We start from the raw sequence: 72,089 nt of genomic DNA, 5'->3' as shown, positions 1-72,089 counted from the left end.
CCAAAAGTCTGCTAGAACTGATACATGAATTCAGCAAAGTTGCAGGATACAAAATCAATGTACAGAAATCAGTTGCATACTTATACACTAACAATGAAGCAACAGAAAGACAAATAAAGAAACTGATCCCATTCACAACTGCACCAAGAAGCATAAAATACCTAGGAACAAATCTAACCAAAGATGTAAAAGATCTGTATGCTGAAAACTATAGAAAGCCTATGAAGGAAATTGAAGAACATACAAAGAAATGGAAAAACATTCTGTGCTCATGGATTGGAAGAATAAATATTGTCAAAATGTCAATACTACCCAAAGCTATCTATACTCTCAATGCAATCTCAATCAAAATTGAACCAGCATTCTTCTCGAAATTAGAACAAGAAATCCTAAAATTCATATGGAACCACAAAAGGCCCCGAATAGCCAAAGTAATTTTGAAGGAGAGCAAAGCAGGAGGCATCACAATCCCAGACTTTTGCCTCTACTACAAAGCTGTAATCATGAAGCAGCATGGCATTGGCACAAAACAGACACATAGACCAATGGAATAGAATAGAAACCCCAGAACTAGACCCACAAACGTATGGCCAACTCATCTTTGACAAAGCAGGAAAGAACATCCAATGGAAAAAAGACAGTCTCTTTAACAAATGGTGCTGGGAGAACTGGACAGCAACATGCAGAAGATTGAAACTAGACCACTTTCTCACACCATTCACAAAAATAAACTCAAAATGGATAAAGGACCTGAATGTGAGACAGGAAACCATCAAAACCCTAGAAGAGAAAGCAGGAAAAGACCTCTCTGACCTCAGCCGCAGCAATTTCTTACTTGACACATCCCCAAAGGTAAGGGAATTAAAAGCAAAAATGAACTACTGGGACCTTATGAAGATAAAAAGCTTCTGCACAGCAAAGGAAACAACCAACAAAACTCTAAGGCAACGAACAGAATGGGAAAAGATATTGGCAAATGACATATCGGACAAAGGGCTAGTATCCAAAATCTATAAAGAGCTCACCAAACTCCACACCCGAAAATCAAATAACCCAGTGAAGAAATGGGCAGAAGACATGAATAGACACTTCTCTAAAGAAGACATCCGGATGGCCAACAGGCACACGAAAAGATGCTCAACGTCGCTCCTCATCAGGGAAATAGAAATCAAAACCACACTCAGATATCACCTCATGCCAGTCAGAGTGGCCAAAATGAACAAATAGGAGACTATAGATGCTGGAGAGGATGTGGAAAAACGGGAACCCTCTTGCACTGTTGGTGGGAATGCAAATTGGTGCAGCCACTCTGGAAAACAGTGCAGAGGTTCCTCAGAAAATTAAAAATAGATACACCCTATGACCCAGCAATAGCACTGCTAGGAATTTACCCAAGGGATACAGGAGTACTGATGCATAGGGGCACTTGTACCCCAATGTTCATAGCAGCACTCTCAACAATAGCTGAATTATGGAAAGAGCCTAAATGTCTATCAACTGATGAATGGATAAAGAAATTGTGGTTTATATACACAATGGAGTACTATGTGGCAATGAGAAAGAATGAAATATGGCCTTTTGTAGCAACATGGATGGAACTGAAGAGTGTGATGCTAAGTGAAATAAGCCATACAGAGAAAGACAGATACCGTATGTTTTCAGTCTTACGTGGATCCTGAGAAACTTAACAGAAACCCATGGGGGAGGGGAAGGAAAAAATAATGGTTAGAGAGGGAAGGAGCCAAAACATAAGAGACTCCTAAAAACTAAGAACAAACTGAGGGTTGATGGGGGGTGGGAGGGAGCGGAGGGTGGGTGATGGGTATTTAGGAGGGCACCTTTTGGGATGAACACTGGGTGTTGTATGGAAACCAATTTGACAATAAACTTCATATATTGAAAAAAAAGAAATTGTGGTTTATATACACAATGGAATACTAGGTGGCAATGGGAAGAATGAAATCTGGCCTTTTGTTGCAATGTGGATGGAACTAGAGAGTGTGATGCTAAGTGAAATAAGTCATACAGAGAGAGACAGACACCATATGTTTTCACTCTTATGTGGATCCTGAGAAACTTAACAGAAGTCCATGGGGGAGGGGAAGAAAGAAAAAGAGGTTAGAGAGGGAGAGAGCCAAAGCATAAGAGACTCTAAAAACTGAGAACAAACTGAGGGTTGATGGGGGGGGGGGGGCGGTAGGAGGGGGGGAGGTTTGGTGATGGGTATTGAGGAAAGCATCTTTTGGGATGAGCACTGAGTGTTGTATGGAAACCAATCAGACAATAAATTTCATTAAAAAAATTAAAAAATTAAAAATAAATAAAATAAAATAAAATAAATAAAATGAATTGGGTATTGGAAAGTTGAAAAGGGAGAGGAAAAAAAAAACTATCAAACAAGCTGCCTTAACAGAAGCCTAGAGACAGAAAGGCAGCCATCCTAGTAGAAAAAGTAATAGTCATGCTTGCCATTTGGCCTTTCCACCATCAGACCCTGGCCCCACACTTTGCTGACTTCCTGTGCATTACTGGACTACATTTCCCAGTGTTCCCTGGTTTGTAACTCTCTGCTAGGTTTGGGCAATGGGAGAATTTGTTAGGAGCTAGAAGGGCAAGATGAAAGGAAAAGTTAAAGTGTTTAGTGTTTGTTCCTCTGTCTTTGAGGAACAAAGGTAGGTTAGGTTGTATCTTAGTAGCATCTGCATCTCAAAAGAAAGGAAAAAGAAGGCAATTTAATATCAGTTACAATTCTTTAGGAGTTAGGTGGTTAGAAATAAAAGGTTGTTAAATATCCAGAGTTAATAGAAGTGTGGAAAAAAACCTTGCTTACACATTGGTAGAAATGCACATTGGTACCACCACTCTGAAGGGCAATGTGTCCATGATAAGGGCAGAGAAGGGAAGTATCTACCATAACTTGAGAGTTGTAGACCTTTGACCATAGCAATGAGAAATCTAAGGATCATGAGTCTATAAACCTAGGAATCTAGGATTTTACAGTTTTGGATATATCTCATAAGTAATATTTTATACACAGTTATTCAAGGGTTGTAGTAGAAAAATAGAAAAAAATAGAAACAATATAATTCTCCATCAGTAGAGGAAATCTTAAGTGAATTACAATATATGGAATGTTTGGTCCTCTGAAAAACATAAGGTAGATTGTGCTATACTGACATGGGAAAAAATGGTATATTGTTATATTTAAAAAGCAGGAAGCAGTGAGAGCAACAGTTGTTTGCCTACCCAGTAGCCTCATCCTCACTGGTATTGACTCCATCCTGAATAAGCTAGGATAATCACACTGATGCCAGTGATTGGATTAAGAATGGGTTAATGACTAAACTAGGTCATTAAAACCTGAAAAATCTGCTAGGAAGCTTCTAAGAAAGAATTTTTTTTTCTCTCTGATAAATTGAAACAGGATGAGACTTTCTGTCTTCTTCCACTAAATGTCTAATATCTGCCTATGATGGCTAGAGCTTCAGTGGCTATCATGGCCTGTGATTAACAAGCCAAGTATAAAACTCAAAAACACAGAAGGAAGGGGTGAATGTGGAAACAATCTGAGTTCGAAATGACATTGTAGAGCTACTAAATTAACATGGAGCAAACTTAGCTTGGGACTTCTTATTATGTGAAGTAATATATTTTCTTTACTGTTTAAGAATCATTGAGTCTGGCTTTTGGTCAGGCAAGGAATTCAGATGTGGGAACAGGGAAACTAACTTTTTATTTTTACTTTATATTTCTCTCTCTCTCTCTCTCTCTCTCTCTCTCTCTCTCCAGTGAAAGTATATTACTTTTGCAAATAAAGGTGAGGGAAGAGCTGTGTCTTCTGCCAGGGATCTCATACATAGATTATAACCAGTTTAGCTCTGGTTCATTAGTGAATGGCAAGCAAGACTATCAAAGAAAGCTGCAGAGATGAGGGGTGTAAAGTATGGCATGGGGAATTAGTAAGTCCGGGTTCTCAAGCACCAGTTACCTAACTTTGAATAGTTCTCATAACCTCTCCATCAGTTTTTTCATCCCAAATGGGGTTAATAATAGTTGTCCAACCTACTAGCAAAGTACATGTGAGGCACAAACAAGGTAATTGCATAAATATGCTTCAAGAACTGTAAAACCCCACAATACATAGGAGGTGCTATTATCACCACCATCATTGTGATGGCTATGGTTTGCATATTTGTGTTTCCTCAAAATGAATATTTTGAAGGCCTAACCCCCCATGTGATAGTATTAAGAGGTGGGAGCTTTGAGGGATGATTAAGTCATGAGGGTGGGGCCCTCATGAATGGAATTACTATTCTTATAAATGAGACCCCAGAAGGCTATCTAGCTCCCCAGGGAGCTCTCATGTGGGGAAAGAATGAGAAGTCTTAGACCTGGAAAAGAGTCCTCACCAGAACCCAAGCATGCTGGCACCCTGATCTGGGACTTTTAGCCTCCAGAAATTTAAGAAATAAATTTCTGTTATTTATAAATTACCCAGACTCTATTATCTTGTCATCACAGCCCTAAGTGACTAAGACAGTCACCATTATCATCTTTGACTCTTTGAAGCCATCATTATCTTTGGAAAGGGAAATGTTGAGTCATGTGGCTCACCAATTCAAATCTAGAATTTTAATGCACTGGTTGACTTTCCATTCTGTTCAAAGTGGAAGATGATTTCTTGCTGTCTCCTCTTTCATTCTGAGCAGGGTAGTAAGACACTTTGCCTGAGAAAGTGATACTGCCAGTGCCATAAATACAGGCCTGCAGGGCTCTTTTCCACTCAGAAGGCCAAGATTTTGTCAACTCATCTTGCTCTTGGCAGGGGCAACATTTTCTTTGAAAATAATCTAGGATGTGGGCCGCATGAGTCCTTCAACATCTAAGTCACTGAAACTCCAGTTTCAATAAATTTTCTATTGTAGAAAAGGATATCGTTCATTTTTTATGTATATTCTTTGTAGGAGTTTAAATATCTGCTGGCTCATGCCAATTAACCTTACTTGAAGAAAAAAAGTAATCATTTAAAAAAACAAAATTGAAATCTGCATTGCTACAAAATGAAATGAAATTAAACAAACTAGATTCAAACAAAGGTACATAGAGCACCTATAAGGTGCTCGTCCCTCTGCTAGGTACTTTAAGTAACACAGAGATTAACAAGATGCATCACTAAAACACAATGGCAGACACTTGGATTGGAATTAAAGAAATCTTGACAAATTCAAAATCCTAGTTTCCATAAAATTGTAAACTGTAAGGGATGACAGATAATCTGAGATTTGTTTTTCTAAGCAAGTTTTTATGGCTCTCTTTTATGGTATTCATCATGTCTCAGAGAGCCTCCATGATGTGGTTCAAGATATTTTATAACCTTTTCTAGGAAGCCATTTAGCTTCCCAAAGCACATAGAATAGGAAATTCTCCATAGCTGTGCCAGATCCCCAAGTCTCAGATTAAGCCAATTTCTCTTCTCAGACCTAAATGAGTATTTTAAAGCTCATAATTTTTACAGATGGGAGATAACTAATTACTCACCAAATTTCTTCATTCCTCAATTTATTATCAGAATTGATCAAATTGCTTATCTCTACTGGGGCTATGGGAAGGAGGCTTTGTGCACATGAGTATGAGGGAGACCCATCCTGACCCTGCAAGGTCATTGCCAGCAGAAAAGGAATTAACAGACAATGGAGAAGGGGAGATAAAGTGGGATTGGCGGGAAAGCTTCCCATTTTTGTTGAGACTTGAATAATAAATATTCTGTGCTGAACAAACCAACATCATTTAACAATTACTCCTGCATCCTTTTTTATGTAAGCCTGTTTTCCACATATAACCACAGATGTGATAGCCTCCTTCCATTCTCCAGGTGTGCTAAATCCCCCTTAACTTCTCTTATTTTTAGGGCATGAATCTTGCTGCCTAATAGGCTATCAGCTTCTCAAGGATGGGTATTACATTGCTTTGCAGCATTTACTGTACTCAGTCCAGGGTAAAGCCCATGGCAGGTGCTGGGGAAGCTCTTGCCAATAGACTGGCCATCCTCATGCCGCCACACTCCAGCTCTTGCTGCCCTGATGCTTCTGTGAAACCTCATACCCCATATCATAGGTGCTTTTTTAATATACCCACTGAGTACAACTTAAACACAGCTACTAGGGCAGAGACTTTCAAGCTTGGTAAAAAATATGTTTCCATCACCACCCATCATACGTGTATATAGCTGAAACAAGAGCTTAATGAAATAAAGCATACATTGTGTCATGCATATGTTCTGTTTTTTGGTATTATGTTCTAATTTATTGTAAACTTTATAGTACTATTCTGTCTTGTTTTATCCTTTAAATGTTGGAAGTAGGTCCACCAAATTGATGTCACAACCTACTAATGATTGCAAAATTCTGCTTTAGAGGTTCCTGACATCTTTGGGCTCTGTGTGATAACCTCAATTTGCAAAAATGAGTAGGACACAGTTGCAGCCCCCAAGTAGCATACTTTCCAAGGGCTGAAACAGCTACGTTAAAAATAATACATTCAGCATTTTCAATTAGTATGTATTATGCAGTTGATGTGTTTTATTTTTTCTGGATCAATTGTGTGTAAAATAATGAATAGTGTCTCAGAAGCAGTGAGAGGCCATGCTTTAAGGATGATGTCCCATAAACCACTATACCTGCCATTTTCCTATTCTGAATACCCCATGTGAACCACTTCAGCTAATTTCAGGAAAGGTAAATTGTTATACTTCCCAGATAGCTAGAGAGTAACTTCCCATACTATTTGCCCATTCACTGGAATATTAAAGGAGACCATCAATTCAGACTCTTTCCAAGTTGTTACTACCAAAGACCCTGGTGGTACTATGGTTCCACCAAGCCCAGGATTGACAAGCTATTTCCAGAAAGGATCAGATAGTATTGAGGCTTTGAGGATCATAGAATCTGCATTGCAACTCCTAAAGTCTGCTCTTGTAGCACAAATACTTAAAGAATAGTGTGGTTATATTCCCATAAAACTTTATTTATAGACTCTGAAATTTGAATTTCATATCATTTTCAAATGTCGTGAAATATTATTCTTCTTTGACTTTTTCAACATTTAAAAATGTAAAAACCATTCTTACCTCATGGGCTGTACAAAAACAGGTTATGAGCTGAATTTGGCTCCAGGGACTGAAGTTTATTGACCCCTGTTCCAAGCCAATAGGACCTTGGAAGATGGAAAATATTTTATCTTTAACCATGAGCTGAGACTCTCCAACTTAGGCCCCCCTGAGAACTCTGAAACAGAGACAAACTAAAGAGGCCATCCAGGCAATTTTCTCTTGATGTGTGTACTAAAGAAGGGTCACGTGGAGAATATAAAGAGTTGTTTATAAAAAGGCTGTTGCCTGGGGCAAGCTATCTTAAAACAACCATAGCTTTTTTAAAAATAGGAAGAGTTTATAAATGGAAGGGCAGGAATTCTCCTCCACTAGTCCTTGTGGTCACAACTCCTTTTAGGTTAAAAGGAACAAATCCACCTTTTAAAACAATCAGGCTCAGCCCATCTTGTGGATTTTTCTATTGCACAGCTTTCCAGGATAAACTATCACCGTGTTTCACAATGTGTTCATCCAATCTTAGCTAGAATGGAAAATTTTCATAATCCAATAGCAGCATGCTCAATGAAGTGTTTCATTATTCAGATCAGTCTGATCAATCTTCAATGTCCAATGAGCAGCTGCACAGACCAGACACATTACTATGTGGCCAATGTTCCAAAATATAGTGCTAAGCCCTTAGGCAAGTCTAGATTAGTTCCCCACTCTTGCATTGGGACATACAGCCATGCCATTTCTGGAGGAATAAAATAGTTCAGGAAAAGAGACAATTTGATCACACCTTCCATCTTTCTTTTTCTTTGCTCTTTTATTTACAAAATTAATGTGCTTATATTTAAAATTTAATCCAGAAGTGTCCAGACTGAATGAACAAAATATCATCTTGCCTTATCCCTTCCTCAACCAATTCTATCACCTCCCCCACTAAAAATTACTTTTTGGCAACTTGTGGTCTCCTGTATAAATACAAATGCATCATGTACATGTTTGTGACATTTTTAATGTATTTTTACATGTTTTTCAGCACTCTGCTTTTTGATTTCATAAGGTTTTCCATTGAAGTCAGTACATGTGGAACCACCAGCTTCATGGGCATCTATAAGTTCTATCTTCTTTACATGTTATCAGTTGAGCATGATATTTTTACCTTAGAAAATGACAAGCTCTTTTCTCTAAAAGAACCAGTGAACAGAATAATTGATATTTAATTGCTTGTTTTGTTGCCATCCTGACATTCTGTGTGTGCCACACTTATAGACACTCGAATGTTCCACCAAAAGACAAGTTTCTAAAGTCTAATTGGGAGGAATTTGCTACCAGAGGTTCTTCTGCATAGCATTTTTTTTTATTTTAATACTTCTGAAGTGCATTTTAAAATAACTTCACTGGAATGAGATATCTGTGATATCTAGGCAAATTTTACTTGAGAGGATTCCTTCAGAGTGAAAAATGTTTGAATTCACCAGCAGACATGTAGCCCAGAGGATGCTCTTTGCTAGTCGGAATCTGTAGTACAAAAGCTGGCCTGAAGAAAAAAGGAAAAATTAGTTTGGGAATAGTTGGGAACAGAGGAAGTAAATAGCTTAAAAGAAAAGCTTTATTGAAGAGTAATGTATATTGAAGAGTAATACCAGCGTATAGGATTCACTCTCTTAAGTATGCAAATTAATTGTTTTCGATAAATATATACAGTTGTGCAACTTATCACACCATTTCCATCACCCCCTCCCAAAGAAGCTTTCTACTCATTCATAGTCACTTCCTATTCCCAGCAGTTACCAATCTACTTTCTGTCTCTATAGATTTGCTTTTACTAGAAATCTCATAAAATTGTACCATATATCATGTGATATTTTGTGACTAGCTTCTTTCACTTAGCATAATATGTTCGTGGTTAATCCAAGTTGTAGCACATACCAGTACTTCATTCACTTTTTATGGCTCCATTGAGTGAATATACCACAGTATGTCACCAGTTGATGGACATTTGGATCGTTTCCACTTTTTTGGCAATTATGCATAATGCCATATAAAATGCTGTAAACATTTGCATACAAGTGTGTGAACATAGGTTTTTATACATTTATTTATTTATTTAGAGATAGATAGAGACAGCGTGAGTGGGGTGAGGGACAGGGAGAGAGGGAAAGAAAGAATCCCAATGTGAGGCCCATGAAGCCATGAGATCATGACCTGAGCTGAAACCAAGAGTCAGACACAACCAACTGAACCACCCGGGCTCCCCATGAACATATGTTTTGAATGTTTTTATTTAGGTATATTCCAGGAGTGGAATCTAGTAATTCTATTTTTAACATTTTAAGAAACTGTCAAACTATTTTCCAAATTGACTGCACCATTTGAAGTATGTATCTTTGCTACTTGCCTTTAAAAAAGACCTGGAGATTGTTATTATCTAAACTAACAGCAACTCAGGATTAATTATTGCAGCTTTTTGGCTCATTATGGGGAAAAGGTATTTATTTTCAACTTGTCATGTACATAACCAATTTTATTTCAATGGTCTGTAGTGATTTGTAATGTCTGGGGATTTCCATTCACCTCACTTTTGAAACAACAACAATCATATTCAGGAGGCTTTGCCCCATTCTGACCATTTCTACTGAATCTATTATGCATGGGTAGTTAATGTTTGTGACAACAATTATACCTAGAATGTGTGTAAGAGATGGAGATCAAGGCAGAGACAAAGACATCCAGATGCAAATTCACTATATAAATAAATGCTTCAATAGTCTGAAAATGCTTGTGGCCTTTTATTTTTTAAAACATCTGCTCCTGCATTAGTCATGCTCTCTTCCAGTAAAAATTAGCAAAGATATATATATGTATATATATATGTATATATGTATATATGTATATATATGTACATATATGTACATATATGTATATATGTATATACATATATACATATATGTGTGTGTGTATATATATATATATATATCAGGACTTTCTCTTGTGAGTTTTTATATTTCTAGTAGGACTTTATATCAGAGCCCATTAAAAGGCATGCCTTTGCCATTCTTACAAGTGTGCTAAGAAAGTGATGGTGATACTCTTATGTGGATCCTGAGAAACTTAACAGGAACCCATGGGGGAGGGGGAGGAAAAAAGAAAAAAAAAAAGAGGTTAGAGTGGGAGAGAGCCAAAGCATAAGAGACTGTTAAAAACTGAGAACAAACTTGAGGGTTGATGGGGGGTGGGAGGGAGGAGAGGGTGGGTGATGGGTATTGAGGAGGGCACCTTTTGGGATGAGCACTGGGTGTTGTATGGAAATCAATTTGACAATAAATTTCATATAATAAAATAAAATAAAATAAAATAAAATAAAATAAAAAGAAAGTGATGGTGATGGCTAGGGCTTAAGAGTTACTTGGGAGGTGATATGATCTAGTGAATTAAGAACAAGACACTATTTTTTTTTAATTCTGAATATACAGTGAGAATTGCCACAGGTCAAAAAGACCCCCTGAAAAATTATCTACCTGTGCCCCTGTAGCGTAGAAGTCAAGCATGCTTTTGAATCATTTTAGATAGATAAAGTTCTATCTTCAGTGTACAAAGAGAAAAGGATTCTATTGGAATCTTCTAAGGGAAAAGATTCAAAAGATCTTTCTGACCACCAACTCTGAAGACTAGTAACCTTCAATTTCCTCCACTTTTTTTAAGGTAACTAACTCAAGCCTCTCATCTTGAGGCTTATGTCAGGTTACTTTTGTATATGCTCAAGTTCAGGGAGCTGAAAGAAGTCCAGGATCATTGGATCCTTAGAGCACAGAGAAAGCAGGGAGTGGCAACGATGAAACACAGATCAGATCAAAGAGGGACTCGGGCATCAGGAAAGATTTTAAACTTAATCCTAAGGGCAAGTGGCTTGGTGTGATAATAGGGGGTATGAGTAAACATTCCAAATGAGACATGATGGTGGCTTGTGTATGATGGCTATATGAGAAGCAATTGGAGAATTTAAGATAAGTGATAAGTATTTGAAATTAGAAATGATATTGAGAATTGGTTGACAATGAAGGTTCAGAGAAGGTGTTTGAAGTTTCTAACAAGAAGCTGGGAGACTGATGGTTCCATGTACTGAGGAAGAGAATATTAATACTGTAGGAAGTGCAAGTTTGGGGGAAAGATCATGCATTCAGTTTTCTCTTTAGAAAGATCATGCATTAATATGCCAATGATATCTCCAAGTGGATTTGGAATTCAAAACATAAAGATATAAATTTTTCAGTTGTTGAAAAATTGATAACTGTAATTATAAAAGCACCTGAAATTGCCTGAAGAAATGGTTAGCAAGTAAGGAAGGAAAGCCTAAGGCAAATCTTTGATAAATTTTTTTTAACTTAAAAAAATGTTTATTTATTTTGAGAGACAGAGAGAGAGAGAGAGAGAGAGAGAGAGAGAGATCAGTGGAGGGCCAGAGAGACAGAGAGGAGAGAGAGAATTCCAAGCAAGCTCCAAGTTGTCAGAGCAGAGCCCAAAGCAGGGCTTGAATTCACCAACTGTGAGATCATGATCTGAGCCACTGACTGAGCCACCCCAGGTGCTCCTTGATAAACTTTAATATTTAAAGCTCAGGAGAAGAAAAAGTAAGCTCAAAGGAAATGAAGTCACCACAGGAGAAAAAGAGAGTGAGACTGAGAACGAGAGAGAGAGAGAGAGAGAGAGAGAGAGAGAGAGAGAAAGTCACCATGACCTTGTTGAAAATAGCATCTATGAGGTGCTGGAGAAGACACTGACTATAGTGGATCAAGGATGAGAAAAATAATGGATATCCTCTTGAATGGGATGTAGGATGGGCAGTGTTCCAAAAGTAGAGCCAGGTTGTGTTCAGGCAAAGAAGTAGAGTGAATGTCCAATCAAAAAAGCCTGAAAAAAAAAAAGAGTCTTTCTTTAAACGCTTAAGTTATACTGTTTGGCTTGCATTTTACATCTCACTAGGCTTTTGTTTTTCCTCTCCCTCTCCTCCTTCTCTCTTTTTGGGGGCAGAACCAGAGGTGAAAGATTAGAATTATGGTGGCATCTTTTCCAAAACCTTTCTGTTCTCTCCCTTCTTCTCTAGCCCAAGAACAAGGTAAACCACATTACCTGCCACCCTCCCGAAAACAGTTACTGGTCACTCTCTTTCTCTATTTTTTGTTTTAAAAAGTTACTTCTACCCTGTTACTTAATGAACAAGCATGTTGGTTTTCTTCCTGCAAACATCAACCACTTATGCTCCCTACATTCTGATGGCAGAAGGTCACATTCCCTTCTGTCTTTGGACATCTTGAGTATACTTTTTCAGAAAGTCTTCTCTGACTCAGAGTAGAGTGAAGCAGCCTCACAGCTCAACCAAAACTCACCAAAACGTTTATGTCACAGGCCCCACAACCAATGGGAAAGGAGCCACATAAGCTCAGGACATTTCCTCCTGAGAACAAAATTCCTAACACCTTCCCACCTTTTTCTCCTTTTCCTGTCCAGCAGTTTCAGTAACAGTCCATCCCTCCCTCCCTCATTCCTGCTCCTAGAGCTTCTCCTGGTACTAAATTAAAACAGCAATATTCTTGCTGGCCAGACATCTTGCGGGTCAGCTCAATTACAGAAAACAAGGGGAATTTTCTAAGAATAAAAACATGTTGTATTCAGGAAGGGATCACAAACATAATCCAAATGCATCCCTCCTCTCTGGAAGCCTATCATGGCTTAGAATTTTAGAGTGTGATTTCTCAAATATTAGATGTCCCCTCATCTGCTGGAGGAGATGGGTCAGAATGAGGCCCCTCCTTTAAGGGTCTCCCCAGTACTGGCATGGTGTATACAAACTTTTCTACTCCTAGAATAGGACAATTTCAAGAGAATTATACTGTAGGTAGGAAAGTGGTACATTTCTAGTGAAGTTGGATGTCCCCTGTTGTCTCACAAGATACCCACCCTTTATGAAGAAGGAGTTCCCTCCTGGACTAATCTAATTTGGCCTTCCTATATTTAGGTTTGCCCCCATCTCCCCAAATAACTCCTTCTTCATATTCCAATCTGACCATCATTCCCCTTCCTAAGGGGCAGGGAAAGGGGAAAATATCTTTTCCCATAGCAAGACATCTCCTTCCCTGGATCCCCCTACCAAATCAATGACGTGAAGTGTTGGCTAGTCTCAAGCTTCAGCCATGTAGGAAGTTAAACCTCTACATTGAATACATCCTCACACACCAACTGAGAACATGAGGAGCCTAGTAAAGAGGAGGGTGGGCCCTTCAAATCAATGTTCTTTCTAATAGCCCCTTACTGTATGTTTTAGCTCTGTTAAAACTCTAAATTAACACTAAAATATTAACATTAAAAGATGTTGTGGGTGCAGCCATGCAGGAAGTTCAACTTTAAAAATAAATATGTCTTTCAAGTCCAAACATAATGTTTTTGGGTCACTATTGTCCAAATCCATGAGAAAGAACTAATACTTCAATTATGAAGACAACCACTCTGCTCATGGAGTCTCTGGGTCTCCAGCATTGCACAGAAGCACAAGTAGTTTTTCCTGTTTCACCCAGCACCTGCCAGCATCATGAAGGAAAAACACTGGATCCAATGATTTAGGTCCTATTGCCCCTTCTTGAGGAAGGGCATGGAAGCTGCTGCTTCTCTTCACTAGACACATTGGATCACTATCCAGTCTCTGGCTGGTACTGGGACAAATCAGGATGTTGAGTTCAAGGTGAGGGACTAGGAGAGGAAAGTGTCTAGAAATATAGGCAGTACCTGTAGCAATAAGGAAGAAGGAGAGACAGAAAGTGAAGGCAATCCCAAGACATAATAGCAGGTAGAGAGAAGAGTTTCCTGAGTCTGGCTGCCATTTGTAGAAGGCATATCTGGAAGTCAGGCATTCAAAAATCAGACTCTTGTCACATTTGATAAGAGTCTGTGACTATGTCAGTCCCTCATCCAAATGATTTGTAGCATGTGATACTAATTCTCATTTATAGGAAGGAATCTAATCAACAAGCTCAGACTCATTGATATAGCAGTCTGCAAACTTGGATCATTGTTAGAGTGCTCAGCTGGCACTTTAAATTGAGTGATTCTTTATCTTCAGAGGGTCAGGAATCCTTTGAGAATCTACTGCTAGAGACCCCATCTCCAGAACAACTTACGTCCAGCTACATATTTGCACAAACAATTTTTTGGGGGGGCGAGGAGTGCTTCATTGATGCTGAAGCCATACAAGGAACTGTTTTTTACAGTAGTGCTTTTTAATCTTCTTACAAAATAGCCCACTTTTGAGAAATATACAAATCTCTTTTAATGTTAATTGCAAAAGAGCCTAAACCTTGTAGCTAAAAAAAGAGCTAAGCAGTGAGACAAAAAAACAAACAAAAAGGCCTTTCCTGATTATAAGAGCTGCTTCCCACTCTTTTGAAAACCACTGTTCTACAGGAGCATGGAGCAGTGAAAGGGGCAAAAACCAAACCCTGCACAATAGGAGTTATTAATGTCATGTAGACAACTGATTTCATTATTGATATGTGATCAGTTTATAAGTATGGCATTGTATGCATTTTAAAATTGTACACATTTGAACTTGTCATGGTCACACATAGAAGGACCTGATCCCTGTTTTCTGATTTCCAATTCTGTGTTTGGTCAATTATTTTTCCACTTGGTATACCTTGTCATGCTGTATTTTACAAAATTTTCAATACACAAAGTAAATAGAATTTATATATGGTTAAAAGTTTAGGGGCGCCTGGGTGGCACAGTCGGTTAAGCGTCCGACTTCAGCCAGGTCACGATCTCGCGGTCTGTGAGTTCGAGCCCCGCGTCAGGCTCTGGGCTGATGGCTCAGAGCCTGGAGCCTGTTTCCAATTCTGTGTCTCCCTCTCTCTCTGCCCCTCCCCTGTTCATGCTCTGTCTCTCTCTGTCCCAAAAATAAATAAACGTTGAAAAAAAAATTAAAAAAAAAAAAAGTTCATTCCATCCCTGGAAAGAGACTTAGCAGGATAAGGGAACTGAGTAAACCAATTGTGAATAAAATAGAAATCTTTCAACTTTTTTCAAGATAATTTTAAGTAATTTTATCATTTTCTGCAAACAAAAGAAACGTTTCCCTTTCCTAAGAAATATTGATTATAGAGAACTATAACAATTTGTTAAATTATTATAATTATCAACAATTAATATCATTAGAACTATAAATGAGAGTAGGAAATAATCATCCCCTCCTACCTTGGAATTTGTCCATCTCTGCTAGACCATTTGTGCTGCCACTCTTCCCCAACCCAAGGCTATGGCACTGGATAGAGTGGGAGGCAATGTCCAAGCGTAGAGAATGCAAGAGAAAATGCAGAGGGGAAAGGGACCATATCTGAGGGAGGTTCTGAGGCTGGGCAAGGAAGCAGTGAGAATGATCAAGGGTATTGCCCAAACCACCTCCTTCAAATCAGAATCCTGTTATTATCACCTATCAATTTGCTCTTCTAAATGCCAGCGGGGCGCCTGGGTGGCGCAGTCGGTTAAGCGTCCGACTTCAGCCAGGTCACGATCTCGCGGTCCGTGGGTTCGAGCCCCGCGTCGGGCTCTGGGCTGATGGCTCAGAGCCTGGAGCCTGTTTCCGATTCTGTGTCTCCCTCTCTCTCTGCCCCTCCCCCGTTCATGCTCTGTCTCTCTCTGTCCCAAAAATAAATAAACGTTGAAAAAAAAATTTAAATGCCAGAGTCCATGATTTTGTAAATGAAGTCATAAAACAATAACAAAATAAAAAACAGAACATAAATCTTTGTAGACCAGCTGTACAGCTGGTTTCCTAATGCATGGACAGTTCTACTCTGCACAACAGTATGACTTAGTTGCATCTCTTATAGCAGATGAGGAGAGGAAAGCTCTCTATCCCTGTGATTCACTCAAATAATAAAGTATAATGGAAGGTTTTTACTTGATTTTGATGACTCAAAGAAGCAGTTTTTTCTTTGATAATTTGGACCTGAACAGTTAGTTGTTCACGTCCCTGTCTTCTCTTCCTAGTCCCTCAGCCATTAGAATTTCCCTTGTCTAGAACTGGGTTAATGACTACTTGTGAAAAATAATGTTTTAACGGCCACATGGGAAGTCTTACATTCCAACTCCGACTAGTGAGCATATCTTTATGCCATTTTAGTAGCTATTGTAGGATATTAGCTAGATACAGACTAAGCTATTATAACAAAAAAACCCAAATAGGATAGCTTATTTCTCTCTTAGGTAATGATCCAGTGATGAATAATGCAATGTGGGAAGCTGCCCCACAGCACTTGGCTTGGAAGTTTGTTCCAATCTTCACTGTTTTCCAACTAACAGGAAAGGAACAAAAAGGATGTTTAATGTGGCATCACTTCCACTCACATCTCATTGGATCAAACTTTACCACTTGGTCACAATTAGCTGCAATGTAGATAAGAAAATGTAATCTGTTGGTGGATGACCTTGTGCCCATCAGCCAAACTGAGGGTTTCCAAAAGGAAAACTGGAAGAATGGATATGGAGGAGTAGTTAACCATCTCTGTCACATGAGGTAGCTATGGCTCAGCTTGATATCTTCTTGTTATGAGGCCACATTCACGGATTGGTTAAAAGGATCAGCCAAATGTGTTAATTCATTTTATTCTATCCTTTACTGACACATTGCTCTATTGTCCCATGCCTATATCTTCCATCTAAGTTGCCACTTTTGGCTTCCCTGAAAGTTCAAAAATTAGTCCACATGTCAAGCACCTAAACTTTTATGCTGCCTATACAGAGTTTTTAGGTAATGACCTTCTGCCCAGAGCATCACCTGTTTGTAATCCCCCAATAATCTGTACTATCATTTGAGCCTCTTATGTCTTATTTGGTATCACCCAAATATTGTTCATTTGGTGAATCAGAAATAAGATGAAAATGTTCCATGGACACCATGCTTTTCTCCTGTGGCTGCACCTCTGTAATCAAGCTCTACATCTGATTTTATTACCAGGAAAGGTCTTATGCCAAGTCTTGATATCTGGCTCTGCCCTATTTGTCCCAGATTGCCTTGAGTGGTCATGCCCTCATGACCCATGCTTTTCACTCCAGCCCTTCTGGTGACATGTGGTAGAGGGAGTAGATGATCCACAGACATCTGTCACCTCTGTTAGGTTCTTTCAGGTGTACCTTTCAGAACTACTACTATCAGATATATAATTGAGGTGGAACTTGGACAGATCAAAGAACTTAGGGAATATGTTTAACTGATCTGCATTTCCTTATTGATCCTATGTATTAGGAATTTGATATTTTTGTCTTTCATTGGTAAGAGCACTAGGAAACCAAGAAGCATAATTTTAAATTTTTCTATGATTTTACTGTTGTGGAGCCTGAACCAGAATTACTATTCATAACTTTACCTTTAACCTTAGAATCCTATTTTAAGGAATCCTTCCTGAAGAAATAATTACACATTTAAACAAAGAACTATGTACAAAGCTATTCATCCTATCACAATATATCATAGATAAACATTGGTAACTACTTAACAGTCTAACAAAAGGCAAATCATTAAGAACACTGCTTTCTAGACTTCAGTCATTCACAATTTTTCTACATTGATAATCAACTTGGACTTTCACTCTTTAACACTTTAATTCTACTTTTAAACCAATTAGTCTTTTTACTTTGCCTCTTTAAGCAATAATATCCATGATGTAACAGGAATATGTAGTAATTATACATTTTTCTCAAATATATATTAATATAAATGTATAGCTGTTAAAATAAAAATATTCATCTGTGTGCTAGCTAAAATAACCTTATATACTACCAGTGACGCAGGTATCCTAGGTTTGATAACTTGAGGAAATCATACTATATCCAGATAACAAAATACTATTCAGTCATTAAAATTAGTTTTTTTAGTATGGGAAAATGTTTATGCTATAATGTAAAGTGGGTAGAAAAAAATACAGCATAAACTAAGTTTTATAATTATATATGTGTGTATGTGTATATATATATACACATATAAATGGATTTTTTTAATGTTTATTTATTTTGAAAGAGGGAGAGAGAGAGCATGAGAGTGTGAGGGGGGAGGGCAGAGAGAGAGGAGAGAGAAAATCCCAACCAGGGGATCTGTGCTGTCAGCACAGAACACGAGGCAGGGCTCCATCTCACAAACCTTGAGACCATGACCTGAGCCAAAATCGAGTCAGATGCTTAACTGACTGAGCCACCCAGGCACCCCTATATATGGAAAATTTGAATGGAAATACACAAATATTAAGGTTGATTATCTCTAAGTGGTGAGATTAATTCTTGGTATTTTCTTCTTTATGCTTTTTTTATTTTTATTTTTTACAACAATGAATATACACTACTTTTAAACCAGGGGGAGGAAAGTTTTAGTTTTAAACTTTTTTACTAAGCATCTATTTAATGAGTCAGTAAACTAGGTATTGCCCGAGGGCACCTGTAATACAGAGAAACATAGAGCACAGTGAACATAAAGCAATGTGTGAGTGTAGTACAAAAGCTGCTACCAAAAATTAAAGATCTTTCCCTTTGTGTAGTGTTTTTCCTGTCTCACATTAGAATCCAATGGTTTCTCAGTGACTGAAGTTGGGAGAATCAGAATAAGCCCTTCTGAGGACAAACAGATGTCCAATAAGACTGGGTGATTTTGATTGGGTCGGCAATAGCTGAGACCTCCCGGAGACACCTTAAAAGTGAGCCCTTGAGGCATTTTCACAGGAGTTTCCATTTTTACAGATGGGACCCCCTCCTGGCCTACTAAGACCCATGAGAATTAGAAACAGATGAGGAATCATGCCGTATTCTCATACATGAGAAAAACTGACCTACTGAAATCCCACAACGTTCTCTGGAAAAAAAAGAAAAGTCAACCTGCTCTTACAACAAATAACCTCAATGATTATATAAATGATGATATATGTGATTGTTTTAGAAAGTATGAGTAATACTAACAAATTAATATGTCTACTAATAATAAGAAAAAAAGTCAACTGCCAGCAAGTCTAAGCGAGGGAAGCCCAAATCTGTTTTTGGATATAAACAATGACCACCAGGGCTAGACCAACTCCCGGGGTGAACCCTGGGAGTTGAGAGATAAATGATCTAGAGTCCCAGGCTTCAAGGAACTCAGACTAGAGCTGGGGCAACAGTCAATCATGTAGCCTCCTGGGATTCTTTATTAATGCAGGTCTGAACATTAAGGCTAAAAAAGGCATTTTTTTATAATCAAAATTTTCCATGTAATAAATTCTTCTCATTTTTTATATGGGTTAGTTCAAAGGTGATAATTATAAGTTTCACATCCTAACACCAAATAGCTAGTGAGCCCAATCTAAATAAACAATCTTTATAAGAGAAAATGCAAGAAATTTAATAAGGGATATTTTGATTTAATTAATTTTTCAAGTAAATAACAATCACAAAATCCAATAATCTTTATAGAGATTAATGGGAAACAATGGTATTTTGAAATTTTAGTTATTTTAGAACAAGATTTAGAAAGGCCTGCTTTGGCTGCGGAAGATGCAGAATCCCTAAAGTTGAATCCAAAGAAGTGTTGGTACACAGAGCCCATGTCCCACCTGAACTAAGCAGGAACTACACACATCCCCCCAAACACACATTTACATACCTACACACAGTGAAAATACAAACACACCCAGATCATCTTAAATTACCATCAATCTTGACAGTATGTTTTCCTAGATGCCAGGAGCTCTGAAGGCCAAATGAGATGGCTCAAGATTGTTCATGTAGGTCAGTAGGGATTAACTCTTAGAAGGTAAAAAATCTAGGTATCATCTAGGTGCAAAAGATATCTGGGAAGAGATGTGAATACTGTTTTTTCCTTGGATTCTGCCCTAAAGCTGGTCTCCAACTCAACTAGCCTCAAAGGCCAAAGCTGGACTTAATGCCGAATACTGCCCACTAGTACCTCATGTTTTGGTCAAGAAAATATCTAGTACTAATCCTCTATTTTCAAGTGCACGGAGTGCTGCAATCAGACCTTAACTTCAATTCTTTGATTTAGACCCAAGCACAAAGCACAAGGCAAAGCATGAAAGGGAGCCTCATGAGTCTCTTAAGAGTGCTGTAGTATCAGCATTTTCCCAAACATCAGATTCCTTGTGTGCCAAAGATTAATGTTCCCATCTTTTAGTTGTGTCAGGTGTATATAATGCCCATACATCTCATTCCAGAACTTTTAGCTTTTTAAGAATATAAAAAGGATCCCGATCCCTTTTACAATCTAGAAATCTTCCTTTCTGTACAAAGTATTTGAAGGCTGTATCCTGAACCTGGAAAATAATGACCAGACTGGATAAGAAAGATGGTGAGATCAGGAGAAGTGTTTATCCATATGCCCCTTTCACTCTCAGAGTAAGAATTGAGCGCATCACTTTTAATCAGGAAGAAAAACAAAATTAATTCAATGCCCTCACTAATATTTTAACACATTGTATCATAGCAGATCCAGTCACTGCCCTAAATAAGTATAAGCCGTAAAACAATGCAACTTCTAGTTAAATTTAAATAAGAATCAAATGTCTACTTTTTCTTAAGTATGATATAAAAATGAATGAATAACAGTATTGATCAATAGAATTTTTTTAAGCACAACTATGTGATACTTTTTACAAGCTCTGTTTCTATAAAAAGAAGTGGAAAATTTTCTGTGGTTGAAAATCTTAGAACTAGCTAGAAAGATGAATTTTATTTTATTTTTTTTCTTTTTTTACTGAAGTATAATTGACCTATAACATCATATTATTTTCATTTTACAATGAAGAGACAAATTTTAAATGAATATGTAGAAGAAACTGGATATTGCCTTCTGGCACTCCCTTCTTCTTCTTCTCAGTAATAGAACCCCTGAGTTTCAGCTAAGCATATGGCCCCTAGGTAAAAAAAATATGCACCAGCCTCCTTTGCAGCTAGGTATGTTAAGGACAATAGGTCATGAATAGGAATAAAGTGTAAAACTGTGAGCTATCTCAATGAAGATGAAGCTTTGGTTCTCTCCTGTCCTGTGGGGTTAGGAATGGCAAAGAGTGAAGCCATCTCAAATGTCACATGTTGAGAATGACAGAGCCACCCTGCCAACCCTACAGCACTCAACTCTGGACTGTGACCATCAGAAAGGAAGAAACATCATCATACTTAACCTATATTGGGGGTATTTCCTTAATAGCAGCTTAGGTTAAAAGACACAATTTCATAATGGCAAATCTCTGTATGGGAGTTTGAGAGATGGCAAAAGTTAAGGAACAAATAATAGAAAAGCAGATAGAGGGAATAAGAGCAGCATAGCTGCAAGTTGTCAGAGTGAAACGTCACCTGAGGTCAGCCTTGAAGGTAGGACTGGAAGAAGCAGGAGAAGTGGAGGGAACCATGGGCTCTTTTTTTTAAGCTTGTTTATTTTTGAGAGACAGACAGAGCACAAGCTGGGGAGGGGCAGAAAGAGAGGGAGACAGAGTCAGAAGCAGGCTCCAGGCTCTAAGCTGTCAACACAGAGGCTGATGCAGGGCTCAAACTCACAAGCCATGAGATCATGACCTGAGCTGAAGTCAGATGCTTAACTGAGTCACCCAGGCATCCCTAGCCATGGGCTCTTCTAAGAGAGGGTGGCAAGATGGGAGAAGGATGCATGGACCTGCAGCAAGCAAAGCATTGTGCAAACAGTAGGCACTCAGTAAATTTTTTGAGTAATGGCTGAGTAGGGCTCAAAAGCTCACCCCAGCATTGGGACCTTACCCTGTAGGCAACTGTAAGGCATCAGAATAATGTGGTAAAAGGGTTGCTTGAGGAAAATCAACTTGACAGAATCATGCAAAGTTGGATGGGAGTATTGTAAAAAAATTTTTTTTTAAAAAGCAAGCCAAAAAAATCTGTAGACTAGGGTAATACAGAAGATGACCACATAATTTGTCATCCAAATTGGCACTAAATGGGGTGCTGTTAGTAATTACACTGGGACACTGGTCATAAACTGGGATTTTCCTGGGCAAATCACCATGTAACATCAACTTGGAAACAGATAACTTGAATAGACTTCTCAGGGTATGCTCCTTCATTTGTAATGCCTGTTTGACAACCTCCCTCCCCCCGTCCCCGCCCCTACCATAGACTTTCTATAGTCTGTCGATAGGGTCTATCTTCATACTGGATCCAAAGACTGGGCCAATTTTATGTTCTATGTTCCACTGTGTTAGGTGAGAAAGGACAGTAATTTTCAAGGATTTTTTCTCATCACTTGCTCCTTTTTTATCTTCACAGAAAGCAAACACTGAATATTTTTTAATCACTTTTTCTTTTGCCATCATCTCTGGAGCAGTGTGTTTATTACTTTTAAAACCCAGCCATAAGTAAAATTCCTGTGTTTTCTTTTTCCTCTCTACTCTATTCATAGAAATAGATTGATGTTCTCCCACCTGGTATAGAGAGATGAGGACAGCAGCATGGGGCTCTTCTGTGTGGAAATCCACAAGTTGGGCAAAGTTGGAAAGTGTGGATGACACTCAGAAAAAAGGTAGCTATAGAAAGAATGGTGACTGTGAGAACCCCCCTTAAGAATTTGGGATTTGGGATTAACATGGCTGGATTTTTTCACCTCTCCTTTGAAAAATATTGCAGATTAACAAATTTGCAGCACCTAAATCCTTTGGAAATGTCTTAAAAGGAATTAATTTGAGTTCACTGTTCATGTATTACACAGGTGTTTGTAGATTTACCATTTTAGAAAATGAACAATCCAAACATCCCTGCCCTCAGATTTCTCATAGAGGTAAATTCCAAGACAGAGAGGTAAACAAACCTCTCTGCTCGGTGGCTCCCATGAATCAGATTCAGGCAAGGCAAGCACTGTATCTGATGGGTGTGAAGTACTTGGGGAGTTTTCAGGCTGTAAGACAAGTGAAAACATGCTTCAGCTGCCACCTAAGAGTCAAGTATTTACCTGCTGAAGCCCAACAGCTTCAGGCCCATGCATATACCCTGTGCCACCTAATGGAATTGTAATGGATTCCAAAGCTTCACAGCCCCCACCCAAGGTCAGTCTAAAATAGAAATTTCTGTCATATAGCATGTAAAGGACCTGAGAAATCTGAGACATTGCCCAGATTATCTCCTAATATTATAAATGTAGAAGTGGAGCCTGGAAAACCAAGGGGTTCATCTAAGGTCACCAAGTAGTAGCTGTGTTATGTTGTTGGCTTTATCAAAGCTCCAGGTACTGGGCATGTCAGAACAATTGGCCAGACTATGGGTAAGGGGAGTGGGGAAGCCAGCAGGAATGGGGGACATGGGGAGATAAGAGGGGTACCCCCAGGCTACTGACTTCTCCAAAGAAGCCAGGGAACATGACCACATTGCTGCACAGGGAGATGGTGTCTTTGGCAATCACAGACCACTGCTGGTCCAGCAGCTTGCCAGAAAGTCAGAAATGCACAAAAATGTCTATTACACTCCGATTTAGGTGAGTAAAAAAACAAAGAGAAGTAGAATATTCACAGATTTCGTATCTTCACAACTTGTCTGTGAAGGCAAAAGACCCACAGAAGCTGTTGCATAATTGGGTGATTTTAAATGGTAAAACCAGTGATTTAAATTTCAAATCCATTGACTCCCCCTTCTTGAGCCTGTCTCCAGTATTAATCAGCTTTTTCTTTTATCCAAATATGTAAAAAAAGAAGGTTCTTTTTTCAGTGTCTGGTACCTGGTATACATTTAACACAAAAATGTTAACATGAATCAAAATATCAGAATGAATTATTATAGACATTCATACTCTGTTCAGAAATTTATCTTTTTATACCATCTCAGTACTGGTAACCATTTAAATAGAGAGGTGGAATCAGAGGATGTGAGGCATCCTTTGTCACTTATTTAAGAAGGATGCTTCTGTTTTGAGTTCCATATAGTGATACTATAAGTGACCCATTTCTACTCTGAGACTTAGAGGCAGCAGTGGGAGCCATGTCAGAAACTAGCAGAGCTCAAGTGGTGCCATGAACTGATGACATCTGTATACATGGGCATTGACACTGTTGCATGCACATGCCTACCCATGTGTAGACACAAACTATTATGCTTTACGCTGCAACTAATATAGCCTTAGAAATTACACAACAACAAAAGAAAAACAGATCACAGAAATATGTAGAAGAATCAAAGCTTGCAAGCTCTAGAACAGAAAGATTACCATGTTTGAGTGACAAATATGGCTGTAAGAATTCTAGCCACAAAGCCAAGTGAAAAGTGAGTTTAGTTGGCTAGAACTGATACATGAATTCAGTAAAGTCGCAGGATACAAAATTAATGTACAGCAATCAGTTGCATTCTTGTACACCAATAATGAAGCAACAGAAAGACAAAGAAACTGACCCCATTCACAATTGCACCAAGAAGCATAAAATACCTAGGAATAAACCTAACCAAAGATGTAAAAGATCTGTATGCTGAAAACTATAGAAAGCCTATGAAGGAAATTGAAGAAGATACAAAGAAATGGAAAAACATTCTGTGCTCATGGATTGGAAGAATAAATATTGTTAAAATGTTAATACTATCCAGAGCAATCTACACATTCAATGCAATCCCAATCAAAATTGCACCAGAATTCTTCTCGAAGCTAGAACAAGCAATCCTAAAATTTGTATGGACCACAAAAGACCCAAAATAGCAAAAGTAATATTGAAGAAGAAGACCAAAGAGGGAGGCATCACAATCCCAGACTTTAGCCTCTACTACAAAGCTGTAATCATCAAAACAGCATGGTATTGGCACAAAAATAGACACATAGATCAATGGTATAGAATAGAAACCCCACAACTAGACCCACAAAAGTATGGCCAACTAATCTTTGACAAAGCAGGAAAGAATATCCAATGGAAAAAACATAGTCTCTTTAACAAATGGTGCTGGGAGAACTGGACAGCAACACACAAAAGAATGAAACTAGACCACTTTCTTACACCATTCACAAAAATAAACTCAAAATGGATAAAGGACCTGAATGTGAGACAGGAAACCATCAAAACCCTAGAAGAGAAAGCAGGAAAAAACCTCTCTGACCTCAGCTGCAGCAATTTCTTACTTGACACATCTCCAAAGGCAAGGGAATTAAAAGCAAAAATGAACTATTGGGACCTCATCAATATAACAAGCTTCTGCACTGCCAAGGAAACAATCAACAAAACTGAAAGGCAACCAACAGAATGGGAAAAGATATTTGCAAATGACATCTCAGACAAAGGGCTAGTATCCAAAATCTATAAAGAACTCCCCAAACTCCACACCCAAAAAACAAATAATCCAGTGAAGAAATGGGCAGAAAACATGAATAGACACTTCTCTAAAGAAGACATCCAGATGGCCAACAGGCACATGAAAAGATGCTCAATGTCACTCCTCATCAGGGAAATACAAATCAAAACCAAACTCAGATATCACCTCATGCCAGTCAGAGTGGCCAAAATGAACAAATCAGGAGACTACAGATGCTGGCAAGGATGTGGAGAAATGGGAACCCTCTTACACTGTTGGTGGGAATGCAAACTGGTGCAGCCACTCTGGAAAACAGTGTGGAGTTCCTCAGAAAATTAAAAATAGATATACCCTACGACCCAGTGATAGCACTGCTAGGAATTTACCCAAGGGATACAGGAGTGCTGATGCATAGGGGTACTTGTACCCCAATGTTTATAGCAGCACTCTCAACAATAGCCAAATTATGGAAAGAGCCTAAATGTCCATCAACTGATGAATGGATAAAGAAATTGTAGTTTATATACACAATGGAATACTACTTGGTAATGAGAAAGAATGAAATATGGCCTTTTGTAGCAATGTGGATGGAACTGGAGAGTGTTATGCTAAGTGAAATAAGTTATACAGAGATAGACAGATACCATATGTTTTCACTCTTATGTGGATCCTGAGAAACTTAACAGAAGACCATGGGGGACAGGAGGGGGGAGTTAGAAAGGGAGAGAGACAAACCATAAGAGACTCTTAAAAACTGAGAACAAACTGAGGGTTGATGGGGGGTGGGAGGGAGAGGAAGGTGGGTGATGGGTATTGAGGAGAGCACCTGTTGGGATGAGCACTGGGTGTTGTATGGAAACCAATTTGACAATAAATTTCAGATTAAAAAAAAAGAAAAGTGAGTTTAGCTATGATACTTTCATTGTCTGATAATAGAATATGCAAATTACAATGAAGACTCTTTTTTATAAAACTGAACACAGGTAGAAAAGAAGTTGTTGGAACTAGGGTGGAATACAGTTCCATCAGGGGGATCAGAGCAGAGACCACTGCTCGCTTGGCCCATGCAGACCTGTGCATGGATCAGGGGGCATTTGACAAAAAGACCTGAATGCTGTAGACAGAGATCAGCCCAACAGCAAGCACCTAACAACACATGTTAACAAGTTTAGCACTACCACAAGCATACCAACCTAGAGCAGATCAGGTTTGCCCTTCCATACTCAGAAGTATAATTCCGACACATATTGAATATGAACTTTCTGGCTCTTTACAACAAACAATAAACAACACTTTACCAAATTATTTTTATGGAGAACTGAGAAATGGAGAAAAATGGAGGCTGCCTAGATTACTATGTACTCATCAAAGTTATTGATAGCTAATAATAAAATGGACTCTGGTTCATGTAGTTAAAAAAAGGAGTTTATTGGAAGCTAGCTATCAAATCATCAGGAAGGCCAAGAACTAGACTTATAAAATAGGCAGGAAGTAGAATCATCTGGTGGCTATGGACACAGTTAAGTCCCTTCCACAGAACCAGCCCCATCATGACCCTGTCTCATGGATAATTTCCAACTGACACTGTATCTTTTAACCTCTCCCTCCATATTCAGAGTCCCACATGAGCCATCTAGGTGACCAAGTTTTGCCCACATTTGACACACTAAAGGTATGAAGAGATCATGACTGACCCCTTCAGGGTTTTATACATAGATGGAAGCAGCACCCTGCCTCCCACTAAGATGCATGTATTGGCTGATACCCCATCCCACAGAAAGATAGTGCAGATGCTGGCCAGTAGTAGTGAAGTAATAACACCAGCAGCAACAACCACAAAACCTAGCAATTGTCCACTACAGGGAGAACTGATCAAGTGTATGTGTGTGTGACTCAAGGAGGAGGGTGGAGGTAGTAATGAAGCATAATGAAGAGGGGAACAATTACAGAGAGAAAGGACAGCCAGAGAAAAAAGCAAAGGAAAAGGAAAAGGAAGAAACCAAAACTATGAGAAAGACTGAATTTCGTCATCGTTCCACTATCCCATGGGCAGTGTATGATGTCTCTTCATATCAAGGAGTTGAGAACTTCCAATGAATATCCTCAAAATTATAAAGGTGCAGGGTACCTAAGGATGAAGAATGGATACAATCTTATTGAATCACTTTTATTGCTTTAAACTTACAAGGGATAGTGTGACCATGAAAGTACACCTGCTATAAAGCAAATACATAGGTTTCAAGATGTGACTATAAATGGAATTAAAGCCAAAGCAGACACATTTCCAAAAAATTGATTTTCCTAATTTTTCCCTTTCTGGATATCATTTCACAGTCATCAATTCTTTTCTACTTTTAAAGGCTATTGTGCTGAACATCTTCCAAATGGAATTAGAAGTCATCTCTGGTATGACCACACATGAAGTGAATATTCAATAACTATTTTACTGATCCCAATTCCAAAGATGTTCTATCTTACTTTACTTTTATGTACCCTTTTGTAATATATATTTTTGAAAGTTATTCGATGGCAATTCATTTACAAATCAATTTTGCCCACCTGTGTCAAATAGAAGTTAACCAACAATAAAAATGCATAATAAGCTACAAATTCTCCTCCAAATATGTGAATCAGAAGTCAAGCACCATAATTCTTGATCACCAATAGGTATCACAGGAAATGTAGCCCTTGAAAAGCCACATCGCCCATACAGCACAACACAACAGAGGAAACACGAAACTTGAAACCACAATCTAATGTCTTGCTGTTACCCTTCTGGCAGCCAAATTGTTATTATCATTATTGTTTTGTCCCCTATGCTTTATTACCCTTTATAAGAAATAAAAGTAATTTTCTAGACATTCTTCTGTAGCTTTCCAAATGCAGTCCAACAATTTGGGTAGAGGGTGATTTAAAGTCAGAGAAGAAAAGCCACTAACACTTTCTGCATTACCTTGTTACCCAGAGGTCTGGACCATGATGATCCAAGTATTTCCACCCTGTATACTAAGCACACACCTCATCTTCTCCCTTTTCAATAATCTGATATGCCTTCCTCTCATCAATATGTCTGGAGAGCATGTTTTCCAAAGTAAACCTGGTCTGGCTCAGGAATCTTGACATTCCATTCAAATGAAAGAGCATATTGTTGAAAACCAGCTGCAGAGAGACAGATAGGGATATACACAGTGTCATCACTTGACATCTTCATTTCTAAGAATGTAGTTAAGCAGCAAAAGAACATTTGGGGGTGGGGGAATGTTGTGAAAAACTTGATCCTGTGATATTACATCTTGACATTCTAGAAGATACATAAATGATACTTGACTTCTGAACACCTATGCCCCTTTTATCTCAAAGTATGGTGAGAAAGTAAAAAGCCCAGTTTCACAGTTAAGTCTATAGTTGATTTAGGAACTGAAGAGGAGGACACACTCCTTTTCACCTTGAACCCATCATCAATGCCTACAGAAAAACAGGACAACACTCAGACAAGTCTCATCAGAACCACCAGGTGGGCACATGTGAGGGCAGACTCAGGGCTCAGAGATAAGATTCCAGAAAAAAAGGAAGGTTCCTCCAGATTGGATGCAGATCACTTCAGTGTTATTTATCTCTCTAGCAGAGGGCCACCTTTGGAGACCTGGAGCTCAGACCTTAGGGGAAGGACTTGAAGGTGCTGCTTTGCTTCCAGCCTCTGAAGCTTACAGACAGCTCAAACAATAGCTGAGATGTTGAGGTTCTTTTTGCTTGTTTTTTGTTTGTTTGTTTGTTTTTGTTTTTAATTTCAAAATATGATTCCTTGCTGAAGTAGCTGACCCAAAAAGGCCAAAGATTATTATTACTATTCCTCTCCAACTTTAAATATGCTATAATGCTTTTATTTTTCAGCACCTTTTTAAAAATTTTTTTAAATGTTTATTCATTTTTGACAGACAAAGAGAGAGAACAAGTGGGAGGGAGGGTGGAAGAGGTTGGGCAGAGAGAGGGAGACACAGAATCTGAAGCAGGCTCTAGGCTCTGAGCTGTCAGCACAGAGCCTGATGCTGGGCTTGAACTCACAAACCATGAGATTATGACCTGAGCTGAAGTCGGACACTTAACCAACTGAATCACCCAGTCACCCCTCTTAGGATCTTTGAAATCACCAGAGAATGGCAGGGACAGAGTGTCTTCAGTACTGGGTGTCCATTGCCAGGAATTCACTGAAGTTTCAGGATCATGGAGTGACTGTTGGCCACAGTCTTTGAAAAACTGGAATTCAGCTGGCACCTCATCTGAAGAACAGAAACAACTTCATAGAATTTGGGGCATAGACTGAATTTGGAAGAATCACCTTCTCTTCGCTCCACTGTCATTTACTCTTCCCAGAAAGCAGAAATGATTTTGAATAAAAACTGAGAACAAACTGAGGGTTGATGGGGGGTGGGAGGGAGAAGAGGTGATGGGTATTGAGGAGGGCACCTTTTGGGATGAGCACTGGGTGTTGTATGGAAACCAATTTGACAATAAACTTCATATATTGAAAAAAAAAGAAATGATTTTGAAGACACTTTGTCTACTGGGTTGGTTTTCATAGTGAGCCTCCATAGAAGCCACTTCTCTGGCTTGTTCAAATAATAAGCTATTTCCTCTGCCTCACTTACTGAGTGTCTAGTGAGCTGTGGCAGATGGAAGTAGAGGTTTGTTCCAGGGCACACCATGGTAGCCTTCACAGAAACTGAAGGGCATGGTGCTGCTTTCTAAGGAAGTCCAGGGAAGTATTTCAAATCTTCCTGTCCTCTTCCATCTGAGGCCAGGATGCAGGATGGGCTTTTATACATGTTTCAATGACTACATCCAGGCTTACACTAAAATTCATTCTCCATGGTTCTTCATCTATCCAACCCTCAGAAAAGCGTTCTCTATTTACCAAGATATTTGAAAAAGGTTTGAGCCTGGCTCTTCTAAAATCTAATTGACCTAATTGTTTAACCAAAGTGGACAGCACCGTTGTTTCTGAAAGTACTTCCTGGTTATTATAGTTATGTCAGAAACTGAAAAAAAATGAGACTTCCACCTTACCAATAATGGATGAATCCCACTACACAAAGAAGAATGTGCTATAATCACTTTAAGTATCCTTTTCTGCTGACTCAATGAACCTCAGCCTGAGCTCCCAACAGAGAGACCCAGAACAGGAATCTCTTTAGCAGGGGGTGAAGTCCATCAGAACTGAAAAGGCTGACTTTTACTTTAGCCTGAGGTATTCACATTTATCCATTTAAGTAAAGAAAAGCCTGATAACTTGTCACTAAAATAGCAAGTCAAAGAACAATTTTTGTAGAAACCTAGTGTTACAACGTTTCTAAAGAGTGTATCAGGGGCGCCTGGGTGGTGCAGTCAGTTAAGCGTCCGACTTCAGCCAGGTCACGATCTCACAGTCCGTGAGTTCGAGCCCCGCGTCAGGCTCTGGGCTGATGGCTCAGCCTGGAGCCTGTTTCCGATTCTGTGTCTCCCTCTCTTTCTGCCCTTCCCCTGTTCATGCTCTGTCTCTGTCCCAAAAATAAATAAACGTTGAAAAAAAAAAAAAGAGTGTATCAGACACTCTGGAAGGTAAAGAAATAAGGCATATAGGGGCTCTGGGTGGCTCAGTTGGTTAAGCATCTGACTTCAGCTCAGGTCATGATCTCACAGTTTGTGAGATTGAGCTGCGTGTCAGGCTCTGAGCTGACAGCTCAGAGCCTGGACCCTGCTTCAGATTCTTCGTGTCTTTTCTGCCCGTCTCCAGCTCTCTTTCTCTCTCTCTCTTTCTCTCTCTCAAAAATAAACATTAAAAAATAATAAAATGCACATAGTTACTGCCCCCAAGAAGCATGCTGTCTTACACCCATGAAGTGCTCAAGAAACCTTCTAGGGTGGGGTTCTCCAAAGACTATAGGAGAGACTCCACCTGATCTAGGAATTCTAGCTACTCCTTGAAGCAGGTTTGACTTGACTATTGCCATTGAAGTAGACTTTGTGGAATAACTAAGTAGAATGGAAAGGGGACTTAGATTGGATATTCGGGAACAAATAAGTGCATCCCAGATCTAGATATGAACAGTTTATGGTAGGGCTGTATCCTAGAAGGAAGATTAAACAGCAGAGTGAGGCCCCTCCCATGACATCTCTAAGTAGCCCCATGGACTGACTCAGACCACTGTGGCCATCACCTGTCTCCAACAGTTCTTTTCTCTGCCTCCAGAAGCCAGCCTTTTTCTCCTTCCCTCTCTCATCCTGTTTGCTCCTTGTTAATGTTCCCAGTCAATTGGTATGTTGGTCTCTTAGATTTGTGTGATTCAACAATTTTTTCTCTGGCTCACATGACAGATCCTGTGTGTTAGTCCCAGAGTACCAGAAATGCCCATAGGAGTAGAGACCACAGACAGGATTAGTCCCAGCTCTGACATGCAAGGCACAACACTCAGCACTAAATAAACTTGGGGAAAAGTTAACAGAGCAGCCGTATGTATAGGATATCACAGCTTCTTGGCTAGAATAATTTACACACTGAATTTTACCTTTAGTTTAAAGTTAGAATTTAGAGAAGACTTAATTCACTATTTAAAAATGTCTATTTTCAATGTTGACCTTGGACTTAGATTTAACAGTGTGTGTGTGTGTGTGTGTGTGTGTGCGCGCGCGCGCACACGTGCATGCGCACAAGCAGGCATCTGTGTGTGCTAGATCTGCTTGGCCTCTTTGCAATTAGAAATTCATAACTTGTGGGGCGCCTGGGTGGCGCAGTCGGTTAAGCGTCCGACTTCAGCCAGGTCACGATCTCACGGTCCGTAAGTTCGAGCCCCGCGTCGGGCTCTGGGCTGATGGCTCAGAGCCTGGAGCCTGTTTCCGGTTCTGTGTCTCCCTCTCTCTCTGCCCCTCCCCCATTCATGCTCTGTCTCTCTCTGTCCCAAAAATAAATAAACGTTGAAAAAAAAATTAAAAAAAAAGAAATTCATAACTTGAGCTTAAGAATTAAAGGAGGGGTGTATGGTGGGGAGCAATGAGGAGTTGTCTCTTATTAAAGTGTAGATATCTCTGTTTAATTAGACATTTCTTTCTCAGAATAAATGCACCCCATTGATCTTTAATGGAGATTTGATTTCAGCTGGAATATCAATTGTCCAGTCTGCACATTTCATGTGTGAGGAAACTCCGTTCCATAAAGGGGATGTGACTAGTCTGTGATCAGCAAGTTTAGGAGGGAAATCAGATCTCCTGACAGCCCAAGCAGGCATTTTCAATCATAGTCCATTGCATCTTGATCTTTAGCACTCCACCTTACCCCCAAAATACAGTTTCAAATTAAATTAGTTATACTACCTTAATTCCCAAATTCTTGGAAATGTCTTCCTTAAACTCAGAGTCAGTGAGTCAATGATGGCTGGCCCTGGAATTCTCACTTGGGCTTAATGGGCTGGTATGTTGAGCTTGTCCTCGAGTGGAAACATCCTACATAAGGTGGAGTAAGGGAGCACACAAACTTCACACAGAAACAACCTTACAACTTCAAGATGAGTAAGTTAAGTAATTACTAAATAAAATCATTACATTATTGAGGGGACAATGAGCTCAGAATCTCCACTATGAGGGTTCCCAAACAAGATTCATCCACACTTCAATTTTTGGTGTTTTCCAGGACCTATGAAAAGACCATTACTTTGAGGTCATTTTGCTTTATTTTATCCCACTAGAGTTTGTATGGACAAGACTTCTCACTATTTTCCTCTTCTCTCGGAAAAATGAGAAATTAATAAAATGTAAGCTCTAATAGGAAGAGACTATGCCTGTCTTATTCTATGTTTTATTCCCATCACATAACACAATGCCTTGGCACATACTATGCCTTCAGTAAATATTTTTATTAGATAAATACATGGAAAATATGGTTAAATAAAATATATTATATTTATATGGTTACACTTTATATCAAATATTCTATTATGATAAACTGGGTATGTTATGGAGTTGATATCTCAATAAAAACATATCATAGAAAAGATGATTTATGGAAAGTCAATCCTACAAATAGATTCCTCAGGTAGGAATGTTTCCATAATCTGATAGGTCAAGAGTACAAATATCTCAAGCTTTTAGTAGTGAAGCAGCAGCTCTTATTGCTACGCTCTCATGGATAACAACTATAAACATTGGTCAAGAGAAGAAATTGGGGGAGCCTCGGTGGCTCAGTTGGTTAAGTGTCTGACTTTGGCTCAGGTTACGATCTCACAGTTCATGAGCTTGAACACCACATCAGGCTCTCTGCTGTCAGCACAGAGCCTGCTTCAGATCCTCTGTCTCCCTTTCCCTCTCTCTTTCTCCCCCCAACTCCTCCAGTCAGGCACATTCTCTCTCTCTCTCTCTCTCTCTCTCTCTCTCTCTCTCTCTCTCTCAAAAATAAATAAACATTTTTAAAAAAATAAAGAAAAGAAATTGAAGAAGACACAAATAAATGGAAAGATACTCCATGCTCATGGACTGGAAGAAATAATACTACTAAAATGCCCATAGTACCCAAAGATCCAATGCAAAATCTCATCAAAGGAACATACATTTATTAGGAATAAAATAGAAATTCTAGATCCAAAAAGTAGAATATCAAAATTCCAAAGATATTTTTCACAGAAATAGAACAAACCATCCTGAAGTCTGTATAAAACCACAAAATATCCTGAATAGCCAAACCAACCTTGAGAAATAAGAACAAAGCTGAAGGCATCACACTTCCCTGCTTTCAAACTATATAAAAAAGCAATAACATCAAAACAGTATGGTATTGGCATAAAAATAGAAACAGAGAAATATGGAACCCAATAGACACCCCAGAAATAAACTTATGCATATATGGTGAATTAATTTATGTGAAAAGAACCAAGAATATACAATGAGAAAAGAATAGTGTCTTAAATAAGTGGTGATGAGAAAACTGGCCACATGCAAAAGAATGAAACTGGACCATTATCTAACACCATACACGAATATCAACTCAAAATGGATTAAAGACTTGAACATAAAACATAAAACCACAGAACTCCTAGAAAAAGACACAGGGGAGGCTCCTAGACATCAGTCTTTGCAAAAGCAAAGACAACAAAAGCAAAAATAAATAAGTGGAACTACATCAAACTAAAAGGCATGTGTATAGCAGAGAAACCAACAAAAAAATGAAAAGGCAACCATTCCAAAACTGGGTCAGGAAGAAACAAAAAATTTGAACAGACCAATTACTAACAATGAAATTGAATCAATAATGACGGAGTGCCTGGATGGCTCAGTTAGTTAAGTGTCCAATTCTTGGTTTCAACTTAGGTCATGATTTCATGGTTTGGTGGGTTCTAGCCCCACATCATGCTCCACTCTGGCAATGCAGAGCTTGCTTGAGATTATCTGTCTCCTTCTCTCTCTCCTCCTCCTCCACTTGCACTGTCTCTGTCTCTCTCAAAATAAATAAATAAATAATTTTAAAAAAAGAAATTGAATCAGTAATCAAAAAACTACCAACAAACAAAAGTCCAGGACCAAATGGCTTCACCGGTGAATTCTACCAAACATTTAAAGAGTTAATATCTATTCTTCTTAAACTATTCCAAAAAAATAGAACAGGAAGGAAAGTTTCCAAATTCACTTTATGAAGCAAGCATTATCCTGATACAAAACCAATTAAAGATGCTACAAAAAAATATATAACTATAGACCAATATCTCTGATGAACTTATATGCAAAAATTCTCAGCAAAGTATTAACAAATCAAATGCAACAATATATTCAAAAAGTTATTCACCACACTCAAGTGAGGTTTATTTCAGGGATGCAAGTGTGGTTCAATACTTAGAAATCAATCTACAAAACACATCACATTAACAAGAGAAAGGATATGATCATCTCAATAGATGCAGAAAAAGCATTTGATAAACTGCAACATATATTCATTATACAAATTCTCAACAAAGTAGGTTTAGAGGGAATATACTTTAACATAATAGAAGCAATATATGAAAAACTTACAGCTAATATAATATTAAATGGTGAAAACCTGAGAGCTTTTCCTCTAAGATCAGGAACAAGACAAGGATGTCCACTCTCACTACTTTTAACCAACATAGTACTGGAGTCCTAGCCACAGCAATCAGAAATAAAAGTCATTCAAATTGGAAAGAACAAGTAAAACTTTCACTATTTGCAGATGACATGATATTATAAATAGAAAACCCTAAGGACTCCACTGGAAAACTACTAGAACTGATAAATAAATTCATTAAAGCTTCAGGATATAAAATTAATGTACAGAAATCTATTGCATTACTATACTAATGAGGTAGCAGGAAGAAAAAATAAGAAAACCATCGCATTTACAATTGGATCAAAATGAATGAAATTTCTAGGAATAATTTTAACCAAGGAGATGGAAGACCAGTATTCCAAAAACTGTAAAACATTGGTGAAAGAAATTGAAGATGACACAAACAAATGGAAGGCTATTCCATGCTCATGGATTAGAAAAAAATAATATTGTTAAAACGTCTATACTACCTAAGCAATCTACAGATGTAATGCAATCCCTGTCAAAAGACCAACAATGTTTTTCACAGAACTAGAAATAATAATACTAAAACTTCTATAGAACCACAAAAGATTCCAAATAGCCAAAGTAATCTTGAAAAAGGAGAAGACAGAAATACCACAATCAAAGCTGTAGTAATCAAAACAGTATGGTACTGGCACAAAAACAAACACATAGATTGATGGAACAGGATAGAGAGTCCAGAAATAAACCCACCTTTTAAAAAAATGTTTATTTATTTATTTATTTTGAGAGAGAGAGAGAGAGCATGCAAGCAAGGAATGGGCAGAAAGAGAGGGGGAGAGAGAGAATCCCAAGCAGGCTCTGCACTCTCAGAGCAAAGCCCAATGCAGGACTCGAACTCATGAGCTGTGAGATCATGACCTGAGCTGAGATTGAGTCAGACGCTTAACCAACTGGGCCACCCAGGCGTCCCATAAACCCACCCTTTTATGGTGAATTTTCTATGACAAAGGAGGCAAGAATGTGCAATGGGAAAAAGACAGTCTCCTTAAAAAATGCTATGGGAAAAACTAGCTACATTCAAAAGAATGAAACTGGACTTTCTTACACCATACGCAAAAATAAATAAGTTCAAAATGGACTAAAGGGCTAAATGTGAAACCTGAAACCATAAAATTTCTAGAATAAAACATAGGCAGTACTTGGTTGCATAAACATTTTTCTAGTTATATATCCTCAAGCAATGGAAACAAAAGCAAAATTAAATTATTAGGACTATATCAAAGCCAAAGGCTTTTGCACAGCAAAGAAAACCACCCATAAAACAAAAAGGCAACCTATTGAATGGGAGAAGATATTTGAAAATAATATATTTTATAAGGGGTTAATATCCAAAATACATAAATAACTTATACAAGTCACCACCAAAATAATAATAATTAATAATAATAATAATAATTCAATTAAAAATGGACAGAGGGCCTGAATAGACATTTTGCCAAAGAAGATCTACAGATGGCCAACTGAAACATGAAAAAATTCTCAACATCCTCAATCTCCAGAGAGTGCAAAGCAAAACGACAATGAGATAGTACCTCACACCTGTCAGAATGGCTAAAATGAAAACCACAGGAAATAATAAGTGATGGCAAGGACATGGAGAAAAGGAAGCCCCTGTGCACTATTGGTAGCAATTCAAACTGGTGCAGTCACTGTGGAAATTAGGATGGAGGCTATTCAAAAAATTAAAAATAGAATTAACCATATGATCCAGCAATTCCACTAGGGGGTATTTACCCAAAGAAAACCAAAACACTAATTTGAAAAGATATTTGCACACCTCTATTTATTGCAGCATGTTTTACAATGTCCAAGATAAGGAAGCAATCCAATGTTTATCTATAGATGAATGAATAAAGATGTGATACACTCACACACACACACACACACACACACACACTCACAGTGGACTATTACTCATCTATAAGATAGAATGAAATCTTGCCATTTGAAACAAAATGGATGGATCTAGAGGGTGTAATGCCAACTAAAATAAGTCACTTATAGAAAGACAAATACCATATGATTTCACTCATATGTGAAGTTTAAGAAACAAAACAAGGGAAGAAACGAAATAAAAAGAGACAAACAAAAAACAAGACTCTTAAGTACATAGAACAAACTGGTTGTCACCAGAGGCGAGGTAAGTAAGAGCATGGGTGAAATTGGTGAAAGGAATTAAGAATACACTTATCCTGATGAGCGATGATAAATGTATAGAATTGTTGAATCATTAAATTGTATATCTGAAACTAATATGGCACTATATGTTAATTATACTTTAAAAAAATAAAGAGGCAACATATAGAATGGGAGAACATATATGCAAATCATATATCTGATAAGGGGGTAATATTCAAAATATGTAATGAACTCATGCAATCCAATAGAAAACAAGCTATCAATAAAACAGCAACGTGTTGGGCATGAAGCCTACTTAAAAAAATGAATTAAAATAGGCAGAGTATCTGAATAGACATTTTTACAAAAAGACATGTAAATTGACAAAATGTATATATATAAAGGTGCTCAACCTCACTAATCATCACAGAAATACAAATCAAAATCACAATATCACCTCAAACCTATTAGAATGGCTTAAAATACAAGAAATAACTAGTGTTGGTGAAGATTGTTGGTGTAGAAAAGAGAATCCTTGTGCACTGTTGGTAATAATGTAAATTGGTGTAGCCATATGAAAAACAGTGTGGAAGTTCCTCAACTAGTTAAAAATAAAACAATCATATGATCCAGCAATTTCATTTCTGTGTATTTATCCAAAGAAAATGAAATCACTGTCTCTCAAAAAGATATCTGTACCCCATGTTCATTGTAGCATTATTTATGATAGTCAAGACATAAAAACAACCTGTGCCAAACATATGGATGGATATAGAAAAGGTCTGTGATTATATAATTAAGCCATAAAAAAGAAAGAAATCTTGTCATTTGCAACAATACGAATGGATCTTGAGGGCATTGTGCTAAATGAAATAAATCAGATGGAGAAAGACAAATACTATATGATCTCACTAAAATTTGTAATATTTAAGAAAATGAAGTCATAGATACAAAGAACAAATTGGTGGTTTCCAAAGGCACAGGGTGGGACTGTGGGTAAAATGGGTGAAGGTGTCAAAAGGTACAAACCTTCTGTTATAACATAAATAACTGCTGAGGATATAAAATACAGTTTGGTGACTATATAGCTAATAATACTGTATTGTATATTTGAAAGTTCCTAAGAGAGTGGATCTTGAAAGTTCTCATCACAAGACAAAAATTGTGACTACGGAGTTAATAGATGTTAACTAAACTTAATTTGGTAATCATTTTGTAATATACATGTACATCGAATCAATATGTTACACACCTGCAATGAATACAATTTTATATGTCAATTACATCTCAATTTTTTAAAACTGATGTGCTCCCAGAGAAAGAAAAATGTCTCCTAGATCCTAGCTTTTTTTTTTCTCTAGAAAAGCAGATTCTTCTGAGGTGTATGCAACCCTCTTGTTGACCCTTCACCTATTACTTTAGCAATCTGAGAAATCAGCTGAAGGAAATTTCACTTTTAATTTCCCTCCACAAATACCATTACAAGTATTAACAGTAAAACAACCTAACCTCATCTGAGCCCCACACTGACAAGGGCACAAAGGGTCCTTTCCTTTTATGCTTTTTGCAGCTGTCTTAACCACATATGACACACAGGAAAGAAATTTCAATTGAGGCCTCCAAAGTGCTACTTTAATTCTTTCCATATTTCTTGCTTTGGGGCATTTACTAAGAGTTTTATGAACTGAGCAACCAACCACATTGTTTATTCACCCTGCACTATCATCAAACTTGCCAAATCCATCCAAAAGTTTCTGGGGGTAGGGAAAAATGCTTATCAAATATAAAAAAACAACTCCTTGCAGTCACTACCAAAAGGAGGCATAGGTGTAGGGGAGTGTGCACTTGGAAGAAAAGAACCATTCTGGATAGTGAAGTTTCAGGACAGTCAGGTTAATAATCTGCTAAAATACAAAATCAGTATTTTCAGAGAAACATGCTATAAATGAGAAACCCTATAACAAATAAATTACAATTTCCATAATAGGATCCAAAATTAGTTGAAGAAACTCAAGAGTTTCAATGGAGACTGACCCAAGATGACCCAGATGTTGTAATTAGCAGAAAGGGATTTTAAAACTCAGCTCTAGGACATAAAGGAAATAATACTTGTAATGAATGAAGTTATCAGAGATTCATTAAGAATCAAATGGAAATCCTAAATCTAAAATAAATTGAACATCCAAAAAGAAAAATTTACCAGATAGTCATAACAAGAGAGTGATGATGACAAAACAAAGATTTAGCAAACTTAAACACTGAGCTCTAGAAATTAACCAATCTGAAGAACTAAGAGCACAAAGATGGAAGAAAAGTTAACAAAGTCTCAGTGACAAAATTAGAGGATCTAAAATATATGCAGTTAATGTAATTACAGTCATAGAAGGAAAGGAGGGAGAGGGAATGGTGCAAAATGCTGGAAAAAAATAATGGCCTAAAATTTCCCAAATTTAGTGAAAGACATAAATTTCAAGAAGCTCAAAAGAGTCTAAAAACTTTAAAATTATAATGTATAGAATATCTGTATTCAAGTACTTGATACTTCTTTCTTGCTGTCTTGCTTGTATCATAAGAACTGGCATCCTATGACTGTTCAGATATGGGATTTTTTGTTTTGTTTTTTGTTTGTTAGTGTTAGAGAGAGCACATGTGAGCAGGGTAAGGAGGCAGAAGGAGAGAGAGTATGTGTGCATTCGAGAGAGAATTTCAAGCACGCTCCATGCTTAGTATGGAACTCAAACTGGAACTCAATCCCACAACCTAGGATCATGATCTGAGATGAAATCAAGAGCCACCCAAGTGTCCCTGTTCAGATGTTTTATTGCTTCTGATTACACTTGAGGTTAGGGAAACCATGTTTCTCTCACATCTTCATCCTTCTTATTCTCATAGAATATGATCCAAACACTTTTTTATTTTAGGGTTTAGTTGTTTCTAAATTATTTTAATTTAACATGTAAGAATTTTTAACTCTTAAATAAACATTTCAGTTTGAAATATTGAACTTAAAGACATGACATGCAACATTATTACAATATTATTGATTATATTCCCTATGCTATACTTTTCATCCCTATGACTTACTTATTTTATATTTTTATCTCCATCTATTTCACCTATGGCCCAACCCCACCCTCTAGAAACCACCAGTTTTTCTCTGTATTTATGAGTATGTTTCTGCTTTTTGTTTGTTTGTAATAATATTATATGGTGACAAATGATAACTGCATTTATTGTGGTAAGCATGGTATAATGTACAGAACTGGCAATTCAACATGCTGTTCATCTAAATTAATATAACATTGCATGTCAACTACACTTTTTTTTCCTTTAAAAAAAAGCATATCCAAAAATCCTTTGAGGTGGAGTTACTGTTTATTGAGCACAGAATTTGTATTTGAGATTATGAAATATTTTTGGAAATGTGGTGGCTTTACAAAATTGTAACTAATGCCACTGAATTGCACATTAAATATAATTAAAATGGCCGATTTTATGTATATATGTTTTATTATTATTTAAAAAATAATGTAACATACCAAAAGCTGAGTTATATACCTCAAATGGGTGAATTGTTGGCATGTGAATTATATCTCAATAAAGCTGTTAAATTTTTTTTTAAATAAAAACATGGCATGAATTTGTAAGCAAGGCAAGCACAAATTTCAGTTTATTCCCCATGATAATAAATAGAATTGGCCTTGAAACTTCAGTGACTTTCTCTTTTCAAAAGGGAGATCTTAATTTTGCTAACCTGAAACTGGATTTTTTTTGTGGGCTGTCTATGCCTTTAAAATAACATGAAGGAATGATCTCCTTTGTCTCAGCATTACCCTTCCCACTTTGTTTGGAGTGCATCTGAATAAGCACCCAATGCCCAGGTCACCTCAAGATCATAAAATTATAAAATGACATCAAGTTCTTTGGACATCATTACTTGGAAGAGGCATGTCTAGCTACTGAATAAACAAAAACCAGTATATGGCTCTCCAGACATTTCTCCAGAACAAAGAGGCTAAGAGGTTGCTGAAGGGCTTTCTTCTCAGTTGTTTGATCCTTTCCAATAGACCAGAAATTAGCCCTTCAATTTAGGCCAATAAGACACATTTGTTTGGCCAAGACAGGCAACTGAAGTGTGGCTCAGGCTCTTGGGAATCAATGTACATTGACAGGTTATCCTAAGTCCTTGCTGCCAACATTGATTCCATTTTTGTAAGCTCCATAAAGATAGTATGAAAAACAGTTTTTCTCTCTCTTGGCAAATATCTCCTTTATTATTATCATCATCATTATTTGGAGGAATTTTAAAAATGTGCTATGCTCTTCAAAAAGGTGCAAGGTGCCAAATGCTCTGCATGAGGTGGAGGGTTAGTCATCCGACACTGTCAGTTTTTCTTTTTGACTTTGGCAGAAAGGTCCATTTCAGCAGGGAAGAATCAGCAAGTCAGCTGAGACATGTGATCTTTTCTCAGCGTCACTGCTAGTGCCAACTCGTAGTAAATTAGGCGCCTAACTTATTAATAGTGATGAATCCATTAGAGTTGACAGGAGCCTGGCTGCATTGCCTGGAATTAACTGTGAGTGGTCAGAAGTACTTTTGGTGTGATCAAGCACGAAGTCAGATAATGAGTGGAGCTGCCACTTACTTCTCCCTGGGCTTTTACAAAATGGAGAGCTTAGGAACCAGATAGACAAAGATGCACATTATGTTTGAGATAAAGGATCTGGACTAAAATTAGAAATATTTATGGGTTGGCACGAAACCTTAAATTGCTGTAATAACAGGCCATTAAAAAAAATCTCCACAGCTTGGCATAATTGAACTCTCCCTCCTTGTTTGAAACACTTTCTCTTAATGGCATATAGCATTTAATAAGAAATTCCAGAATCCCACCCCTGGGTGGGTCTGCCTGTTGGCAGTGTGCCAACATGCTTTAAAATCCAATTTATTGGGGCGCCTGGGTGGCGCAGTCGGTTAAGCGTCCGACTTCAGCCAGGTCACGATCTCGCGGTCCGTGAGTTCGAGCCCCGCGTCAGGCTATGGGCTGATGGCTCAGCCTGGAGCCTGTTTCCGATTCTGTGTCTCCCTCTCTCTCTGCCCCTCCCCCGTTCATGCTCTGTCTCTCTCTGTCCCAAAAATAAATAAACGTTGAAAAAAAAAATTTTTTTTAAATCCAATTTATTGAGGGGCACCTGGGTGGATCAGTCAGTTAAGCACTGGACTTCGGCTCAGGTCATGATCTCACAGTTCGTGGGTTCAAGCCCCACGCCGGGCTCTGTGCTGACAGCCCAGAGTCTGAAGCCTGCTTTGGATTCTGTGTCTCCCTCTTTCTGCCTCTCTCTCTCTCTCTCTCTCAAAAATAAATAAACCTTTAAAAATTAAAAAAAAGAAATCTAGTTTATTGAAATTACCATACAACTATTTGAATGATTTTGAAAAGTGATTAATGTGTTTCAACCCATAGGCATACACTTAAAAAAAGACACTGTCTGCCATTTTAACAGGGCCCAAATGTGCCTTGGGATGGAGCATAAACTATGTCTGTACAGACATTTACAAGTAGGTATTTGAGCAGAGGTTCAAATGCACTTCTGTTGGATAAACACATAGTAACTCAGAACCTGGCTGAGCTAGACACGAAGTTCTATAATGTAATGTGGCACTTTGTAATTATCTTAAATAATTTGACTTGCTTTATATACAGTAAATATAATTTTAAAAAATAGAGGACAGATATATGTTTTCACTCGTATGTGGATCTTGAGAAACTTAACAGAAGACCATGGGGGAAGGAGAGAGGAAAAAATAGTTACAAACAGAGAGGGAGGGAGGCAAACCACAAGAGACTTTTATTTTTTTTTCAACGTTTTTATTTATTTTTGGGACAGAGAGAGACAGAGCATGAACGGGGGAGGGGCAGAGAGAGAGGGAGACACAGAATCAGAAACAAGCTCTGAGCCATCAGTCCAGAGCCTGACGCGGGGCTCAAACTCACGGACCGCGAGATCGTGACCTGGCTGAAGTCGGACGCTTAACCGACTGCGCCACCCAGGCACCCCCACAAGAGACTTTTAAATACAGAGATCAAACTGATCTCTGGGGGGAGGGTGGGGGAGAGGGAAAAATGGGTGACGGGCATTGAGGAGGGAACTTGTTGGGATGAGCACTGGGTGTTGTATGTAAGCCAATTTGACAATAAATTATATTTATTTTAAAAAGTCTACTGCTTTGTAAAATCAAGTTGCAAAAATCCCTGAGTGACATTCCCAATTGCAGCATCAAGAATTCTAATGATATATTTTAAATGCTAATATCACTCATTCTTGATACATTCATAATTTTTAGATTATAGAATTTGTAACATAAAAGAATAACTCATTGTAAATGATCTGAAATGGGAAACTTAGTAAGTTTTACATTGTAGGACTATGTGTAAACTTTAGCATTAATATTTGAAGGAGTCAAAAATGACCCAAACTAAAAAAGAGCTATTTAGAATTAGGAAAGATGTTTTTCAAAACACTAAATAACTACTTAGTGGCTACTTAGTGACTACCTAGTCACTGCACTTCTGTTATACTATAAAATCCAACATGCTACAAAAAGCTAAATTTTTTACACCATTGATAGGGTGATGGCCAAAAAACAAAAATTTGATCACGTCACTTTCACTGCCTAAATATACACCTTACCTTGTCACTAAACTAAACTATTTTCTTTGTTAGGTGGTCTCATCATGGCCTGAATTTTCCCCATCTTTATACAGAGTGCCTATCTGCTATTATGTGTTGAAAGTGAGTATTTTCATCCTTAGAGCTTCATTAATGACGGCAGGAACTGTATCTATTTTTTTACCACCATATTCCACTTTGTACCATATAAATATGTATTTCTGTTAAAAAAAGCATAATTTTTTCCTTAATCCAATTGCTTCTGTCATCTTTCCTTATATTAATAAACACTTATAGCGGATGCTTCAATTTGGGCTAGTGAATCATGGAGATTATGAGTGGGCCTTATTTCCATTTTCTAATTCCATTTCTTGTTTTTCTATCATAAACTCCAGCCTACTTTAAATTATACAGCTTCTAATAAGAACAAAATCTTCATAGAACTGGTAAGGATCAAGCTGACTTTTGATATATAATATAGGCAACCTAGATACTAAAATACTAGAAAATAAAACAATGTGATCCATGAGAGTAAATTGTGCTAAGCTTAGAGTTTCTGATAATTTACAATGACTTCCTTCTCCTCCTTTACAAATTCATATAACTATCTATTGACATATTATATAAATAAACCAAAGACGACCTCTGTATATACATCCTCAGATTATTTCTTTTCTCAAAATCCCATTAGCACCAAACTCAAATTTGTACATGTCCAATTATTTTTAAAATTGCCCAAACAAGCAGATATGGGGCCACTTTGAGTCTGTCTATTTTGTATCCCCATAAAGCATCCCCTGATAGTTGTTACCCATTGATAAAATAGGGCTTGAAATTATAAGGCCCCAAGCCACCAAACTGCCCTTAGGAGTTCTTTGATCCAGGGACTCCCTACCATTCTCTGAATGACATCATTTAGACATGTAAACCTCCTATCTGATCACAGGGGGTTCATTTGCTCTCTTCATTTTCTAGATGGTGACTCCCCCTCACTGTTAGCCTCTGAATGATCTTCTATTTTGAGAGACTTTGCATCTCATGAAACTCTATCCAAACATCGTCCAATAAAGCTTTTTGTGTGTTACTGCCTCTCATGGCCATGTCTTTTTCCTTGACCAAACCAAATTCCCCTGAAGCCCTATTCATCATATAGTTAGAAAGAGGTTGACACCTGATAATATATTGGTAAAAATTTATATCCAGGAGGGGCACCTGCGTGGCTCAGTTGGTTAAGCAACCAACTTCAGCTTAGGTCATGATCTCACAGTTCGTGGCTTCAAGCCCTGCATCGTGCTCTGTGCTGACAGCTCAGAGCCTGGAGTTTGCTTCAGATTCTTGGTCTCCCTCTCTCTCTGTCCCTCCATCATTCATGCTCCCTCTCTCTCAAAAATAAATTGACATTTAAAAATTTTTATATACAGGAAACCTCTTCACTATTAGCAATCTCTAAATCATGAAAAGAATGTTTCACCACAATTCCAAAGCTAGAGCTCTTAAACTAGAAAACCCCATGAATATACTTTCAAAGGTCTACAACTATCATCCTCCATCCAAAAATTATATTCAAGTGCAGAGCACTTGGGTGGCTCAGTTGGTTAAGCATCTGATTCTTGATCTCAGCTCAGGTCATGATTTCATGGCTTGTGAGATTAAGCCCCAAATCAGGCTTGGTGCTGACAGTGCAAAGCCTGCTTGCGATTATCTCTCTCCCTCTCTCTCTGCTTCTCTCTCTCTCTCTCAAAGTAAATAAATAAAAATTTTTTAAAAAATAAAAAATATATATACCAGTGCTATATACTTCTTTTAGGGGAGAGAATTGCCAGACTTTGTTTGATTCTTCAAGGAATTAAAAATCCCTAGAAGTTAAGAACCACTACTTTGTAATCTCCAGTGGACTAGAGACCTCCCTTTCATTTCACATGAGTACAGTTGACCCTTGAATAACATGGGATTTAGGGGTGCCAACCCCTTGCATAGATAAAATTGCACATATAATTTCTGACTTACCAAAAACTTAACTATTAATAGTCTACTATTGACTGGCAGCCTTATTGATAACATAAACTGTTGATTAACACATACTTTGTATTTTATATGTAATATATACTGTAATCTTACAATAAAGTAAGCTAGAGAGAATAAAATATTATTAAGAAAATCATAAGGAAGAAAAAGTACATTTATAGTACTGTACTGCATTTGTCAAAAAAAATCTGCCTGTAAGTAGATCTGTGTAGTTCAAACACATGTTGTCATACTTTGAGCTGGACTTGCTCAGTTGAATAGAGCACAGAGTGGGAGGGAGACATCAAGACCAAGAAGAAAATTTACCTACCAGATTCTTGACCACTTCCATTGCAGTTATGGAATAACAATAGAGTCTTACAAGCAGAACTTGATATTCAAAGATTAGTTACAATAAATATATGGCATAGTCAGTTATGTAGGTTTGAGGAAAAGCAGTCAAGTGCCTCAACAGGTGTGGTGATAACGAGAACCATCAGCATGTTTGAGCAGAGCCCTCTAAAGTCAGACCAGCATTAGTTGAGGGAATTGGAGGCTATTGCCAGTCAAGGGATTCATTCCTACAGTGGGGAATGGCTGCAGAGACAAGAACCAGGCTGGTTTAGAAAAAAATATAGCTTTGCATTAGAAGTCCACCAGGAAACAAGGAAGGGTGGATGGATGAACAAAGAAAAAGAAGCAGACAGAAATAGAGAGACACAGAAAGAAAGGAAGACAACGATTGTTTCAAGACACTGGACATCTGATAATAAAGAATCAAGATTCCTGAGAGATCAGAAACAAACAAGATCAGCCTTAAAATTGCCTCAGCTTAGTGCCTTAAGAAAACCCAGATGGAGCCTGGAAAATTCCCTGAGTTGAGGAGACAGATGCTAATGTTCAGGCAGAACAAAGCAACTACAGTTTTCAGAATACTGAAAAGAAGACAGTTACAGAGACAGAACTCTGGTAATCTTCAAAGGGTGTCTCTTGGGTATCCAGCAGAAACTAAGAGAAACTGAGGAAAAGTTTCCTAAAAGGATTAAGTATGGTCCTTGGTGTTCACACAGCGCTGATAATAGTGCCTGATTCTACCAGCCAGGTTAGAAAAGCCCATATTGAAAAAGGTCTTTCCTCAGTAATGAGAATTAATTGGCCCTAGATGAACTCTGGACTGCTCTAGACTCACCCAACAAATCATAAAAGCAGTACCTAAAAGAACCAAACTTATCAAGTAATTTCATTGCATCCCAGAACAAAGATAAAAAATACTCATGAGAATGCAGAAATATCTAATACCCCACAAAGTAAAATTTCCCACAAAGATTACCAAACATATAAAATTGCAGGGAAACATGATCTATAATGAATAATAGGTTAACTGAATCAACCCAGAATTGACATATGTTATAATTTGCAGAACAGGACATTAAAGCAGTTGTTATAATTGTATGCCATATACAATTCCATATTCAGTTCAAAAATTCAGCAGACATACGAAAGGTATAAAAAGGATTCAAATCAAACTTCTAGATATGAAAAGCTAAATATATGATTTTTTAAAATACAATGAATGGAATAAATAGCACATTATACACAGCAGAATAAAAAATGAGTGTACATGAAGACATAGCAATATAAACTGCCCAAAATGATACACAGACAGTAAATAGAAAAAAATTAAAGAGTATCTCTGAGCTTTGGGGCCACTTCAAATGGCCTAGTATCTGTATATTTGGAGTCTTCAGATATAAAAATATTTGAGGAATAGTCAAAAGATGTCTGAATTAGAGGAAAACCATAAATCCACAGATCTAAGAAGCTCAGTGAACCCCAAGCACAAGAAACATTAAAACATCTGATCACCTAAGCATCTTGTGATCAAATTGCTCAAACCAGTGCTAAAGAAGAAATTTTGAAGAGTGACCAGAGAAAAGGACATATTACACAGAAAGGAGTTGATGTAGAGACCAAACAAAGATGCTTCAAACATACAAAAGCTGGAATAGTTCATCACTAGAACATTTGCCCTTTAAGAAAGTTGAAAGTCCTTCAGACAGGAAAAAAAAATGATATCAGATTGAAATATAGATCTACACAATGGAATTAAGAGTCCTTGGAATGATAACTACATGAGCAAATATATAAGAGTGATGTTTTGTTATTTAATTTTTTATAAAAGGTAATTGGTTGCCACGGGATGAAGGGAGAGAAGGATAAATAGAGCACTGAGGATTTTTAAGGCAATGGAAATATTCCTTATAATACTATAATGGTGGATATATGTCATATATTTGCCAAAAAACATAGAATGTACAAATCTTAGAGTAAATCCTAATGTAATTTGTGGACGTTGGGTGATAAGGATATTTCAATGTAGGTTCATCAGTTGTAACAAATGTACCACCCTGGTAGATGTTGATAATGAGGGAAATTGTGTATGTGTAAAGGGAGGGAATGCATGAGAAATCTTTATTTTTTTTATTTTTTTTATAATTTATTTTTGAGAGAGAGAGAGAGACCGAGGGTGAGTGGGGGAAGGGCAGAAAGAGAGGGAGACACAGAATAAAAAGCAGACTCCAGGCTCTGAGCTGTCAGCACAGAGCCCAACATGGGGCTGGAACTCACGAACCACGAAATTATGACCTGAGCTGAAATCTGACGCTTAACTGACTGAGCCACCCAGGCACCCCACAGAGGAAATCTTTGTATAAGTACACATAGAGCATTTACCAAGATAGACTGTATTCTGGGCCACAAAACAAATCTTAACATCTAAAAAAATGTTTTTTTAAATATTTATTTTTGAGAAAGAGAGACAAGTGTGTGAGCAGGGGAAGGAGCAGAGAGAAAGGGAGACACAGAATCCGAAGTAAGCTCCAGGCTCTGAGCTGTCAGCACAGAGTACGATGCAGGGCTTGAACCCATGTACTGTGGGATCATGACCTGAGCTGAAGTCAGACACTTAACCACCTGAGCCACCCAGTATACCAAATCTTAACAAATTTAAAAGCATTCAGGTTGTACAAATTATGTTCTCTGATCTAAATGTAATTAAATTAGAAATCATTAAACAGAAATATATCCGGAAAATACCCAAATATGTAGAAACTAAATAGCACACTTCTAAATGGTGTACCATACATAAAATAAAATCTACATTCTTTACCAGGGCCTTTGGGACCCGTCTTCAGTTTTCTTTGCTATTGTCCCTTGGTTGACCATACTCAGGTCACACATCAGTCAAGCCTCTGATGATTTGGCATTCTCTGAATGTTCATGTGCTATATGTTGTTAAGAGTTCACTGGATATCTTTCTCCTGGGAAATTTTCTGCTTTGTCAATCTTTGTTTTCTGTCAGTCAATTTCCGCTTTAGAGTTTATCCCACATCATGATGAGCTTTATTTATGTTGTTTACTATTTCTTTTTCACACTTGGACTCTAATTTTATAGGAAAAAGACATGTGTTTTTTAGTTCCTATCTATCGTTTTGGCTACAAAAGAGTCACTCAAACTCTGGGCTTATTAACTGCTATGAGACAGATGAGGGAGAGAGCCTTCTCTTAGAATAGTGTTAGGGAGATGCTCTATAGTGATGACTGCAGACTCAGTAGTCAGACTGCCTACATTTGGGTTCCAATTCTCCCATTTTTTGGGCTAAGGAACAAAAGCAAGTAACTTAATGTCTCTTAGCATCAGTTTCTTCATCTATAAAATGGGGACAATAAGAGTTTGACTAATAAAATTGTATTAAGGACTAGAAGAGCTAATATGAAAATAATGTATCATAGTGCACATCACCAGTAACTATTGCCCAAACATTATTTGTTACTGTATACTCACTTAATGAGGATCTCTTGAATATCGACTGGGAAACATTCAAATGGTGTATGAGATACAAGGGAATTAACATATTTAAGCACATAGTTTGTGTCAGATATAATGCTAGGCACATTCTGGATTTAAGTTGGTGGGGAAAAAAGAATGTTGAATAAAATTAAAACAGATATACAACATATCAGAATGTGTGGGGTACTGCTCAAGCAGAATTTATGAGGCAGTTTCTAGACGTAAACACCTATATTAGAAAAGAAGAACTGTCTTAAATCAATTACCTCAGCTTTCGCCTGAAGAACTAGAAAATAAAGAGCAAATTGAAGGCAAATCAAGCAGAAAGAAGGAAATAATAAAGACCAAAGTGCCATGGAAACAGAAAACGAATAGAGAAAATAAATAAAAGCTTCCTTGAGAAAATCAATAAAATTGATAAACTTCTAGCCAGACATATCGGGACAAAAGAAAGAATAAACAAATACCAATATTAGGAATGAAGGTAGTGGCATCACACTAGAGTTTAACAGATATTAAAAGAATTATAGGGGAATGTTATAAACCATTTTATGCCTATAAACTTGATAACTTTGATGAAATGAACTAGTTCCTTAAAAGAGACCCTCTACCAAACTCAAGAAGAAATATATCACCTGAAAAGACCTATATGTGTTAAAGAAATTTATTTTTTAATTAAAAACCTTCCCCCAAGGAAACCTTCAGTTCCAGATGGCTTCAGTGGGGAATTCAGGGAATTCTAACAAACATTTGAGGAAGAAATATTACCAATTCTATTCAAACTCTTCCAGAAAACTTGAAAAAGAGGCAATACATCTCTACTTATTCTTTGAGCTAACATTATCTTGATACCAAAACTAGGTAAAAGCATTACAGGAAAAAAAAATATAGACCAATATTTCTCATGAACATGAATACAAACATAATCACTTTATTTATAGATAACATAATCACCTATGTAGAAAATCTAATAGAATCTAAATTAAAAAGATGCTAGAATTAATAAGTAAGAATTAATATCAAGGATGCAGTGTAGAAGATCAATATTAAAAAATTAAATGTATTTCTGGGGCGCCTGGGTGGCGCAGTCGGTTAAGCGTCCGACTTCAGCCAGGTCACGATCTCGCGGTCCGTGAGTTCAAGCCCCGCGTCAGGCTCTGAGCTGATGGCTCAGAGCCTGGAGCCTGTTTCCGATTCTGTGTCTCCCTCTCTCTCTGCCCCTCCCCCGTTCATGCTCTGTCTCTCTCTGTCGCAAAAAAAAAAAAAAAAAAAAAAAAAAAATTAAATGTATTTCTATATACTAGAGATGAATAAACAATTGGAGATTTTAATTAAAAACACAACACCATTTACAATGGCATCAAACTTATAACTAAATCTGACACAAGATGTGTAAGACCTATAAAACATTGCTGAGAAAAATTAAGGTCCTAAATTAATAGAGAGATACACCTTGCTCATGAGTTAGAAGACTCAATATTGTTAAGATGTTGGTTCTCCTCAAATTGATCTATAGATTTGAAGTAATCCCAATCAAATTCCCAGCAGGTTTTTCTAAGCCTTCTGTTAAGGCCTTCCTTCACAAGTTCTATCCAGCTTTTTCCAGTGTCTTCAATGAAACTCAAAATCAAAATCAAAGAAACCTAATCACTAACATATAACACATCTAAATCCTCTCTTGGCCATTCTTTTTTCTTTCATATATCACTGATTAGTATTTTTTATTTCTTTTTTGATGGATCTACTTCTGGGGAGAAGAAAAGAAAATTTGTTTGTTACAGGAAGATGGTTAACTTTCATAAGGGAAGAAATAAAAACAGAAATTGAGACTAGCCAGATAAGAACGGATTTGGTCAATGAAGGTTAATCCAATGAGGACTGTGCCAATCAAAGGCCTTCTGAAGGATCCTGAGAATTTCATAATCATCTATGCAAAGCTTGGGAACCTGAGAGCCCTCATGTGATGCACAGGGTACCAGACAGCAGCTTCCAGTCTGCAGGTGAGCGAAGCTCTTCACCTCCTACCTTCCTCATGGCAAAAAGGGCACATGTTACACCAGTGCTTTCTAAGCTGTGTCCATTAACATGCTGGCCTCCAAACTTTTTGAAGTGTATACTTCTTCTCCAGGAAAATCTTTGAATATCTATACCTAGTAAATGTATATCTATGTCTGTAAATTATATATATGTATATGTTCAACCATATCAATATACTATATAAATTATAAAAGGTTACAGAAATGACTTATTTTTTTTATTAAGTTGTTATTTTAATTCCAGTTAGTTAACACAGTGTTTTATTAGTTTCAGGTGTACAATATAGTGATTTGACAATTCCATGTATCACCTAGTGCTCATCATAACAAGTGCACGCCATAATCCCCAACACCTATTTAACACATCCACCTAGCCAGCCCCCCTCTGGTAACCACCAGTTTATTCTCTGTAGTTGAGTCTGTTTCTTGCTTTGTCTCTCCTTCTCTCTTTTTTCCCATTTATATATTTGTTTTGTTTCTTAAATTCCAAATATGAGTGAAAACATATGTTATTTACCTTTCTCTGACTTATTTTTGCTAGCATTGTACTCTCTAGCTCTATCCACATCATTTCAAATGGCAAGATTTCATTCTTTTTTGTGGCTGAATAATATTTTATATATATACACACATACACACACACACACACATATATATATATATATATATATATATATATATATATATATCACATTTTCCTTAACCACTCATCAATCAATAGACACCTGGGCTGCTTCCATACCTTGGCTATTGTAAATCATGCTATTATAAATCTAGCAATGCACATAGCCCTTTGAATTCGTTATTTGTATTCTTTGGGTAAATACTTAGTAGTGCAATTATTGGATCATAAGGTAGTTCTATTTTTAACTTTTGAGGAAACTCCATACTGTTTTTCACAGAGGCTGCACCAGTTTGCATTCCCACCAACAGTGCATGCACAAGCGTTCTTATTTCTCCAAACCCTTGTCCACCCCTTTTGTTTCTTGTGTTTTTGATTTTAGCCATTCTGACAGGTGTGAGGTGGTATCTCACCATAGTTTTGATCAGCATTTCCCTGATGATGAGTGATGTTGAGCATCTTTTCATGTGTCTGTTGATCATCTAGATGTCTTCCTTAGAGAAGTGTCTGTTCATGTCTTCTGCTAAATTTTTAATTGGATTATTTATTTTTTGGCTGTTGAGTTTTGTAAGTTCTTTATATATTTTGTATATTAACCCTTTATCATAAAAGTCAAGAAATGACTTCTTTAAAGGTGAGATAAAAACAAATAGATATTCTCACATTTTCTCTCCACATATCCACTCATCACTTTGGAGCACAGGTTCAGCCCTGGGACTCACAGTCCATCACTGCTGAAATGGATGGAGTGACCACATGAGCAGGGGTTCTTGAGGCTCCCACATGCCTCAACCAAATTGGCTTCACTTTTATCTGTCCTATATATTAGAGGTACACTGACTAAATAAATTTTGAAACCCATTAAACTAGATGTTGTCTAAAGGTTTTTTTTTGCTTGAAGAAACTATTTTCCTCATTACATTTCCTACCATATACAATATGCATTCTTCCTGACTGATGAAACATATTAACTTTTTCAACTTTTGTTTTATTTTGTTTTTCAACATGACCAACCTCAGCTGTCACACTACACTGTGAAGTGAAGTATAAAAGAAGCTGGGGCAGATGACCATTCCCATGAAAAGGATCAAAGAGAATTTTTTTAAGCAGCTAAACATAGTTATGTGAGACCCACTGTATAAACCATTTCTGTTCATACCAAAATTTTCCTAAGGAAAACGCCCAGAGGGACAATCAATTCTCAAATTAGATACAATCCTTAATGTAGATTTCAATAAACAGCTCCAAGTGGCAAAAGTTATGGTGAAATTGGTAGTCCTAACAAAGAGTCTCTGGGAGTCATCCAGCGATGTTGTTAAATTACCAATTTATAAAAGGAAGGAAAACACAGCCTGTGTCCAGGAGCAGGTCTCCTGGATGTCAGCTGCACTTCAGGACAGAGTGGCCCTGTGCTGCATTTCTGGTTGGGCCCTCCCAGAAGGCAAGCAGGCACTAAGGGCCAGGGAGGCCATGTAACTTTTTGGGACTTTTATTCCAAGTTCCCAAAGGAAATTCAACAGGGCACCAAAATTCCTATTTCCTGACACTACAGTTTAGCCCCTAAAGTGAGGTTCTCTCAGAGTCAGCTCACCCTTAAGGGCAATCTGGAAAGGAAATGAGTGCTTTTCTTCTAAAATCAGGGTCACTGACCTCTTCATATTTAGCCAATAGCCTCCATACCAACTCATGAAAGTGTCTTCATGACTCTGCCATTCTATCATCTTTACAAGGAAGCCTGAGGTTTCCAGCCTCTGTTGAAGACATCCTAACATTTTCTCCCTGCCCACTAGGGCTGGGAGAGTTAATGTGAGTGATGATGTGGGGATGGTGTGCATGAATTTAAAGTAGAATTATCCTGGGGCACCTGGGTGGCTCAGTCAGTTAAGCCTCCGACTTCAGCTCAGGTCATGATCTCAGTCATGGGTTTGAGCCCCGTGTCAGGCTCTGTGTTAACAGGTCAAAGCTTGGAGCCTGCTTCAGATTCTGTGTCTCCTCTCTCTGCCCCTCCTCCACTCAAACTCTGTCTCTCTTTCAAAAGTAAATAAACATTAAAAAAATTTTAAATAAAGTAAAATTATCCTTACATATTGGATTGCAGCCCCAACATGCTTACGCCATAATTAAAGGCATTGTAAAGATAGCTAATGTTTTTGTTTTGCCCCATGTCTCCTGCCCCTTTGTGCATCCAAAAGTAGGCTTGCATGCAAAAGTGGGCTCACAAGACATGGGCCCTCCCTGAGTGTTTGAAGGAAGCTATTGACTGGCAGTTCAATTGTCCATATACCAAAAAGTGCCAGACTTCATGGAACAGGTCTACAGATCAATTCAAAGTGACTGCTGAAGGCAAAGCCTCATCTTTTCTGCCAAGAATTCCCCTTTCCACATCAGAGGAAAATGCTTAAATTCCTTGAAGATATGTGCAAAATGATTCCCTTCCAGCTTGCTGTATCCAGAAATGAACTCACCAGATACCTTGGAGGCAGTGGCCAAATACAATACAACAGGATCCACCAACTGTGAAGGAAGATTGTTCTCTCTCCCTGAAGGTGTTAGAAAACCAATGTGTGTTAGAAAACACCTGAAGGTGTTAGAAAACCAGTGTATTAAATATAACCCCCATCCATTGTCAGGGTATAGAACAGGAATAGGCCAGTGTTCATCCCACAGTCATGCCCTATGTGTGTGTGCCCACACACATGCACACAGAGACACAGAGGGAGAGGGAGAGGCACCCACTATCTCTTCTTCCCCTACCAGCTCTTCCTCTCCAAAATGATTCTCTCTCCCTGTATCTCACAAGCCAGTCAAGATCCTCTTCATTGATGAAACATCCAACTTCTGCTTGGAAAAGAGAGGCAGTGTGGTTTTGTTGGTGAAGGTGAAACCAAAATTACAGACCTTGGGTGAGAATGTTGCCATCTGACTTTGCAGAGACCCATGCATTTCTAGCCTCCACTGTCTTACTCAGGGTCCCAAGCACCCCACAGCTGCTTAGACCCTACAGGGGATGTTGGCTTGCCTTGAGGGGGAACCACCCAAGGCTACTCTTCTCCCTGCTGGGGCATGGCAGCCTTCCATTATATGGCCATTCTCCTCTCTGGGATAAGTTTCTGGATGCCCAAGGAACATATCTCTGGATAGTATGATAGGAGGAGTAGGATTATAAATGGTCCTATTATCATCTCACCCTTCATCTGGAGCCCCACTGTCACAGCATATTGGCTACAGACGTCACTCTCATTTCCAGAGGACTTCCTTCCTGAAGCACAGCCTCCCCTCCCCCAGTCTGTGGCAGCCTCTGTCCTGACTTGCTGGAAATGCATTGAAATACTTGGGCTATCCCTATCATTACCTACATTTTTATTGCAGCTGAATAACAAAAAAAGGAAGACTATCAGTATTGGCTGAGTAGGTAGGTGAGACCTGTGCATGGAATATCTCCATGAAGAAAAATTCTCCAAATGTACATATAGACAAAGACTACCAAGAAAATGTGGCCATATTGTAAACTCCTGTAGGATGAGGGCCAGGCCCTCTTTATCACCATGCACCCACACTTAGACCTCTTACAATTGTGAAGATGCAATAGATACTTTTTAAGAATTTTTTTTCTTTTAAGATTTATTTATTTTTGAGAGACAGAGAGCAAGTGGGACTGAAGCAGAGAGAGAAGGAGACACAGAATGTAAAGCAGATTCCAGGCTCTGAGCTGTCAGCACAGATGCTGATGCGGGGCTCAAACCCACCTACCATGAGATTATGACCTGAGCCGAAATCAGAGTTTTAACTGACTGAGCCACCCAGGCACCCCTAGATACTTCTTGAGTTAATGAGCAAAGCAGCCTATGAAGACCGTGGAGCTTTATCTGAGATGTGTTCTCATGAAAACTTTTGTTAAAACCTTCCATGGAAATGTCCAAGTTGTTGAACAGTATTCTAGAAGACCTCCATGCACTCACCTCTGCCCCTAAGAATGGCAGCACAGCTTCAAAGTAGCAACCTTTTTTTCTTGGAGTCATATGTTGGCATATTTTATGTAAAAGTTTCCTATTCACAGGAAATGTCAAGAGAACTCTAAAAATTAACCCCCAGAGCAGAATATGGGCATAGCTAATTTAGTGTATCATCTGTTTCTTCATTTGAGGGAACTAATGATTGGAGGCATCTCTAAACACTGACCCCATGTTTTTGTCTCTGCTGATTCTATGAAGCCCACACTGGGAGGTATTTGGTAGGACAATGCATCCAGAAAAGCCTGAAAAACTAGAGGAAAAAATGGCAATAGAAGTAAACAATGGAGTGAACTCATCAGGCCTTGGTGATCCACCTCCAAAGCTTTCCTAATTAATACGGGTGAAAAAATGACAGTCATCCACATTGTAAATACCCATACTTCAAAACTGTGAATAAAAAGCTTATTTAAATTATTACAAGCCTATTTTTAATATAAAATTTGTGCCTACAATCTGTAACTTAATGGCTTTCTCATTCCTTCTCTTGCTCATTTCTTTCTTCACTTTCCCCTGGTCCTTTTCTATTCTGAAAAGAGAGGCTTGACTTGGCTGGCAATGGCAAAGCAGGTGTTTCCATAAGGCCAAGGAAAGTTTTTTTATGTGATTCAAGGCATGCAATGAGAATTATTTTTGGCTGTATAATAATTAGTAACTTTATGTTCACATGTTTATCAGATTTACCGGTGAACAATAAATTCATGAGACAAATATTTATTGTTTATGATACACAACTGACTACTTTGTTGTCTTTTGCCTTAGTTAAGACTGTAGATAGCTATATACAGGAGAGTTCTACAAACATTTTCTATAAAGGGCCAGAGAGTCAAGATTTTAGGCTTTATAGGCCATAAAATCACTGTAGCAACTACTAAAATCTATCTATGCAGTGGAAAAACAATAAAAACTCACTGACAAAAGCAGACAGTGGGCCAGATTTGGCCTGCTGCCATAGTTTACTGAACCAAATCTACAGAAACCTCACTCCTTCAGCAACCTCAGCTACTGAATAAGAATTTAGAAACAAGAGGACAAAAAACAAAAGCCTCCAAGCAGCCAAAAGAGACATCAACAGTTTTGTGAACCAAAACTTCCCTACTTTATACATAGAATAGCTGCTCAAGTCCACAGTCCCAACTGATTGATTTATACTTTTTAAAATGTTCTTATAAGCTGCATGTACTTACTCTACGTATTTTTGTAAAGTTTTTTTTTTTTTTTTTTTTTTACTGGCGCACAGCCACACCTTTTGTTTATGTATCATCTATGTGTTCCTGCTGTAATGGCAAAGTTGGGTGGTTGGAACAAAGACCCTGTGGTTTTCAAAGCCTGAAATATTTGCTATTTGGGCTTTTAGAGGAAAAGTTTGCCAGCACTGCCTTATATTAACATTTTGAGGACCAGACTTTGGAAAACCTTGACCTCGAATATAGTTGTTCATTGTATCTCTCCTTTAACATATTTAATAAAAAGGACCTGCTGTCTATATATGTTTATAAATATAAAAGTTTCAGAAGAAAAACAAATAAGGACCTAATAATTAAAAACGAAGTCAATTAAGACAGCTCAAATACTAATCAATAGTTAAATCTTATACAAATATTTGCTTGGCATATTGACTCAAACTCTCTTCAAATAACAATTCCAGCTTTAACACTAATTACGGCAATTATTATATTTGCTTTAGTAATAGCTACTTTTTATCTTCCTTCAAGTAAATTAAATGCACATGCAAATATTCATTAAATGCCATATATTTTTTAATCCTTTGACCTTTTAAAACTTATCAGATAACTTTTTTTAAGGATGGGGCTCTTTGGAAGAAGGCAGCAAAGGCAAGGTCATTGTGAACTCCCACCAAAAGGAGATAAAAATTAGATAATTATTAATAAAATTAGTTTCAGGCTGTTAAATATAAGTATTTCTCAAATCATGAAAAAAATGCCTACAAATATTATTTGGAATTTGGTGCAATAATAGAACATAAGGATGAATAGAAACCAAGAGGCAAATCCAACCAGTCCTAAGGCTGAACAAACTTAACAGATGAGTTTCCATAGTAGCTAATACTCAACCTCAACTTACAAATGTGTTTCTGCCTGTCTCAGCACTTCTAATGGCTATATAGGATAAAATATGTGAAAAGTGGCAAATCCTCAAAAAGGTAGGAATGGGCAATTGTTCAAAAATTAGCTAACAAGTTTGAATTTGAAAACCATGGCATCTGTGTGGTCCCTTTTTAGCTTGATTACTTCTCATCTTCCTTCCCTCCACACACCTGCACTATCTTCCTCTGTCTTTCCCATTTGCTCCCTCCTCTCCTACTCTTTCCTTTATTTGTGCTACTTTCTTTTCTAGTTTTCTGTCTCCTCTCTTACTTGCCAGATGTCTCCCTGCCTACTGGTTCTTGGTCATCCTGGCAGAGCAAGGAGTTCAGCAGGGCACCCCTCAACTCATGAGTGGGATGGGAATGGAATCCCCACTTTCCCTTGATTAAAATCATGGAATAGGATGTCACATTTATCTAGATTTATCCAGAAATAGATGTTTTATGACACTGTTTTTTAGGCAACAAAACATGTCCTGTTTTATAACATTTTAATGCTGACTGATGAGTGTTTAACTATATTTACTGTAACCTGTTTAATAAAAGTTATTTGAATTGTTATCTAAAGTCCTTTGTCCCTTCAAAGAACTTAAAATCCAATTGAAGAGACAAAACTAAGGTAAACATTTTAGAGAACAGTGAATATTTCAAAGGTACTCAGGGTAAAGTGAATAATGCATGCATCATTCTACGTGCCTTCAATGACTGTCTTGAAGTCAACTTCTCCCATCAAGCCTCTAGCCCTTCTCAAGTGAAATTCTCAAGCAGGGTTTGATAACCTGAAGTCCATGGACACTCAGTATGACCATGATCCCCTCTGAATATACAGTTTTGCGTTTATGTGAGCAGTTCTGAGGGGAAAGTCAATAGCTTTCATCAAATTCCTGTAAGTGCCACATTTACCCCATATACACACACAGGCACATACATGTACATACACACGAAGAATCTGCTATAAAGTTTGAGTGTATTTGAGTAAGGGTTTTGTAAGAAAGATAAGATGAGAGGTAAACAGAGATATAAGGATAAGTAAGTAGTCACTGGAAAAGAAAGTCATATGCATGTGAGAAACACTGAGAAAAGCCTTTGGCCTCAGTAACAGTGCCTTTCAGGGAGTGCAGGAAAGTAAAATCACAGACAAGATTATAAGAGCCCAAGAAAGCCTAAGAGGGTCAAATATGGTGTAAGAGGAAAAAGACTCATTAGAGTTTTCCAAGTAGAAGAATCTATTGAGGAAGTATGCAGAACTCACTAGGCAAGAAGAACATGGATATGGAGAGCCCCTCCTGGAAACCTTCCTATCAGGTAAGGCTAGGGAACATCTCCTGTAGATAGCAAGATTAAAAAAAAGTGGAGCTGAACTTTACAATGTGTCAGAACGTACACAAAAACTAATTTTTAATACAAAAACTGAAACATTCTTTTGACCAAATGTGTTCAAAGGTAGTTTTTTCTTTGGCTATACTACAGCTGAAATTTGCCAATATGACAGGATTTTTTTTTAATAGAACGTGATACACTCAGAGTAAGTTTACAAATAACATATGCCTCTTGTTTTTTTTTATTTCCAGATCATTTTCTTGAACATCTTCCAAATATTTAGTTATAATATCAATGTCCTCAACTACCATGAAGAAAAAGCAGTTATACTGGAAAGATGATGTTGACAGCTTACATGGGGTCCAATTTTAAAGTACTTTAGCACTGAGGGAATATCATTTAAGACATAGCTGGGAGCTTGAATTATTTAAAAAATGTCCCAAGGGAACTACTGAAAGATGTTTAAGCACCTATACTCATTGGCAGCTACTGAAGTGATGAAAATTTTAAAACAGAAATGTCTTCAGCTATAAAAACAACTTTTTTCTTCTTTTGAATTAATTTAGTTAAAATTGAAGAAAATTATTTAATGGTTTGAAAAATAAGTAAACTTGTCTCTCTTTTCTGGTTTAAAGATAAGAAAAAAAGGGGAAGGGGAAGAAGATCAAGTAAACCCCATAATTCATCATTATATATGTCTATGTTGTCCTGGAAGAAAGCCCATTTGAGTTATATTGTAAAGAATCATACGTAACATTTAGAAATATGAAGCAGATTAAAAATCCATATGGTGTTTTTATAAAAATATACATGAAGGAAATATATAGAATACGTAAGCCTGCTATTTTCAGCTAAGCAAAATAATTTAAATGTATATTATTTAATTGTGACAGTGGCTGTCTTCTTGAGTACAGTGTGTAAAAATATTCTTTCCAAACGCATGATTAATATGTTTAATGAGAGACATATCACCTTGTAATGACTTAACAAGTATCTACCTCAATTAGTAACTATACATACATAAACCAAATTAATATCATGCTTCCTCATTTAACTGCAGATTTAATCTGAAAAAGTAATTAAATAAGCACTATTTTAAAGTGGACAGTGTATGCCTTCATTTTTCCTCCTCCTCCTCCCCTTTTTCTTTTTCCTTCTCCTTCTCTTCTCCCTTCTCCTTCTCCCACTCTTTTCCCTCCTTTTTCCTAAATGAAAATTTAGGAATCAAAAGGCTTTAAATCAAATCTACCTAAGATCAAACTTGTTTATTAACTCTGGCAATCAACAACTTAGAGAAATTTATGTGCTGATTCCTAGGAAAGTCTGATAGATGAGATAACCCTTTGTCTCAGATTTTTATTCTTGGAGGCAAAATTCTGACCTAGGTAAAGCCTAGAAATGCCTGGAGCTCTATGGTTCTGTGAGTCTATAACCCAAAAAGAATGTCCTCAGAACTTTGAGCTAACCGTGTTAAAGTATGGATTCCAGAAAATGTTCATCTCACCATTGAAAAACAAGGTCTGTAAATTATTACACTATACAAAAAATTTAGTAATTTAAAAAATTTTCAAAAGACCAATTCTTCAATTCAAAGCAAAATGAAAAGAAAATGTCTGGGTTGATTTCAAGCCAAGCTTTTCAATGCTGCAACTCTGAGAATATTGGAATTGCTTCTAGAAAGAAATAGTGAGAACTTTACTGCTTGAAACATTTCTGATGAAGCTTGATTAAGCCCTAAGGGGAAATATGGCATTCCTAATAACTGAGAATGGATTTTGTGAATTCTTAGACCCTTTTCCTGGTCCTTTCATGATTATATAAAGCCAATGGCAAAACAAAGCTGGTTCACTCTGTGAATGTCTTTCCTGTGTTTTCTCCTCCCTCTACAAAGCCCTTTCCCTCTCCTAACATCTCCACCCACTTCCACAAAAAGAAGTATTCATTGGCTGAACCCACCCTTGTAGCTGAAAGAAGAAAAAAGAGAAGTTGTTTTTTCACTCAATGTTATAAGAAAGAGACAGAAGCCATGTTAGACTTTGCAAGAGCAACATGACCACTATATGGGCCACTGAATGGTTTCCAAGCTGTAAGCATTTGTCTGTGTAGGGCTGATCACCTCATTCTCCATAAGAAAAGCAAGTTGAGTCTACACATCAATACTATTTGTATGTGATTACCCCAATCTGGCAAGTCCAGGACAGTTCCATATATTGAAGATTATGTGTTTTGACACAGTAATTATCCTTTTCTACCAAAACAATCATTCTCAAACTTTGTTATGAATCAGAATTACCTAAGCACCCACTAAGTAGTAACAACTAGCTTTTATTGAGCACTTACTGCCAGACACTATTTTCATTGGTTGATTTTAATTTCTGTACAAAGTAATAAAAATTAAGCAGTGGTGTGCTGGTAAATATTTAATAACAATTCTAGGAAAAGTTGAAATCTCTGATTCATAGCATTTGCCAATTTATGTCATGTAAATACACCTATTATGACAGGTCTCAAGCTATCAATGTGACATCACTAAACCCGAGTAGGGAAGAGATGCCCATGACTGGCTCTTCTCCCCATTTTACTGATGAAGAAAGAGAGACACTAAGTCCCAGACTTTCTAAACAAGATTTCTCAAATAGTAAAACCTGGACAAAAATATTTTTACTCCACTGGCTCCACTAACAGGTCTGATTTCCTTAAGGTAGAGAACTCTGCTAAGGGCCACATTGGTGTGTGGCCCACCACATCAGCTTAGAGACAAAAGAACCAGGGCTCAGAGTGTTTGTGTTCTTGGCTGAGCCAGTTTCCACTAAATTCTGTGCATAGGATTTGGACCACATCAGAAAATGAAAGCAGTAATTCTAGGGCCCAAAGGAATAGCAAAACTCTACCTCAATGACATAGTGAAAGTAATATTTTAGAGTCTAGCCATCCATCTCCCCAAGTACCAAAGGAAGAAAGAAAACTAGGAACTCCCTTAGGGGTCTTTTACCACTTCCTAATGACAGTTATTTTCAAGTTTCTTGGACTTAAGACTCTTTTATATGCTTAAAAATTATTAAGTGCCCTATCAAGAGCTTTTATGCATGTGCGCACACACACACACACACGCGCGCGCGCGTTTTAAATATTTAATCCATTTATTTCAAATAAAAAATAAATGTATTACATGTTAATATTCTTTGATAAGACATCAAAAACTGGCAAGTGGTATTTCTTAACGAGGAGTTGTAATGCAGAACCTGAAACCATATCAAAGAACTTTTCATACTGTTACCTTAAAATCCATTTGTTTCCCTTGCATGATTTTAAAACATCATTCACTGGTTATTTGAAAATATGGGTTCACTGAGCTAAACAGATCTTCAAATGCTGAACATTTTATTACATAATATTTAAAAATGATCTCTAATAATACATTATCTTATTGGAAATATCTTTAAGTATTAGGAAGCTGTAAAGCTTATAGCAATGAATAAAAGTTTTCCAAAATTATAGTTTTCTCTTCAAAACTCAAAGTTAAATCATTGGCAACAAATATAATTTGTCTCTTCCTTAGAGAAACTAGTTTCCTTCATTTTTGAGAAAATATCTGTCACATACTCAACTCTAAACAGCCATATTTTTGTCAGTTTTCTTGCACATAAAAATACTGTCCATGAAGAACGCAGCTAGTTTAGCTCAAGTTCAGTTCCACACATTGCTTTCTTCAAGATGACCGCTGCAGCTCAGGTATGCAGCAGAAATGCTTGATGGAGAATTCCCATTCCATCACCCAAAATGTGAAGAGGATCTGTCCTCCAGGGACAAGATGAAACACCATCACTGATTTTTTTACTGTTTCATTAAGGACATTCTTAGATGAAACTAGTTTTGTCTTTGCTGGTTTGTTTTTCACTGGGAAATTGTGAAGAAATATAATGACCAGAAACCAGCATTTTGTCCACCCCTGCTTTGGCATCATTGGTGCAACAGCAAAAGGGACCAAGTGTTCCAGGCCCCCAAAGGTCTGCAGACCCCACTTGGAGAACCACTGTACAGGGGAAGCAAGAGAAGCTTTGATGAGAAAGGAGACACAAATTGAATACTCAGTCCCTCTGGTATAAGCTGTGCTAAATTGGGAGTTAAGAGGCCTGAATCGTGTTTATTAATTAAATTTAGATAGATCAGTTAACTCATTTATGACTAATTTTTCTCTTTCATGAAATTTTTCTCTTTCAGAAAACTGGGACAAATAAATCTAGTAGGTCATGAACATTTAGCTCTCAACCACCACATTGAAGTTCAATAATTTGATCTTAAATTCCAAGTACAAGGATCAGCAGACCATATAATTCTGCACTACACTAGCCATGCTAGATACCAGGAACCTCTCAAAAGCCAAGAAAGGTGGGAATCTGGACTATAGTCTACCTCTTTCCAGACACTTGCAACACAGATGATATTGACAACACAGACCCCAAACTGAAATAATCTTGGATCTATCCAACACTCTATAGCCTCTTTTTTCTCATCTTTCAGTGGGAAAAATAATAGTACCTATCTCCTCCACATATGATAACAATTAAATTGGATAATGCATCGAGAATGCTAGTGCATTGCCTGGCACTTAATGAGTACCCTCTGCTGGCCAGCTACTGTTAAGCAGTTATTAAAGCAAGGTTACCACCTTCTCACATTTGTTAAAAAGTCATACAAAAGAGAGCAACAATATTTTCTGCCTTCACACACTAACAAACAGAAGGAAAATTCCACCCAGAAAGGTGTGTGCTGATGCCAAGAAATGGAGCTGCATAATAGTGCTTAATGATGCCCAGTATAAACTACCAGACTGTGGGTTATGTAAACTCTGCTAATTTATTAGAGAGGGAGTGGCAGATAAAGGATTAAGGTTGATTTGTTCATGTCTGGGACAAAGAAAAAGTCATGATTTTCAAGTCTAACCATGTCAAACTATGACGGTTAAATGGACGAACCTAATGATAATCTCCAAAATAGCAGGGCAGGCAGTGAGCAGGAAGGAGAAGGGCTTGGCTGAACAGAAAAGCACTAGGTTGCTTCCTCATGGTATTAATATGAGATTTTCCTTGAGCTGAATTTTTCCTTAAACACAAGCCTTCCTCAGATAATTGTCCCTCTATTCCAGCCACCAGCCCACTTGGCTGTAGCACCAGTTCCCCTGCTAGCTCTGAGGAGGGAGACCCCATCAAGTCCTCCAAATAAGAATGTCCTAACCAATATGTATTTGGGTGGGGTCTTGACAGACACACAGATTTCCAGAAAATGGCATTTATAGCAAGTGGATAGAAGTATGTTTTCATCTGTAACCAGAAGGAAGAACAGAAACTAGATATCATTTCCTTGTAAAAAAAAAAAAAAATGAGAGATTATCTATGGGTTAGGGAAGTACATAGTTGCAAGTAACAGAAAACTGAACTATAATGGCTTTAAAAGAAGGGTTCACTTTTCAACTTAATACAAAGTTTCAATGTAAGCAGTTGTTAGTGTTAATTCAGCAACTCCAGTAATACCAGGGCTTTTGTCTCTTTCTTTCCCTCATGGTTGCAAGATAGTTGCAAAGTTCCAACCATGACATTCACATTTAAGGCAGGAAGCAGAATAAAAGACCATATAAACTGTATCTGTCCCCTTCTTCAGGAAAGAAGAAACATTCCCAGAGATTGACAGTAGATGAATGTTTATGTCTAATTGGCTTGAAATTTTATATATCTGTCATGGTGACAAATGTGTCACCCCTACTTATAAAAGAGGCTAGAAAAGTAAGAATTTAAGATTATATCTTCCTCAAATTTTTTGTAATCCCTTTAGCAAGAAAGTGGAAATAAATATAGTAGAGGTAACAGATTTCAAGTAAACTTCAATAGCATTTTCATCATGAACACACTTGAATTCATTATGCACAGCCACCAAAACTGATGGTGAATTTAGTGGGAACAGTATATAGTTATAAGGTTGTTTCTTTTCAAGTTTTGACTATGATAAATTCTTATTATTCTCCAGACACCAGGATTATTATCTTCTTTCCCCTGAGTCTGCTTGTTTGGTGGAAAAAAACAACTTGAAGAAAAAACAAGTCTCTAAAACTCACCCTAAGCTGAAAGAAAACCTATTATAAAATCAAACATAGGCCTGTTTATTTTGTCATGGTACCTTCCTATTCTGAGGTCTCTGTGTTTAGGTAAGAAGAACAGATTTTACTATGTAGGGCTAAACTTTGAAAAATTACACTCTTGGCAAAACAGGTGGAGGAATATTACATTTGTTAGGGTTTACCTGTATTAAATGTCTCAACCATGTTTGGGGAAAAAAGACAAATACTCCTCATCCTTCTCAGAGGCCTCATTGAGGTTTTTCAGGCAGATAAGCACACTATATGCTCTTAAGTATGTATGCTTTTAATAAATCTTAAGCTAATTTTCCAAAATGAAGGATGAAGAACATGTTCATAAAGTATTAGAGCAAATGATGCCACCTCTTGAACTATAGGTGTGCATATCACCTTGGAATTAAGAAAGAATTCCAAGATTTAATTCCTTCTCCTTGAAGACTGGTTTCATGAAGTAGGGAGGGAAAGATCAAAGAAAATACAACAGATATGCCCCACAAGTAGATAATCCAACCTATGGGACCAAGAAGAGGAGATAAGCAATCATATAAAGAAAGGAGGAGGCGGGGGGGATGAATTAAATAACAGCACAAGGAAAACTGAGGGACATCATCCTATATTAACAGCAAGTTCAATGAAAAAGAAGGCAAGTGAGAGAATGGCCAAAGGGGGAAAATAATAATAGAATATCTGAGTTGTAAAATCCCAGAAGTTATTTAGTAAAAACGATTCATTCACAGGAGGTGAAACTGAGATGAGAAAGGTTGAGAACTTGTATTAAGATCAGGGAGTTAAAATAATGGTGGAGCCAAAAGCAACACCCAAGTTCTGGGAAGTGCTCTGTCCCTTGAAGACTAAATGGATGAACACAGGAAATGAATGTAATGAGAGGCCATAGGGTGAGAGGTAAACTGGATTTCCTGTACCAAAAATAGTAATGAGTGGGAGCAAGTAACATCACAAAGCGATTGGGTATGGCAAGACTACTTACTGTGACTTTAATTTGGACTATTTTGCTGTACAAATATATGATCTTCCAAAGCATTGGTTTATACTCTTGAATTCCCAGTGCATTCTTCTGGCACAAATCACAAATTTAGGTTGATTGACAATATGGTATCTAGAATGAGAGTCTCTAGACAGTAGTATGACATTCAATGCCATCAGCACTAGGAGGGGCATATGGGCCTCATTCAGAGACTTCACATTCTCACTCCAAAGAAAGAAGAGGCAGAAACCAGCAGCCACATCTTAAATTCTGAAATGTCTCCAATGAAATAATGAGACCCACAATGGACTTTCAAACCCTAATAGAAGGGAGACATCTGAGCACATCCAGTGCTGACATCCCTCTCCCACGGCCATGGACCATGTGCAGCTAACACACAGACAGCCAGCAAAGGCAGCACAACCTTCCATGAGGCCAGCTCACAGGGAGCAAGAACATTATGATGAGCTGTAATATAATGTTATGTACTCTCCTGTTCTTTTTCTATCCTTTTCTTTGACTGACAGTTGCTACATCTTGAATAATTACACTTAAGGATTTACTTGAGTGACTGCTGGGTCAATTTCCCTTTTAAGTTGTACATGCTTTTCATTCCAAGCATATAAATAAAGAAGTTGAACCTAAGGTTTTCATGTCAAGCATTAATAGAGTCAACCCATGTATTATGTAACTTAAATGTTTAAACCTAACAGATTAATTAGTTTTCTCCCCTGAAATTCTGCAAATACTGTATGCAAATATTACACATGCAAAGACTTCCATTGCATTATTTAGATGTTTGCAGTCTGTATTACTTAATAACCCTCAGGGACATTTATAGTGGCTACTAATATGTAAGGCTGGGGAAAAAGAAAGAGAGGAAAGATGGGGGAGATACCTAGAGATAATATAGCAAACAGAGGAAGAGAGGAAGATGAAAGTTGAGAGACATATGGCTGAACATCTAGAATCATAGTACATCTCTGTAGCGCGGGCCTCATAGCTCTGGGGTAATTTTGAAACGCTCTTTGTTGTCAGGGTCTTTGCCACCTGAAAACTGAACTTGATAAATGGACATAAAACTTCCACAGAAACTCACAGTTAGTGAAACATTTTGCATAGTTCAACTTTCTTCAGAAAACTCCCAGTGCAACAGGGATTATTAAGCTTCCATCCTGAAAAACTACACAGATCTTTCACTCTGACATTATACTATATATAGCCGGTTATACTTTGACTCTTGGAAATACAAAACGCCGGTTTCCAGGCTAGGGAAGTTGCTTGAACACAACTTTTTATTCCTGTGGAAGTCTTACTAAAACTAGTTAAGGATTTTTTTTTAACATATGAACCCACAAGATGGAGAGAACAGGAGAAGAGAAAATAGACATAACATGTTGGAATCTGGAAAGCTCATGTAAAAGTGATAATAAATAATGAACAGAATGAAGACAGTTAAATACTTATCCAGCAGTGGGAAAAGGCTAAAAATCAACCCTAATTATATTGTGAAATTACCAAAGGTTCAGGAGCTTTTGTAACAACCAGAATTGGGAATAAAAAGGAAGCTCAAATAAGGAAGATTAAACATCAACTCTCTGAGAAGAAAATAGAGTCACTGGTCACCTTTCCTTCCAACCTTGTGACAGTGGGTGACTAAAGTGATAAAAGAGGAATTTTGAGCAGAGAGGTCAAGCACAGTTGAGGTCCTGGTTACTGCCTACAGAACAGGGGCAGTTAAGAGCCCCTCCAGCCTTCACCCCCCTTCTGTGTCCAGACTCTCAATATACTACTTCAAATTGATAAACTTTAGGTTGTTCCATAAGCCATAAACCCATCCCAATGTACTATAACGAGGCCCACATTTCTTCATATTTCCCCCTAAGGTTATCAGAAGACACCATCAAATTCCATGCCCAAACTGAGACTCATTTAATGTAATTACACAACCTGTTGTTCACTTATTTGGGATTTTAATTCCCTCTTAATTATCTTCTATCTGTCTTATTCCTTTGAATTTTAATGTCACCCTCCTCCAAGTAAAGGTCAGGTATAAATTTAGGATTAAATAGGCTGTGTTGACACTTTCACCTCTTAGCATGACACCACCTGCCTCAGGCTTGGAGTCTATACATACCACATGGAACTTACTCTAAACATCACTTTGAAAACCTCTTGCCACATCCTTAGCATTTCCTAAGCCACAGCTTAGTCTCTGCTTTTGCTCTCCCAGCACTAATTGTACAAGTCCACTTTTCCCATTGATGGTGGGCTCCTTCTTTTATCTTCTGTAAGTACCCTTTCAAAATCTAAGTTACCCAACAGTTCCTGGTGTCAGAACATCAGTTTTTCTTTCTTGCTGAGATCACATATGATTATATTGTCAGCCATAATGTTTTAAAGCCTCCAGTCTTCTTGAGCCAATTCTCCTCTCAATCTCTCTGGCCATCAGATCACAAATGATCTTTCCTCTGAACCAGGTTTTGTCTGTCTATGCCCAAAGCCTTCTGCTTCTTTATTACAAAAGCTCAGAAAACCTAATGAATCAGGAGAACAGATAGGACTGAGGTCATTAAGAGGCCAAGTCAGCCTTTCTAGAACTTGACCCTGTGGTTTCAGATGCCTGGAGGCTTCTAAAGTTGTCTGAGACCACTGGCCAAGCCCACCACTCCTCCCAACAGTGTCTTGTCTAGAAATAGAACTACCAGTGTGATAGAACTGTGGTCCATTATGTAAACTCACAGAAAAATAGTCAGATGCAAACACTTGCTGACTCATCCCTACCCATTCTGGTTATCTACTGCTGCATAAAGACCCAGCATGCTGGGGGGCTGGAAGAAGATGGCGGCGTAGGAGGACGCTGGGCTCACCGCGCATCCTGCTGATCACTTAGATTCCACCTACACCTGCCTAAATAACCCAGAACACTGCCAGAGGATTAGCCGGAGCCAAGCGCAGACGAGAGGCCCACGGAAGAGGGTGGGAAGGGCAAGGGCGAGGCGGTGCGCGCTCCACGGACTGGCGGGAGGGAGCCGGGGTGGAGGGGCGGACGTCAGCCAAGCAGAGCCCCCGAGTCTGGCTTGCAAAAGCGGAGGGGCCGGACAGACGGAGTGTGTTCCGACAGCAAGCGCGACTTAGCGCGTCTGGGAGGTCATAAGTTAACAGCTCTGCTCAAAAAGTGGGAAGGCTGGAAGACAAAGGGAGGGAGAGCTGCTGAGCCCCCAGACGACAGAGCTCAGTTTGGTGGGGAACAAAGGCGCTCGCCAGCGCCATCTCCCCTGCCCATCCCCCAGCCAAAATCCCAAAGGGAACCAGTTCCTGCCAGGGAACTTGCTCCCTCCGCGCAAACACCCAACTCTGTGCTTCTGCAGAGCCAAACCTCCGGCAGCGGATCTGACTCCCTTCTGCTGCCACAGGGCCCCTCCTGAAGTGGATCACCTAAGGAGAAGCAAGCTAAGCCTGCCCGTTCTGCCCCCGTGCACCTTGCCTACCCACCCCAGCTAATACGCCAGATCCCCAGCACCACAAGCCTGGCAGTGTGCAAATAGCCCAGACGGGCCACGCCACCCCACAGTGAATCCTGCCCCTAGGAGAGGGGAAGAGAAGGCACACACCAGTCTGACTGTGGCCCCAGCGGTGGGATGGGGGCAGACAACAGATCTGACTGCAGCCCCGCCCACCAACTCCAGTTATACACCACAGCACAGGGGAAGTGCCCTGCAGGTCGGCACCACTCCAGGGACTATCCAAAATGACCAAACGGAAGAATTCCCCTCAGAAGAATCTCCAGGAAATAACAACAGCTAATGAACTGATCAAAAAGGATTTAAATAGTATAACAGAAAGTGAATTTAGAATAATAGTCATAAAATTAATCGCTGGGCTTGAAAACAGTATAGAGGACAGCAGAGAATCTCTTGCTACAGAGATCAAGGGACTAAGAAACAGTCATGAGGAGCTGAAAAGCGCTTTAAACGAAATGCAAAACAAAATGGAAACGACGACGGCTCAGATTGAAGAGGCAGAGGAGAGAATAGGTGAACGAGAAGATAAAGTTATGGAAAAAGAGGAAGCTGAGAGAAAGAGAGATAAAAAAAAAATCCAGGAGTATGAGGGGAAAATTAGAGAACTAAGTGATACACTAAAAAGAAATAATATACGCATAATTGGTATCCCAGAGGAGGAAGAGAGAGGGAAAGGTGCTGAAGGGGTACTTGAAGAAATTATAGCTGAGAACTTCCCTGAACTGGGGAAGGAAAAAGGCATTGAAATCCAAGAGGCACAGAGAACTCCCTTCAGACGTAACTTGAATCGATCTTCTGCACGACATATCATAGTGAAACTGGCAAAATACAAGGATAAAGAGAAAATTCTGAAAGCAGCAAGGGATAAACGTGCCCTCACATATAAAGGGAGACCTATAAGACTCGTGACTCATCTCTCTTTTGAAACTTGGCAGGCCAGAAAGGATTGGCACGATATTTTCAGTGTGCTAAACAGGAAAAATATGCAGCCGAGTTTCCTTTATCCAGCAAGTCTGTCATTGAGAATAGAAGGAGACATAAAAGTCTTCCCAAACAAACAAAAACTGAAGGAATTTGTCACCACTAAACCAGCCCTACAAGAGATCCAAAGGGGGATCCTGTGAGACAAAGTACAAGAGACAGCACTACAAGCATAAAACATACTGACATCACAATGACTCTAAACCCGTATCTTTCTATAATAACACTG

The sequence above is a fragment of the Leopardus geoffroyi genome, chromosome B2 (assembly GCF_018350155.1).
Source record: "Leopardus geoffroyi isolate Oge1 chromosome B2, O.geoffroyi_Oge1_pat1.0, whole genome shotgun sequence".
NCBI classification, from domain to species: Eukaryota; Metazoa; Chordata; class Mammalia; order Carnivora; family Felidae; genus Leopardus; species Leopardus geoffroyi.
Note: the sequence above shows the minus strand (reverse complement) of the source record.